The sequence below is a fragment of the Strigops habroptila genome, chromosome W, assembly GCF_004027225.2.
Source record: "Strigops habroptila isolate Jane chromosome W, bStrHab1.2.pri, whole genome shotgun sequence".
Lineage (NCBI taxonomy): Eukaryota > Metazoa > Chordata > Aves > Psittaciformes > Psittacidae > Strigops > Strigops habroptila.
Window position 1 is genome coordinate 27,298,127 of NC_044301.2, and position 72,089 is coordinate 27,370,215.

A 72,089-nucleotide genomic window follows, 5' to 3' on the forward strand; every position below is an offset into this window, starting at 1 on the left:
CTCCTCGGGGGGTAAACTTATGAAGGAAGCATTCTCTTTCACCCCCCGTTCCGCCACCAGCCTATTTGCAACAGCAGTTGAGAGTTCTGAAGGTTTTAGATGGCCTTTGAATACCCTTGAAACCTGCCTGCTGATTGTGCTGGGGATCAGCATGTTGGCAAACATACGGAGTGTGTTTTACTCACGGCCATCCCATCGTAGGAACATCCTTATTCATTTACTCTCAAAAGTTAAGCAGTATCGGGTTAGAATCTGGTCTAGGATTAGATGACGATATAGGAGGACCACCAGGAGATTTTCCCTGAGGCTGGACAGTTATGAGTGGCAGGGTGTGTGGGATAGTATGGGCAAGTATCTAGGCCAGTGGGCCCCTCCAGTGCTTTGGAACTTCACCCCTGAACAAGTGCAACATCCGGAAAAACTAGTAAAACACTTAAACGAGGTGTGCTGTCGTCCTGGTTATACCAGAGAGGGACAAATCATGGCAACGTGCTGGGGCTTGGCCTACACAGCTACATCAACCCCAGTGACAAGCACAACAGCTACTCAAACCCTGACCACAACAGACAACGCAACTACTCCAACTTCAAATACAACAGCTACACCAACCCAAGTGACAAGCACAACAGCTACTCAAACCCCGACAGCAACAGACAATGTGGCTACTCCAAGCACCGCAGCTACACCAACCCCAGTGACAAGCACAGCAGCTACTCAAACCCCGACAGCAACAGACAATGCAGCTGTTGGTGTTACTCAACTCCCAAGCACAACAGCTGCACCAACCCCAGCAATAGACATTGCAACCACTCTAATCCTAGTGGCAGACACTGCAGCTACTCCAACCACAGTGACAAACACTGCAGCTAAACCAAATGGCCCGTTTGTGACAATGTCTGTTGCCCCTGTAAGCAAAAGCAGACGAGAGGCACAAAGAGCAACCCGCGAAGCGAAGAAAGATGAAGACCCAATGCCATTACTACATGCAACAGCATCTGAACAAGAGTTGCTACTACGTGGATCAGAGGAAGAGGAAGAAGAAGAAGAGGTCACTTCTCGAACACGGACCTCAAGCGAACTGCGGAATATGCGAAAAGATTTCACCCGTCTTCCAGGGGAGCACATTGTCACCTGGTTGCTCCGATGCTGGGACAATGGGGCCGACGGTCACGAACTAGAAGGTAGGGAAGCCAAGCAGCTGGGATCACTTGCTAGGGAAGGAGGAATTGACAAAGCGATTGCAAGAGAGAAGCGAGCCCTCAGTCTTTGGAGGCGGCTCCTGGCAGCTGTGAAGGAAAGGTTTCCCTACAAAGACGATATTACGAGTCGCTCAGCCAACTGGACCACGATAGAGAAAGGCATCCAGTCCCTGAGGGAATCAGCCATTCTAGAGATGATCTATCGTAGGCCGGATGCCAGGAACACATCCGTAGATCCAGATGAAGTCGAATGTACACGACCCATGTGGCGGAAACTTACACCGAGTGCGCCATCATCATATGCCCACACATTGGCATCAATGACCTGGAATGACGGAATATCACCAACAGTGGATTACCTGATTCGTCAACTCCGAGAGTTCGAAGACAATCTCACCCCTTCCATCATTTCAGCTGTGGAAAAACTGTCCCAGGAGTTCAAACAATTGAGAGACGATTTATCCGATCTATCCAGCTCCCCACGTGTACCAACCCATGTCTCAGCTATTAACAGAAGGCGCTCTACTGCTCGAGAAAGAAAATATAGGAGGTACACGCCACGTGCCACCCTATGGTTTTACCTGCGGGATCACGGAGAAGACATGAGAAAGTGGGATGGAAAACCTACTTCAGCTCTGGAGCAACGGGTGCGTGAACTGAAGAGGAGAACAGTGGTCAAGGATGATCCTCCCAGGAAAGCTGCTGCTCCAGTCTCTGGTGAGCAGCTTCCCAGATGGAGTGGAAGAGCTGATTTTACTCCAGCTCCTGTGATAAGGAATACTAATCCTTTTCTACAAGACAGAAGTGGAGAATTTTATGATCACTATTAGAGGGGCCCTGCCTCCAGCCAGGTGGAGGAGAGGGATAATCGGGTTTACTGGACTGTGTGGATCAGGTGGCCTGGCACATCAGTCCCACAGGAGTATAAGGCTCTAGTAGATACCGGTGCACAGTATACTCTGATGCCATCAAGGTATCAAGGGGTGAAACCCATTTATATTTCTGGAGTGACAGGAGGATCCCAAGCGTTAACTATGCTGGAAGCTGAAATCAGCCTGACTGGGAGGAAGTGGCAAAAGCACCCCATTGTGACTGGTCCAGGGGCTCCATGCATCCTTGGCATAGACTATCTCAGGAGAGGGTACTTCAAAGACCCAAAAGGGTATAGATGGGCTTTTGGTATCGCTGCCTTGGAGACAGAGGAAATTAAGCAGCTGTCCACCTTACCCGGTCTCTCAGAGGATCCTTCTGTTGTGGGGTTGCTGAAGGTCGAAGAACAACAAGTGCCAATTGCGACCACAACAGTGCACCGGCGGCAATATCGCACCAACCGAGACTCCCTGATTCCCATCCATAAGCTGATCCGTAGACTGGAGAGCCAAGGAGTGATCAGCAGGACCCGCTCACCCTTTAAGAGCCCCATATGGCCAGTGCAAAAGTCTAATGGAGAGTGGAGATTAACAGTAGACTATCGTGGCCTGAACGAAGTCACACCACCATTGAGTGCTGCCGTACTGGACATGCTAGAACTTCAATATGAACTGGAGTCAAAGGCAGCCAAGTGGTATGCCTCAATTGACATTGCCAATGCATTTTTCTCAATCCCTTTGGCAGCAGAATGCAGGCCACAGTTTGCTTTCACTTGGAGGGGCATTCAGTACACTTGGAACGGACTGCCCCAGGGGTGGAAGCACAGCCCTGCCATGTGCCATGGATTGATCCAGCCTGCACTGGAACAGGGGCAAGCTCCAGAACACCTGCAATACATTGATGACATCATCGTGTGGGGTGATACAGCGGAAGAAGTTTTTGAGAAAGGGAGGAAGATAATCCAAATCCTGCTGAAGGCCGGTTTTTCCATAAGACGGAGTAAGGTAAAGGGACCTGCACAGGAGATTCAATTTTTGGGAATAAAATGGCAAAATGGATGCCGCCAGATCCCCACAGACGTGATCAACAAGATAACAGCAATGTCTCCACCAACTAACAAGAAAGAAACACAAGCTTTCTTAGGTGTTGTGACCCAGAAGAAGAATGATTTCAAATGGGGCCCTGAGCAACAACAAGCCTTTGAACATATTAAACGAGAAATAGTTCATGCAGTAGCCCTTGGACCAGTCCGGGCCGGGCCAGATGTGAAAAATGTGCTCTATAGTGCAGCCGGGGAGAATGGTCCTACCTGGAGCCTCTGGCAGAAAGCTCCAGGGGAGACTCGAGGTCGACCCCTTGGCTTTTGGAGTTGGGGATAAAAAGGATCCGAGGCCAGCTATACTCCCACTGAAAAAGAGATACTGGCAGCCTATGAAGGGGTTCGAGCTGCCTCAGAAGTGATCGGAACTGAAGCGCACCTCCTCCTGGCACCCTGGTTGCCTGTGCTGGGCTGGATGTTCAAAGGCAGGGTCTCCTCTACACATCATGCAACTGATGCTACATGGAGTAAGTGGGCCGCACTAATTACACAATGAGCTCGAATAGGAAATCCCAGTCGTCCAGGAATTCTAGAAGTCATGAAGGACTCGCCAGAGGGCAAAGATTTTGGGATGTCACCAGAAGAGGAGGTGATGCATGCTGAAGAGGCCCCACCATATAATGAACTGTCAGAGAGTGAAAAGCAATATGCCTTGTTTACTGATGGGTCCTGCCATATTGTGGGAAAGCATCAGAGATGGAAGGCAGCTGTGTGGAGTCCCCTGTGACACCTCGCAGAAACTGCTGAAGGAGAGGGTGAATTGAGTCAGTTTGCAGAGGTGAAAGCCATCCAGCTGGCCTTCGACATTTCTGAATGAGAAAAATGGCCAGTACTTTATCTCTATACTGACTCATGGATGGTGGCAAATGCCCTGTGGGGGTGGTTGCAGCAATGGAAGCAGAGCAACTGGCAACGCAGAAGTAAACCCATCTGGGCTGCTGCATTGTGGCAAGATATCGCTGCCCGGGTGCAGAACCTGGTGGTGAAGGTACGCCACGTAGATGCTCATGTACCCAAGAGTCGGGCCACTGAGGAACACCAGAATAACCAGCAAGTGGATAAAGCTGCTAAGATTAAAGTGGCTCAGATGGACTTGGATTGTCAACATGAGGGTGAATTATTTTTAGCCTGGTGGGTCCATGACGCCTCAGGCCATTGAGGCAGAAATGCAACATATAGATGGGCTCGTGATCGAGGGGTGGACTTAGTAATGGACACTATAGCCCAGGTTATTCACGAATGTGAAACATGTGCTGCAATTAAGCAAGCCAAAGGGTTAAAGCCTCTCTGGTATGGAGGACCATGGCTGAAGTACAAGTATGGGGAGGCCTGGCAGATTGACTATATCACGCTCCCACCAACCCGCCAAGGCAAGCGCTATGTGCTTACCATGGTGGAAGCAACCACCGGCTGGCTGGAAACATACGCTGTGCCCCACGCCACTGCCCGGAACACTATCCTGGGCCTTGAGAAACAAGTCTTGTGGCGACACGGCACACCAGAGAGAATTGAGTCAGACAATGGGACTCATTTCCGGAACAACTTTATAGACACTTGGGCCAAAGAGCATGGCATTGAGTGGGTATATCACATCCCCTACCATGCACCAGCCTCTGGGAAAATCAAACGGTCCAATGGGCTGTTAAAAACTACACTGAGAGCAATGGGTGGTGGGACTTTCAAACACTGGGATACACATTTACCAAAAGCCACCTGGTTGGTCAACAGTAGGGGATCTGCCAACAGGGCTGGCCCAGCCCAATCAGAACTTTTATGTACTGTAGAGGGGGATAAAGTTCCTGTGGTGCACATAAAGAATTTGCAGGGGAAGACAGTCTGGGTTATTCCTGCTTCGGGTAAAGGCAAACCCACTTGTGGGGTTGCTTTCTTTCAGGGACCTGGATATACTTGGCGGGTAATGCGGGAAGATGGGGAAGTCCGATGTGTACCTCAAGGGGATTTGATTTTGGGGGAAAACAGCCAATGAACTCAATTGTATGCTGTTGCCTGCTCTATAACACTTTTATAGCCCACCAGCTAGATATCTTCAGGCCACCAGCAATTGACCCTGACTTCCCTCCGATCATCACCTCAAGAAAGAATGAATTTTGAGGAAACCAGACAAGCTCAGCAGTGACCAGACGAGTTTGGCGGTGTCATCAGCATGCAACAACCCAACACTACATACCGTCCCTCCTGCCCTGAAAGACTATTACAAGAGATGGAGCCTGGCATCATGGACTGGATGAGTTCAGCAATTTTACAGGGATTGGTCCATGGACTAGGGAATGATATCTTTCTCTGTGTGTGGGTGTGGGTGTATATATATGTGTATATATGGGACAGGGGCGATGGTGTGTTGAGAGATGTGGGATCTGAGCATGACGTGAATGGTATGGAATAAGGGGTGGATACTGTCCTGGGTTCAGCTATAGCAGTCATTTTTCTCCTTCTTAGTAGCTGGTGCAGTGCTGTGTTTTTTAACTTTCAGCCTGGGACCAACGCTGATAACACTGATGATTTTAGTTGTTGCTAAGTAATCTTTATTCCAACCAAGGACTTTCTCAGTCTCATGCTTTGCCAGGGAGGAGGGGAAGCCGGGAGGAAGCAGAGACAGGACACCTGATCCGAACTAGCCAAAGGGGTATTCCATACCACAGCACGTCATGCCCAGTATATAAACCGGGGGGAGTTACCCGGAAGGCCCAGATCACTGCTCGGGTCGGGCTCGATGTCGGTCGGCGGGTGGTGATCAATTGTATCCTCTCCACTTGTTATTTCACTAATCATTATTATCATTGGTGGTAGCAGTAGTGGTTTTGTATTATACCTTAGTTGCGGGACTGCTCTTATCTCAACCCGTGGGAGTTACATTCTTCCGATTCTCCTCCCCATCCCTCCGGGAGCGGGGGGAGGAAAGGGGGAGAGTGAGCGAGCGGCTGTGTGGTTCTGAGTTACCGGCTGGGCTCAAACCACGACAGACAGTCTCACCCCTTCCATCATTTCAGCTGTGGAAAAACTCTCACAGGAGTTCAAACAGTTGAGAGAAAATCTATCCAATCTATCCAGCTCCCCACGTGTACCAACCCATGTCTCAACTATTAACAGAAGGCACCGTACTGCTTGAGAGAGAAGATATAGGAGGTACATGCCACAGGCCACCCTATGGTTTTACCTGCAGGATCATGGAGAAGACAGGAGAAAGTGGGATGGAAAACCTACCTCAGTCCTGGAGGAATGGTTGCATGAGTTGAAGGGGCGAAAAACGGTCAAGGATGATCCTCCCAGGAAAGCTGCTGCTCCAGTCTCTGTTGAGCAGCTTCCCAGATGGAGTGGAAGAGCTGATTCCACTCCAGCTCCTGTGATAAGGAATACTAATCCCTTTCTACAAGACAGAAGTGGAGAATCTTGCGATCGCTATTAGAGGGGCCCTGCCTCCAGCCAGGTAGAGGAGAGGGACAATCGGGTTTAGTGGACTGTGTGGATCAGATGGCCTGGCACATCAGTCCCACAGGAGTATAAGGCTCTAGTAGATACCAGTGCACAGTATACTCTGATGCCATCAACTTTCAAGGGGTGGAACCCATTTGTATTTCTGGAGTGACAGGAGGATCCCAAGAGTTGACTGTACTGGAGGCTGAAATCAGCCTAACTGGGAAGGAGTGGCAAAAGCACCCTATTGTGACTGGCCCAGATCACTGCTCGGGTCGGGCTGGGTATCGGTCGGTGGGTGGTGAGCAATTGTATCCTCTCCCCTTGTTATTTCACTAATCATTATTATCATTGGTGGTAGCAGTAGTGGTTTTGTATTATACCTTAGTTACTGGACTGTTCTTATCTCAAACCATGGGAGTTACATTCTTTCGATTCTCCTCCCCATCCCTCCAGGAGTGTGCGTGGGGAAAGAACCGGGGGAGTGAGCAAGCGGCTGCATGGTTCTGAGTTACTGGCTGGGCTTAAACCACGACAGGAGGCCTTGGTTTCAGGCCGGGGTATGAGGCAGGCAGGAAGGGTATCTTTGCTCGTACACCGTGGGGAACTTGCAAATGTGGAGTGCATGAGGGATGAGTGTGTGAGTTCATGCACGTTTGCTAGTGTGAGTCAAGGTGGACGAGCTGGCAAGTAGGGAACCAGTGAAGCAAGTAAGGGGGCCCAGAATCCAGGCAGGGGTGCTGGGCAGACAGAGGGACAGTGCCAGTACTCGAGGGATCTGTGAATGTGTATGTGCTTGTTTATGTAGAGAATGCTGTGTGTATGCTTTCACTAGTGAACTTCTATTTCTATATCTCTACGAGCCAAAGAGGAGGGGACTTGGCTGTCTATGTTTGTGTTTTATGTGAGTCCTGTATGTAGGTGCTGTTGAAGGCAGCGCCTTGTCTGTAGCAATCTGTGTGACCAGCTGTGTCAGTGTCCTGTGCATGTGTCCGTCTCTGTGTGCCTATCTCTGGGATACGTGTGCAACTTCATTACTAGTTGAACCTGCAACTGGGAAAGCGGCAGCTGCGTCCCTCAGCCTGGGCAGAGGCTCTGAGTCCCTGGGCACTGGGCTGGGCTCCAGGGGCAAGGCACTAGAGGATACAATTGCTCACCACCCGCCAACTGATACCCAGCTCAACCCGAGCAGCAATCTGGGCCTTCTGGGTAACTCCCCCCAGTTTATATACTGAGCATGATGTGCTGTGGTATGGAATACCCCTTTGGCTAGGTTGGGTCAGGTGTCCTGTCTCTGCTTCCTCCCAGCTTCCCCTCCTCCCTGGCAGAGCACGAGACTGAAAAAGTCCTTGATCAGGGTAAGCACTACTTAGAAATAACTAAAACATCAGTGTATTATCATCATTATTCTCAGACTAAAGCCAAAACACAGCACTGTACCAGCTACTAGGAAGAAACTTAACTCTATCCCAGCCAAAATCTGCATGCTGTCAAACTCTGGTCAACTGTAAAATTAATTTATATTATGGTAAGATACACACACACACCTTTTTGGCCCTCTGCTCAAATCCTGAGCAGCTTCCCTACAGTCAGTAGGAATATACGCTTTTATGTTAATTTTCCGCTCAGCACTGGCTTTTTAAATAAAGTGTATAATACCATCGTGGCTTAAGCCCAGCTGGTAACTCGGAACCATGCAGCCGCTTGCTCACTCCACCCCTTCTTCCTCCCCCCGCTCCCGGAGGGATGGGGAGGAGAATCAAAAGAATCTAACTCCCATGGGTTGAGATAAGAACAGTCCAGTAACCAAACTATAATACAAAATCACTACTGCTACCACGAATAATAATAATGATAAGGGGAATAGCAAGGGGAGAGGAAACAATTGCTCACCACCCGCCAACTGATACCCAGCCCAACCCGAGCAGCAATCTGGGCCTTCTGGGTAAGTCCCCCCAGTTTATATACTGAGCATGATGTGCTGTGGTATGGAATACCCCTTTGGCTAGTTTGGGTCAGGTGTCCTGTCTCTGCTTCCTCCCGGCTTCCCATCCACCCTGGCAGAGCATGAGAATGAGAATGTCCTTGGTCAGAGTAAACACTACTTAGAAACAACTAAAAACATCGGTGTATTATCAGCACTGTTCCCACACTAAAGTCGAAAACACAGCACTGCACCAGCTACTAAGAAGGAGAAAAAATGACTGCTGTAGCTGAACCCAGGACAGTATCCACCCCTTATTCCATAACATTCACGTCATGCTCAGATCCCACATTTTTCAATATACCGTCGCTTTTGTCTCATATATATACACCCACACCCACACACAAAGAGACAGAGATATCATTCCTTAGTTCATGGACCAATCCCTATAAAGTTGCTCAATTCATCTAGTCCATGATGTCAGGCTCCATCTCTTGTAACAGTCTCTCAGGGGAGGAGGGACAGTGTGTAGTGTTGGGTTGTTGCCTGCTGATGACACCACAGAACTCGTCTGGTCACTGCTGAGCTTGTCTGGTTTCATCAAAATTCATTCTTTCTTGAGGTGATGATCATAGGGAAATCACGGTCAGTTGCTGGTGGCCTGAAGATATCTAGCTGGTGGGCTATAAAAGTGTTATAGAGCAGGCAACAGCATACAATTGAGTTAATTGGCTGTTTCCCCCCCAAATTAAATCCCCTTGAGGTACACATCGGACTTCCCCATCTTCCCGCATTACCCACCAAGTATATCCAGGTCCCTGAACGAAAGCAACCCCACAAGTGGGTTTGCCTTTACCCGAAGCAGGAATAACCAGACTGTCTTCCCCAACAAATTCTTTATGTGCACCACAGGAACTTTATCCCCCTCTAGAGTATGTAAAAGTTCTGATTGGGCTGGGCCAGCCCTGTTGGCAGATCCCCTACTGTTGACCAACCAGGTGGCTTTTGGTAAAAGTGTATCCCAAAGTTTGAAAGTCCCACCACCCATTGCTCTCAGTGTAGTTTTTAACAGCCCATTGTACCGTTGGATTTTCCCAGAGGCTGGTGCATGGTAGGGGATGTGATATACCCACTCAATGCCATGCTGTTTGGCCCAAGTGTCTATAAGCTTGTTCCGGAAATGAGTCCCGTTGTCTGACTCAATTCTTTCTGGGGTGCCTTGTCACCATAAGACTTGTTTCTCAAGGCCCAGGATAGTGTTCTGGGTGGTGGTGTGGAGCACAGCATATGTTTCCAGCCATCTGGTGGTTGCTTCAACTATGGTAAGCATATGGCACTTGCCTTGGTGGGTCAGTGGGAGTGTGATAGAGTCAGTCTGCCAGGCCTCCCCATAGTTGTACTTCAGCCATCGTCCTCCATACCAGAGAGGCTTTAACTGCTTGGCTTGCTTAATTGCAGCACTTGTTTCACATTCATGAATAACGTGGGCAATAGTGTCCATTGTTAAGTCCACCCCTCGATCACGAGCCCATCTATATGTTGCATTTCTTCCTTGATGGCCTGAGGTGTCATGGACCCACCGGGCTAAAAATAATTCACCCTTATGTTGCCAATCTAAGTCCATCTGAGCCACTTCAATCTTAGCAGCTTTATCCACTTGTTGGTTGTTCTGGTGTTCCTCAGTGGCCCGACTCTTGGGTACATGAGCATCTACGTGGCGTACCTTCACCACCAGGTTCTGCACCCGGGCAGTGATATCTTGCCACAGTACAGCAGCCCAGATTGGTTTACCTCTGCGTTGCCAGTTGCTCTGCTTCCATTGCTTCAACCACCCCCACAGGGCATTTACCACCATCCATGAGTCAGTATAGAGATAAAGTACTGGCCATTTTTCTCATTTGGCAATGTCTAAGGCTAGCTGGATGGCTTTCAGCTCTGAAAACTGACTCAATTCACCCTCTCCTTCAGCAATTTCTGCAAGTTGTCACAGGGGACTCCATACAGCTGCCTTCCATCTCCGATGCTTTCCCACATTATGGCAGGACCCATCAGTAAACAAGGCATATTGCTTCTCACTTTCTGACAGTTTATTATATGGTGGGACTTCTTCAGCACGCATCACCTCCTCCTCCGGTGACATTCCAAAATCTTTGCCCTCTGGCCAGTCCATGATGACTTCTAGAATTCCTGGACGACTGGGATTTCCTTTTCGAGCTCGTAGCGTAATTAGTGCGGCCCACTTACTCTATGTAGCATCGGTTGCATGATGTGTAGAGGAGACCCTGCCTTTGAACAGCCAGCCCAGCACAGGCAACCGGGGTGCCGGGAGAAGCTGTGCTTCAGTGCCAATCACTTCTGAAGCATCTCAAACCCCTTCATAGGCTGCCAGTATCTCTTTTTCAGTGGGAGTATAGCTGGCCTCGGATCCTCTGTATCCCCGACTCCAAAAGCCGAGGGGTCAACCTCGAGTCTCCCCTGGAGCTTTCTGCCAGAGGCTCCAGGTAGGACCATTCTCCCCGGCTGTGGTATAGAGCACATTTTTCAAATCTTGTCCAGTCTGGACTGGTCCAAGAGCTACTTCATGAACTCTCATTTAATTTGTTCAAAGGAATTGAGAAAAATGCATTGGCGATATCAGTTGTGGCATCCCACTTGGCTGCCATTGACTCCAGTTCGTATTGAAGTTCTAGGATGTCCGGTACGGCAGCACTCGATGGTGGTGTGACTTTTTTCAGGCCACGATAGTGTACTGTTAGTCTCCACTCTCCGTTAGACTTTTGCACTCGCCATATGGGGCTATTAAAGGGTGAGCAGGTCCTGCTGATCACTCCTTGGCTCTCCAGTCTATGGATCAGCTGATCAATGGAAATCTGCGAGTCTCAGTTAGTGCGATATTGCTGCCGTTGCACTGTTGTGGTCGTGATTGGTAGTTCTTCGACCTTCAGCAACCCCACAACAGAAGGATCCTCTAAGAGACCAGGCAAGGTGGACAGCTACTTTATTTCCCCCGAAGGAATGAAAAAGAAAGATGTGTAATTGTTAAAAATTCCAATTGCATGCCTCCCATAGTATAGAGGTGAAGACCACGCTGAGAACATATACCAGCTCAGTTTCATGATCAATGATTCTATTGTTTTACAAGTCATTACCATGAAGTACAGCGAATCAAAAACCTTAGCCCATGCCCCAAAGCGGATAAATGTTAAAACAGCAAACACTGGCTGCAGGTAAGGTATGACATGCTGAAACTCTGAGACCAAGCACAACACCAATAATAATAATGATAAGGGAAATAAGAAGGGGAGAGAGTATAAAACTTAAAGGGGAAAAGGAAAAGATCTGGTCTTCCGGGTAACTCCCCCCAGTTTATATACTGGCCATGACATGCTGTGGCACAGAATACCCCTTTGGCTACTTTGGGTCAGTCGTCCTGTCTCTGCTTCCTCACGGCTTCCCATTTCCCTCCTCACTGGCAGAATGTGAGACTGAAAAGCCCTTGATTGGAGTAAGCATTACTTAGCAACAACTAAAAACTTTGGTTTGTTATCAGAGGTTTTCTCAGGCTAAAGTAGAAAACACAGCACTGCACCAGATACTAAGAAGGAGAAAAATGCTGCAGCTGAACCCAGGACAAAGCAACAAGTGGATAAAGCTGCTAAGTTTGAAGTAGCTCAGATGGATTTAGATTGTTAACATAAGGGTGAATTATTTTTACCCCGGTGGGCCCATGACATCTCAGGCCATCAAGGCAGAAATGCAACATATAGATGGGCTCGTGATCGAGGGGTGGACTTAACAATGGACACTATTGCCCACGTTATTCATGAATGTGAAACAAGTGCTGCAATTAAGCAAGCCAAGCAGTTAAAGCCTCTCTGGTATGGAAGACAATGGCTGAAGTACAACTATGGGGAGGCCTGGCAGACTGACTCTATCACACTCCCACTGACCCACCAAGGCAAGTGCCATATGCTTACCATAGTTGAAGCAACCACCAGATGGCTGGAAACATATGCTGTGCTCCACACCACCACCCAGAACACTATCCTGGGCCTTGAGAAACAAGTCTTATGGTGACAAGGCACCCCAGAAAGAATTGAGTCAGACAACGGGACTCATTTCCGGAACAAGCTTATAGACACTTGGGCCAAACAGCATGGCATTGAGTGGGTATATCACATCCCCTACCATGCACCAGCCTCTGAGATAATCAAATGGTACAATGGGCTGTTAAAAACTACACTGAGAGCAATGGGTGGTGGGACTTTCAAACTTTGGGATACACTTTTACCAAAAGCCACCTGGTTGGTCAACAGTAGGGGATCTGCCAACAGGGCTGGCCCAGCCCAATCAGAACTTTTACATACTCTAGAGGGGGATAAAGTTCCTGTGGTGCACATAAAGAATTTGTTGGGGAAGACAGTCTGGTTATTCCTGCTTCGGGTAAAGGCAAACCCACTTGTGGGGTTGCTTTCGTTCAGGGACCTGGATATACTTGGTGGGTAATGCAGGAAGATGGGGAAGTCCGATGTGTACCTCAAGGGGATTTAATTTTGGGGGAAAACAGCCAATGGACTCAATTGTATGCTGTTGCCTGCTCTATAACACTTTTATAGCCCATCAGCTAGATGCCCGTCTCCACCATTCTGGGCTTTGAAAAGAAGATATATGCTGTTAGGATCATCAGCAGGGAATAAAGTCATAGGAAAAACAAGCAGCAGCGGAACTGTCCTTAGGTTACCATCGACTGACCCTGTCCTCCCTCAGATCATTACCCCAACAAAGAATGAACTTTGACGAAACCAGACAAGCTCAGCAGTGACCAGATGAGTTCAGCGATGTCATCAGCAGGCAACAACCCAATACTACACACTGTCCCTCCTGCCCTGAAAGACTGTTACAAGAGATGGAGCCTTACATCATGGACTGAATGAACTCAGCAAACTTTATAGGGATGGTCCACGGCCTAAGGAATGATATCTCTTTGTGTTTGTGTATGTATATATATATGAGACAAAAAGCGATGGTATGTTGAAAAATGTGGGATCTGAGCATGATGTGAATGGTATGGAATAAGGGGTGGATACTGTCTTGGTTTCAGCTGTAGCAGTTTTTTTTCTCCTTCCTGGTAGCTGGTGCAGTGCTGTGTTTTTGACTTTAGTCTGGGAACAACGCTGATAACACACCGATGTTTTTAGTTCTTGCTAAGTAATGTTTACTCCGATCATGGACTTTCTCAGTCTCATGCTCCGCCATTGAGGAGGGGCATGGGAAGCTGTGAGGAAACAGAGACAGGAAACCTGACCCAAACTGGCCAAAGGGGTATTCCATACCACAGCACGTCATGCCCCGTATATAAACTGGGGGGAGTTACCCGGAAGGCCCAGATCGCCGCTTGGGTTGGGCTGGGTATCGGTCGGTGTGTGGTGAGCAATTGTATTGTGCATCACTTGTGTTTATTTTTTTCTTTTCCTTTTCCACTTTTAGTTTTATATTCTCTCCCCTTGTTATTTCCCTTATCATTATTATTATTGGTGGTAGCAGTAGTGGTTTTGTATTGTACCTTAGTTACTGGACTGTTCTTATCTCAACCCATGGGATTTACATTCTTTTGATTCTCCTCCCTATCCTTCCGGGAGTGGGGCGGGGGGCCGGGAAGAAGGGGGTGGAGTGAGTGAGTGGCTGCATGGTTCTGAGTTACCCATTGGGCTTTGTAAATTTTCACTGACATGTATAAATCCCCTTCTGAAAGTAAATAAAACTTTATTTTAGCAAAGAACAAACACAGATGCATTAATCAAAAGTCAACTATATATGTCATGTCAGCAGCTAAGGAATAACAAAGACCTATACTCCTTTAGGGTAATGTCAGCTTCCTATAGGATCCAGCATTCTAATGAACTGTCAGAGCCTGAGTACTAACAGTGAAAACACAACCAAACAACAACCAAATAGGGTCTTTTAAAGCTGTAGCCTGAAGACAAGTTCAGTCTCTGCCATTAGGCTTTCAGGACCTAAAAGCATCTTGCTTTTGGGTTGATAATTACAGTGTGCTGAGCCAAGCAGCTGTCACAGAGGAACAGGAGCTGCCCAAACACAGCAAAAGGCATAGAAGTTTACTGGCTGATTTATCACACCATAATTAACTTAGTTACAGACTTTTGAGACATGGAAATGAAAGACAGAAAGAGGGAGTAAAAAGAAGGAAAGGGAAGAAATGGTTCAAAGAGCTTTGAACATTTTTACCAGTAAGTTTCCAAGAAAAAGGAAAACACTAGGAAAGATTGAATTGACGAAGGCCCTCCCACAGCCCATGGTTTCTGGAGAAGTAGCTGATTGATAGGCAGATACTCAAGAGACGTATTTCCCAAAGCACACAGATGCAATGTCTATAGAGATGCGAACCCTCTCTGAAAGGCAGCACACGTGCATACCACAGCAAACAAGAATGGCAGAAAATGCTGAATGAACATTCAGGATCTAGCATACTATGTCAGTATAACAAACATGACAAACAAGATTGTTACACTCATAAGCAGGCTAAGATGGACGCAACAACCAATTAGAACCTTTTTAATTTTATGGTGATAACTAGCACAAATGTATGGTAGCCTTTATAGATATTATCATAAATCATGGTGTCCTGGTTTTGGCTGGAATAGAGTTAATTTTCTTCCTAGAAGTTGGTACAGTGCTGTGTTTTGGCTTTAGTCTGAGAAGGAGGTGATCCTGCCCTTCTATTTTGCTCTCATGAGACCCCACTTGGAGTACTGTGTGCAGTTCTGGTGTCCTCAACATAAGAAGGACATGGAGCTGTTGGAGCAAGTCCAGAGGAGGAGGGCCATGAGGATGATAAGGAGGCTGGAGCACCTCCCGTATGAAGACAGGCTGAGAAAGTTGGGGCTGTTCAGCCTGGAGAAGAGAAGGCTGTGTGGAGACATAGCAGCTTTCCAGTATCTGAAGGGGACCTACAAGGATGCTGGGGAGGGACTCTTCCTTAGGGACTGTATTGACAGGACAAGGGCTAACGGGTTCAAACTTAAACAGGGGAAGTTCAGGTTAGATATAAGGAAGAAGTTCTTTACTGTGAGGTTGGTGAGGCAAAGGAACAGGTTGCCCAAGGAAGTTTGTGAATGCTTCATCCCTGGCAGTGTTCAAGGCCAAGTTGGACAGAGCCTTGGGTGACATGGTCTAGGGTGAGGCATCCCTGCCCATGGCAGGGTGGTTGGATTTAGATGATCTTAAGGTCCTTTCCAACCCTAACTATTCTATGATTCTACGATTCTATGATTCTGTGATAATGCTGATAACACACCAATGTTTTAGTTGTTGCTGCTAAGTAATGCTTACTCTGATCAAGGACTTTTCAGTCTCTCATGCTCTGCTAGCGAGTAGGGGCACAGGAAGCCAGGAGGGAGCAGAGACAGGACACCTGACCCAAAGTAGCCAAAGGGCTTTTCCATACCATAGCACATCATGCCCAGTATATAAACTGGGGGGAGTTACCCGGAAGGAACCAATCGCTGCTTGGGGATGGGCTGAATATCAGTCATTGGGTGGTGAGCAACTGTATTGTGCATCACTGTTGTTTATTGTTTGAGGTTTTTTCCTTTCCCCTTTAGTTTCATATCTCTCTCTTTGTTATTCCCCTTATTAGAAATAGTATTAGGATTAGGATTATATTGTACTTTATTTTAGTTAGTAAGCTCTTCTTATCTCAACCTGCGGCTTTTACATTCTTTTGATTCTCCTCCCCATCCCACAAAGGGAGGGGGGAAGGGGAGCAAGCGGCTGTGTGGTACTCTAGTTGCTGGCTGGGTTTAAACCACAACAGACATCCATATTTCTCCCCTGTGCTCTATTCTGAGAAACTACAATCCATGGGCGGAAGTGAACAGGCTGCGCAGCATTAGAGAAGATGGAGAAGGGAGATAGGATTTTCTCTGAGATAGAGCACCTTGAAGAGCCTCACACCCCATTTGCAGCAGAGATGCAGCCAATGTCCAGCCCTAGTAAAATAGTAAGTTCAACCCCTAGAGAAGGTCCCTTCCAGTCCTAACCATTCTATGATTCTATGATGGAAGCTGGTGACTTCTGGCACCAAGAGGAAGCCTCCTGCCCCACCTAAGGCTTTGCAATTGAAAAATAGTTTCAGCGCCCTCAGAGTTGAAGAGGACCCACATGTGCCTACAAGCAAAGGACCTGGTCTACTAACCCTAAACCATGCAAGAACACCAGGAAAAAGTGGCAAGTTATCACGGGATCATAGAAACATAGAATAGTTTGGGTTGGAAGGGACCTTCAAATGTCATTTAGTCCAACCCCTCTGCAATGACCAGAGACATCTTCAGTTAGATCGGGTTGCCCAGAACCACATCCAGCTTGGCCTTGAATGTCTCCAGGGATGGCACATCTACCACCTCTCTGGGCAACCCATGCCAGTATTTTACCACCCTCGTTGTAAAGAATTTCTTCCTCACATCCAGTCTGAATCTCCCCTCTTTTAGTTTAAAGCCATTACCCCTTCTCCTATCACAACAGGCCCTGCTAAAAAGTCTTATCCCGTCTTTCTTATAGGCCCCTTTAAGAATTGAAAGGCCGCAATAAGGTCTCCCCGGGGTCTTCTCTTCTCCAGTCTGAACAACCCTGACTCAGCCATTCCTCCTCTGATCAGTTTTGTGGACCTTCTCTGGACCTTCTCCAACAGGTCCATATCTGTCCTGTACTGAGGACTCCAGAGCTGGATGCAATACTCCAGGTGGGCTCTCACCAGAGCAGAGTAGAGGTGCAGAATCACCTTCCTTGACCTGTTGGCCTTCTGGGCTGTAAGTGCACATTGCTGGCTCATATCCAATTTCTCATCCACCAGTACCCACAAGTCCTTCTCCTCAGGGGTACTATGAATCCCTTCATCCCCCAGCCTGCACTTGAACCCATCGAACCTCATGAGGTTCACATGGGCCCACCTCTCGAGCCTGTCCAAGTCCCACTGGATAGCTGGATAGCTTCCTGTCCCTCAGGTGTGTCAACCACTACCCTCTGGATCTGATCATCCAGCCAATTCCTCACCCACCGAACAGTCCACACATCAAATCCATATCTCTCCAATTTAGAGAGAAGGATGTTGTGGGGGACCGTGTCAAAGGCTTTACAGAAGGCCAGATAGACAACATCCATAGTCCTTCCTTTGCTGATGTAGTAACTCCATCATAGAAGGCCACTAGGTTGGTCAGGCAGGACTTGCCCTTGGTGAAGCCATGCTGGCTGGCTCGAATCACCTCCCTGTCTACTATGTGCCTTAGCATGGATCCTAGATTCCAAGATCTTCCCAGTCACACAGGTGAGGCTGACAGGTTGGTAGTTCCCAGGGTTCCCAGGGTCCTCCTTTCTACCCAGGAACCTCACATGATCGCCATGATTTCTCAAATATCATGGAGAGTGGCTTGGCAACTGCATCGGCCAATTCCCTCAGGACTCTGGGATGGATTGTGGGAGAGGATAGAAACTATTTGATTATTGCCAAAGAGAAGTAACTGCTTGGCTGGAGAAGAAAGAGTTAAAGAAGAAACAAAGTACATTGTGCAATCAAGCAGAGTGACCCAGCTGGACAGAAGCAGGAGAACAGAAAGATAAGGAACTGGTTATTTTGGGACTGTTTGTGAAATGACGAAGAATGTTGAAAAAACAAAACTAAACCGGGAACTAAACATGATGTGCTAAAAATAGCTTGGTATAAAAGTTAGAGCAATAGGCTAAAAATAGCTTTTGCTAGAATGGTGTAAAAGCTAGAGCATTAGGTAATAAAGTGATTCACTGCATGAAGATGCTCTGAGTCCATGCCCTTCATACGCCACAAATGGCGCCTGAACAGGGACCTCAAAGAGACAGCAACGGCTGTACCGGTGGCGTAGCTCAGCCAAACAGCGGAGCTGAAAGAAAGCTCAAGGTGCACCATAATTGCCATTCTGCAGGACAGAAGGTAAGCGGCCGAGAACACGATGGGGAACACTATCACTCAGAGCACAAATGGCTGCCCGAACTGGGACATGAATAGGAGGCTCACAGAGCCCGAACCGGTGGCGTAGCCTGACTGAACCAGGAGCTACAGAGACTTTGATATTGTGCACCCATCACTGTTAAGAAGGTGAGCGGTCGGGAACCACGGGAGAGAAGCTATCCTGAGATCAGCAGCGCAGTCTGGAAGTAATGTGCTGTCTGCTTGAAGCTCACCATTGTCCCATATCGGGTCCACAACTTGTGACTTTGTTAGAATGGATCCGTGATAAAGTGCCTGACTTTCCAGCTGGTGGCACTTTCCAAATCCCCGCTTGGCAAATTGTTGGTAAACGGCTGCATGATGCTGCTTCAAATGGGGACCCCACAGCAGGGAAGCATTTGGCAACCTGGTGGCAGATCCTGGCCACTTTTCGCCAGGTACAGACCAGCGCTGCCACTGATGCCGTCACATCTAAGGAAGCTACCGATGCTCGTGAGGGGCTAAAATCTCCTGAAGCCTCATCACCAGCTGCCCTCCCTGCACCCCCTTCTGTCTCCCCCATCTGTGCCTCCTTTGTCATCGCAGTCCTTGCCGCTGATCATGATGATCCTCGCAGCGCAAGCGCCTCTATCAAAAACGGCTGAGTTGGGTGATGACCCTGATAACCCTGATAATCCTGATGACCCTACAGACCCCTTTGATTCTGGCTTTGTAGGTCCAGAGAAGAAGCCAGACTTGTTTCCTCCTCCTGCTGAGTTGCAGACATTTACAGGGAAGCAGAGGTGAGGTCTGGAGGACCGATGGCAGGACTGCAGGCAGGAAGCTCTTAAGCGAGGGGACATGGGGGTAGCAGTGGCATGCCCAGTTGTCTATCGGCCGCACCAGGCTCCCTCAAAGACATGTTAAATGAAAATTAAAAAAAAAAAGGGGGAACCGGGATCAAGACTCCCCACAAGATAGACTATGGAAAGCCACATTCGTCTTGAACTTTTTATATCGTAATGGCTAGCTCAGTCGGTAGAGCAGTTGGGGGGCATTGCACATTTGCTAGGCTCTCTTTCTTTCACCCCAACAACTCAGCCATAACAGCATGGAAGTTACGCCACATCTTTATATGCACCTTTGTGTTAAAATAATTAAAAACTTATTAAAATTAGTTGTTCCATATGCTATATGGAAATACAATTATTAAATTGCTATATGAATAGACACAGTGAGAGTAAGGGCTGTGCACATGTGTGCGTGTGTGTGAGCACTTGCACATGCATCTGTGTGGTGTAACAAACATACATTGTGCATAATGCATAATGGATATTAAACACAGACCTTTATAACAGTAAAATATATAATTATAGACACATGAATATAAACCTAGATTATTAAAGCCTGTTAAGTACGCTGTATGAATATATATTTATATTATTTATAGCTGTATATGCAACAATATATAGACATCTAGATACACAGAGTGTGCAGGCATATGGATGTATTATGACAAATTGTGTGCATAATACACAGCATTTATCATAAAAACCCCCTTTAAAACAATAAAAGCTTTAAAAATATATATTTTAAAGCCATATTTAATTAGTAAATTCTGATGATATGAGGTGTGGTGTGTATTATAACAAATATAGTGTGTGTGTATAAAAAAATATATAGTCATAGTAAATGCTGCTAAATACATGTTATGACAGTGTAATTACCCAATTTAAACCGATATGGATCTACAGCTATGTAGAGAGCTCAATGTGCATCTGTGTGTCTGTGTGTGTCTGTTAGAACAAATACACTTTGTGTCTCATTAAAGCCGGCATTTATATTGATAAAATCTACTATATGTATTGATAAATATAAAGCTAACCTTTAACAATAAATACTGCTAAATATGGTTTATGAAAATAGAATTTTAAAATGTTTTTCAACAGCCACATTTTTTTAATGTTGGTACATAAGTATGTTAAAATATATCAATTCACTTTTATATATTATCTAGATAAAACTAACAAGCAGGTGCATGCACATGGGGGGGGCTGAGCAAGAGCATGATTGTGTCTGTGTTATTTAAGCATGGGTGTGAGGATTTTAATGGAATGTGTTACATGAATCTAAGCGACCACTCAGAATCAATTCATAAGAGTATCCAAAAATTGAAAGATTTAAACAAAGACTTGCAGCTAAATCAAAAATGAAACACTTTTGGTCTGTTTTCATGGCTCAGGAATTTTGGACCATGGGTCAAAAATATCTCAGGGTTTATTTTAATAGCTCTGATTGCTGTGTCAATGATTGTATTATGTCTTCCCTGTCTTTTTTCTTCAATCGAATGAAGTATGAATCAGGTTATGGTCACACAGTTATATGCGAACCTTGCCCCTTCCACAGATAAATAAAGAAGGGGGAGATGTAGGAGAGGATGGAAACTATTTGATTATTGCCAAAGAGAAGTAACTGCTTGGCTGGAGAAGAAAGAGTTAAAGAAGAAACAAAGTACATTGTGCAATCAAGCTGAGAAACCCAGCTGGACAGAAGAAAGAGAACAGAAAGATAAGGAAGTGATTATTTTGGGACTGTTTGTGAAACAATGAAGAATGTTGAAAAAAAAAGATCTGTAAACCAGGAACTAAACATGATGTGCTAAAAATAGCTTGGTATAAAAGTTAGAGCAATAGGCTAAAAATAGCTTTTGCTAGAATGGTATAAAAGCTAGAGCAATAGGCAATAAAGTGATTCACTGCATGAAGATGCTCTGAGTCTGTGCCCTTCATACGCCACAATGGATCTCATCAGGTCCCATAGATATGTGTATATTCAGGTTCCTCAAATGGTCACAAATGTGGCAGGGGAGACAACATGATCAGGCAGGTTGTTTTCCCAGGGCGAGGCCCATCCCCTCCATTCCGGGTATGCTGACCCCTGCAATTTCCCCAAATGCGGGAAACTTGACTACATAATTTGTGGTAGTGAGGGACTGTGTTCACGCTCTCCCCTGTTAATTTACCCCTTCTAGGGAACCTAGATGTGAAATTACCTCTCTGAAGTGCCTGTATACAAATGTGCATAGCATGGGAAATAAACAGGATGAACTGGAAATCCATGCGGGGTCTCAGGGTCATGATCTCATTACAATTACTGAGACATGGTGGGATAGCTCACATGACTGGAATGTTGTCATGGATGGCTCTGTACTTTTTAGAAAGGACAGGTTAGAAAGGTGAGGTGGTAGAGTTGCTCTTTATGTGAAAAGGCAACTGAAATGTATCAAGCTCTACACAGGGACAAATGAACAAGTAGAGGGTCTATGGGTGAGAATTAAGGGACCAGCTAATATTGGGTACACTGTTGTGGGTGTTTACTATAGGCCACCTGATCAGGAGGAGGAACTTGATGAGGCCTTCTATGGGCAGCTGGAAATAGCCTCATGGTCAGAGGCCCTTGTACTCTTGGGGGTCTTCAATCAGCCAGATATTTATTGGAGGGATAAAACGGTCCAGTGCACACAGTCCAGGAAATTCCTGCAGATCACTGAAGATAACTTTTTGTTACAAGTGGTGGAGGAGCCAACCAGGAAAGGTGTGTTGCTGGACCTTGTACTTGCAAACCAGGAAGGACTGGTTGATGACATAAAGGTTGGGGGCAGCCTTGTCTGTAGTGACCAGGAGATGGAGGAGCTCAGGATCCTTTGTGGGGGAAGTAAAACAGTAAGCAGGACTAGAACCCTAAACTTTTGGAGAGCTAACTTCAGCCTCTTCAAAGACCTACTTAGAGGAATCCCATGGGATAGGGCTCTAGAAAAGAAGGGAGTTCAAGAGAGCTAGTCAGTATTTAAGCAGCACTTCCTCCAAGCCTAAGACCAGTGTATCCCCATGACAAAGAAATCAGGCAAAGGGGCAGGAGACCTGCATGAATGAGCAGGGAGTTCCTAGTAAATCTTAAACTCAAGAAGGAAATTTATGGAGGTGGAAAAAGGGCCAGGCCAAGTGGGACGACTATAGGAACATGAGTGTATGCAGGAATGCAACAATGAAGGCCAAGGCCCACTTAGAACTGAGTCTGGCAAAGGACATCAAGGACAACAAGAAGGGCTTCTACAAGTATATCGGCAGCAAAAGGAAGATTAGGGAAACTGTGGGGCCGCTGCTGAATCAGATGGGTGTCCTGGTAACAGAAGACACAGAGAAGGCGGAATTACTGAATGCCTTCTTTGTGTCAGTCTTTACCCCTAAGAATGGCCCTCAGGAGTCCCAAACCTCAGAGGTTAGAGATGAGGGCCGGAGAAAGGAAGACTTCCCCCTGGTCATAAAGAGTTGGGTTAGGGATAGGCTAGACAGACTTAACACCCATAAATCCATGGGCCCTGATGGGAACTTAGCTGAGAGTTGATTCCCTCTCATGACTGAGAGATATAACAAAGGATGTTGTTTGCCACAGTGTATTCAGCAGAATATATATGTTTATGTTCATCGTGACTGTTTTTTGGAAAAAGGCAGGAAAACATAGGTGTGCAGCTGTTCTATGACCTTCATACTTGGCTGCACTGGGGCGCCTGGCCAACGCTCTCAGGGTGGACAAACATGAGATCATGAGAAACTGAACAAGTAAACAATTAGAGATCTGGCATAAAGCCAGTTGTTTTGATAAGGGTATAAAAGCGGGACCCTCTTGTGGCCATGAGAGAAGCCTCACCTATGGGTGGATGCACCGTGTAGGAATTTTCCAATTACCTGAGACTCCTGGCATCAGCGGCAATGGGGCTTCCCAGCTGGAAGTGTGGGCCTGGATGATGCTTCAGTGGTAATTGGTGATGTATTTCTTCTTAATCTCTGTTCTTTCTATATGGTAATGATTTAATGCATTGCTAATTCTCTCCGGTACTTATATACCTATATCTCTGATTTGCTTTATTGTACTTATTCACTATATATAGAGAGATATTTACCTAATTCACATTAGTGTGCTTGCTTTAGAGTGCTTATTGGCTTTAGCGTGCTTGTTTAATAAACTCTGCATATTATATAGCTAGTGTGTGGTCACTCTGCCTGTCAGCAGAACAGATGCACCCAAGGGTACCGAAGGAGCTGGCAGATGTTGTTGCTCTGCCGCTCTCCACCATTTCTGAAAAATCATGGAGAATGAGAGGGATGCCTGATGATTGGAGGAAGTCCAATGTTACTCCCATCTACAAAAAGGGCAAGAAGGAGGACCCAGGAAACTACTGGCCAGTCGGCCTCACCTCCATCCCTGGAAAGGTGATGGAACAGGTCATTCTGGAAGTCATCACCAAACAGAAAGTCATCAGGAGTAGTCAGCATGGATTCGCCAAGGGTAAATCTTGCTTGAATAGTCTAATAGCCTTTTATGATGACATGGCAAGATGGGTCGATGAGGGGAGAGCAGTAGATGTTCTATACTTTGACTTCAGCAAGGCTTTTGACACTGTCTCCCATAACATCCTCATAGGTAAGCTTAGGAAATGTGGGTTAGATGAATGGACAGTGAGGTGGATTGAGAACTGGATGAATAGCAGAGTTCAGAGGGTTGTGATCAGCAGAGTAGAATCCAGTTGGAGGCCTGTAGTCAGTGGTGTTCCCCAGGGACCAATACTGGGTCCGGTCTTATTCAACTTGTTTATCAATGACCTGGATCAAGGGCTAGAGTGTACCCTCAGCAAGTTTGCTGATGATACAAAGCTGGGGGAGTGGCTGATACACCTGAAGGCTGTGCTGCCATTCAGCAGGATCTTGATAGGCTGGAGAATTGGGCAGAGAGAAACCTCATGAGGTTTAACAAGGGCAAGCATAGGGTACTGCACCTGGGGAGGAAGAACCCCAAGTACCAGTACAGGTTGGGGGCTGACCTACTAGAGAGCAGTTCAGCTGAGAAGGACCTGGGCATATTGGTGGATGATAAATTGACCATGTGCCAGCAGTGTGCCCTTGCGGCCAGGAGGGACAATAGTATCCTGGGATGCATTGGGAGGATTGTGGCCAGCAGGTTGAGGGAGGCGATCCTTCCCCTCTACTCAACCCTAGTGAGGCCCCATCTGGAGTACTATGTCCAGTTCTGGTCTCCTCAGTACAAGAAAGACAAGGAGCTACTGGAGAGGGTCCAGCAGAGGGCCACAAGGATGATCAGGGGTCTGGAGCATTTCTCTTATGAGGAGAGATTGCAGGAGCTGGGCCTGTTTAGTCTAGAGAAGAGAAGAGAAGACTGAGAGGGGATCTCATTAATGCATGTAAGTATCTCAAAGGCAGGTGCCAAGAAGATGGTGCCAGACTCTTTTCAGTGGTGCCCAGTGACAGGACGAGGAGCAGTGACCATAAACTAACACACGAGAAGTTTCACCTCAACATGAGGAAGAACTTCTTTACTTTGAGGGTGACAGAGCACTGGAACAGGCTGCTCAGGGGGGTTGTGGAGTCTCCCTCTCTGGAGACATTCAAAACCTGCCTGGACGTGTTCCTGTGTAACCTGCTCTAGGTGGCCCTGCCTTGGCAGGGGGGTTTGACTAGATTATCTCCAGGGGTCCCTTCCAACCCTAACGATTTTGTGATTCTGTGATTCACTTACAGTGGAAGGAACTTTGTTCCCTCAGTTCCCACCTTGCAGTTCATCCACTCGAGAGGTGTAGGGAGAGATCCTGCCAGTGAAGACTGAGTCAAAAAAGTTGTTGAGTACCCCAGCCTTCTCTTTGCTCATCAGAGAGGCACACTTTCTTTGACCTTCCTCTTTTGGTTGACATATCTGCAGAAGCCCTTCTTGTCATTCTTTGCATCCCATGCCAAATTCAACTCCAGCTGCGCCTTGGCCTTCCTGACCCCATCTCTGCACAACCGGGCAGTGTCCCTGTACTCTTCCCAGGATACCTGTCTCTGCTTCCACTGCCTGTGCATTTCCTTTTTTCCCTTTAGTTTGACCAGCAGGTCTTAACTCAGCCATGCTGGAATATTGCCTTCCTTTCTCGATTTCTTACACCTAGGGATCACAAGCTCTTGTGCTCTGTGGAAAGTATCTTTAAAGATCTGCCATGTCTGTTCTGCTCCCTTGTCCCTGAGGCCGGTTTCTCAGGGGGTCCTATTGACTAACTCCTTAAGAGCTGGAAGTTGGCTTTCCTAAAATTCATAATGGGTCAATCCCTCATGTGGGGTACAGAGGCACCCATCTGCTGACCTATCAACCAGAGAGGTTTGATGCCTGCCGGGACTCATGATCCAGAATGTTGTGAAGGGACTGCCAAAGCTTGTCTGGTCCTCTGACTACTACCCCCTACTTTTCTTCCATATGGGCACAAAGGATACTACCAGGGAAAACTCAGGATCAGAAGTGACTACAGAGGTCTGGGGGCAGTACTCAAGGGCATAGGGGACCGGGTGTTGTTTTTCTTAATCCTGCCAGTGATGAGAAAGGGTGTAAGGAGAAGTGCACTGTAGGACTGATATGTAAAACAGGTATTTGTCTTAACCATTACTCTCAGTGAACTCAGGATTGATATATAAAACGGGTATTTGTCTCAACCATTGCTCTCCATGAACTATGAACTGTAGCAGGTGTGGTGAGATCGTTTACCCCTTAGAAAGAGATTTTATTGTTCTCTGAAGCAACTTGTGGATTCGGCTCTGTTGATTCAGCTGTGCGTCCTTGCACAGGGAGGAGGCTGGGAGGTTTCAGTTCTGACAAGCGGACTGGAATGTCCTGGCAAGAACCAAAAAGTGGATGGGAACATCCTTGCAGGAACAAACTGTATGGTCAGCAGATAAAAAATCTGCTGAAACGCATGATTCACGGATGCAGCCCATGGCTGGTCACAGTTGTTGTACAATGCTGGGGCAACGGCTATCTGATCGACATCCAGACACAATATGGTATAAAAGACCACACGACCACTGGCTACTTGGAAGACTTCTCCCACCGATCTGGACGAAGGGACACTGTATGACTCCGTGGTGGTAATTTAACTATTTGACTCTCTCTCTCTCTCTGCAAATCTATTGATATACTGCTTCTATCCTTTTTCTTCCTGCTCTTCCTCTTTTCCTTCTTCTCTTTTTTTGTATTTTTTACAATAATGTTAGGTAATAAATTGCGTTATTTGGACATTTGACCTCGTTTGTATCTTGATTTCACCCAGCAAGATCCAAATCCTGTTTGTACTGTCCACTGGGACGTGACATGCACTAATAAAGTAAGTCAATAATTGGCTATAGAAGTGGTGTTCCTGGCATGGTCTTGGGTTCAATGACCATGGGACCCTATTTGCATATCAGCACCTTCTTGGGACAGATGGCATGCAACTCACTAAGCAAGGCAAAGCTATTTTTTACAATAGGATGACTGACTTCATAAGGAGGGCTTTAAACTCGGAATGACGGGGGAGGAAGAGGGTGACTGAGTCCTAGGAGGCAGCTATGAACAGGGTCGATGAGGAAAGGGTATGGGCTCATGTGATTGGAAGGGATCACAAAGTCAGCAAAATAAGGCTGGGGGGGGGGGAATGGGTACCATCTCCAGCACTTCCATGTAAGCAAGGAAGTGTCTACAAGGCACAATTATGCAAAAATCCCCCAAACCCTCTCAAGGTATTCAACACAGAATCATAGAATAGTTTGGTTGGAAGGGACATTAAAGATCATCTGGTTCGACCCCCCCTGCCATGGTCAGGGAAACCTTCCATTAGACCAGGTTGGTCAAAGTGTCATCCAACCTGTCCTACAACAGTTCCAGGGATGGGGTATCCACAACTTCTCTGGGCAACCTGTTCCAATGTCTCATCACCCTCATAGTAAAGAATTTCTTCCTAATGTCTAATCTGAATCTACACTCTGACAGTTTAGAGCCATTCCCCCTTGTCCTGTCACTACATGCCCTTGTAAAAAGTCCCTTTCCGGATTTCTTGTAGGCCCCCTTTGGGTATTGGAAGACTGGTAAAAGGTGTCCTTTGAGCCTTCTCTTCTCGAGGCTGAAGAAACCCAACTCTCTCAGTCTGTCTTCATAGGAGAGGTACATTAGCCTTTACATCATCTTTGTGTCTGTCATGGTTTGAGCTCGCTTTGGCATCATATATACTAAAATTGGCCATTTGGTTTAGCTGCAGTGTTTGTCACTGTGGTTGGAGTGGCTGCAGTGTCTGCCACTAGGATTGGAGTGGCTGCAGCGTCTGCCACTAGGGTTGGAGTGGCTGCAGTGTCTGTTGCCGGGGTTGGTGCAGCTGTTGTGCTTGGGGGTTGAGTAACACCAACAGCTGCATTGTCTGTTGCTGTCGGGGTGTGAGTAGCTGCTGTGCTTGTCACTGGGGTTGGTGTAGCTGCGGTGCTTGGAGTAGCTATATTGTCTGTTGCTGTCGGGGTTTGAGTAGCTGCTGTGCTTGTCACTGGGGTTGGTGTAGCTGCGGTGCTTGGAGTAGCCACATTGTCTGTTGCTGTTGGGGTTTGAGTAGCTGCTGTTCTTGTCACTGGGGTGGGTGTAGCTGCTGTACTTGGAGTAGCTGCGTTGTCTGTTGTGGTCAGGGTTTGAGTAGCTGCTGTGCTTGTAGTTGGAGTAGCTGCGTTGTCTGTTGCTTTGCCATCAGATCCAGAGACATATTTTTCCCTTTGAAGGTTAGTGTTGAGCAGGGCTCTGTAGGCGTAGGCCAAGCCCCAGCACGTTGCCATGATTTGTCCCTCTCTGGTATAACCAGGACGACAGCACACCTCGTTTAAGTGTTTTACTAGTTTTTCCGGATGTTGCACTTGTTCAGGGGTGAAGTTCCAAAGCACTGGAGGGGCCCACTGGCCTAGATACTTGCCCATACTATCCCACACACCCTGCCACCCATAACTGTCCAGCCTCAGGGAAAATCTCTTGGTGGTCCTCCTATATCGTTGTCTAACCCTAGACCAGATTTGAACCCGATACTGCTTAACTTTCGAGATCAGACAAAATAGGGTGTTCCCAGGGCGGGATGGCCGTAGGCAAAACACACTCCATATGTTTGCCAACATGCTGATCCCCAGCACAATCAGCAGGCAGGTCTCAAGGGTATTCAAAGGCCATCCAAAACCTTCAGAACTCTCAACTGCTGTTGTAAATAGGCTGGTGGGGGAGCGGGGGGTGTAAGGGAATGCCTCCTCCATAGGTTGACCCCCCGAGGGGAAAAAAAAGCTATGCAATTGCTAAAATATTTCATTATATACCTCCCAAAAGCATAGAGGTGATGGCCACACCAGAAGCGCAAGCCAGACCAGTTTCATGATCGGTGAGTCTATTGCATTACAAGCCATTACCATGAAGCACAGTGAAACAAGAACCTTAGCCCAGGCCCCCCAGCTGATAAACGCTAAAACAGCAAATACTGGCTGTAAGGAAGGTACAACATGCTGAAAAACTGAGATCAAGCGCAACAAGTCTGAGAGCAAAGAAATCACCATTGTGACGAGTAGTAACAATGAATGCTTATCACAAATATGATTAGACACACTCTGGTCAGATCTGTCGTTATCTCAACCCTTCATGCCCCACGTTGGGTGCCGCAAAGAACTGTCGTGGTTTGAGCCCAGCCGGTAACTCAGAACCATGCAGCCGCTCGCTCACTCCCCCCCTTCCTCTGTGGAGGACCACTTGGAACAAAATGGACACATGAGCGATCCAGGACTCATGTCAATAGCAAGAGTTTGAGTTAGGTCTCACGGCCTAGCATCAAGGTCATCTAAAGGACACTTGTGGGGGCAGAATGAGAAAGTTGGCTCAAGAAGAACAACTCCCGGATGTGGAATGCAAAACTTGGCAAACTTAAGGACTTGTAAGGCCTTTGAGTGAACTGAAAGCTTTAGCCAATTATAAGCTGTATCTATGCGTGTGTCTCGTTAAGCTCAACCAATTAGGATTGTATAAGGTCCGCGTGGACACTCAGAGAGAATATATAAACAGCTATCTGGGCTTAATAAAGCGTCAGCATTTAATCATATTGGTTGTCCTGCTGTCCGTTTATCTCCCGCAAATGGCGCCCGAACCGGGACCCTCTCACTGTTGCTTTAACTGAGCAATGAAGACAGCTGAATAGCAGGGTGAGCGGGAAAGCCGACCGGAGTAGTTGCTGTCCCGGCAACTGGTTAAAGGAGTGCACTCAATGAACCGCGATCCGAAGGACGCGATGCCGCTCAAGGAGCGAAGCCGCCAGGAGGGCGAAGCCGTGACTGCCGTCGCGAAGACTTCAGAGGAAATCTCGCCTGAAGCAGGTGAGTGGTCGGGGAGGAGATGGGAGTCTCACTGCCTAAAGAAGAGGCAGCAGTAGTAAAGCTCCTCCAACATATACTCTCTAAGAGAGGAATTAAACACGACAAGCTTGTGCTCCGAAACTTATTAATATGGTGCCGAGAGAACGGGTTCCCCCCAGATCCACAGGCTGCTTTTAAGGTCGAAACTTGGGAAAAGGTTGGGGAACGGATAACCGACAGCAACAAAGAAGCTAAGGGACTAGCAACAACTTGGAAGCTGATTCTAACAACCCTTCAAGCGATGAGGGTGGAGCAATCAGCTGCTGCCGGAGCTTTTATAGCTTTACAGCCCCCATCGTCTAACATCAGAGTTTTCGATCGGCTCCCTGTCCCTTCCCCCACTGCCCCGTCAGCATCTCCAATAGAGGATGAGATGGATCCCTGGAAAAATGAGGGGATGGAAGTGGATGAATCCTGGTCCGTACCGCTGCCTCCCGACCCCTGCGTAGAGAAGCCACCCAGGGGAGAGCCGCCATCGCTTTTTCCACCTCTCCCTCCGTCCATGCCTCCCCCACCAACGTTTCTGCGAAAATCATCCACGCTCGAGCCCCACAGGGAACCGGACTGGGCGCAGAAACTACTTCGAAAGTTGGAGGACTTGAAAAGAGATAAGATTGCTCGAGAAGAACACAGGGGGGAGGAGGAAGGCGCGATAGCAACCTGCGGGAAGCTCCAGGGGTGGGGGGAGGTGAGAGGAGAAGCTGCGGGAAGCTCCAGGGGTGGGGGGAGGCGAAAGATGAAACTGCTAAAACTGACGGGGACCCAACACGGCGATGGAGAGGGATTATTCAGAATGTGTTAGTGAAAAAAAAAAAAAAAAATTTGCAAAAGGATAGAAAAAAAAAGGGGGATTTAAGACAAGGAAGTACAAAATGCAATATAATCTTTTGTAAATAAGAATATTTAGTTCTAAGTAACTTTAAGCTTGGTGGCTTTGTATATAAAACCAAAACTTTCCAAACCTAAAAAAGGCCTGACCAAAAGAACACAATAAGAGTCCTTGTCTAAGATGAATCATTGTAGCTGACATAGTTTTGGAACCTTATGACCTTCGCATAAAATTTATTGTAACCAAAACAGAATTGTAGCTAAGGAGTAGCTGAAACTAAGCAGATGTTCAGGAGGTGATATAGTGAAGTTAACTGATAAGTAGAAGGACAAGGAGAAATCACTCATTTATGCCAGCAGTGTCACCGAACTAATTAAGTTGGCAAGTTCTTAACAAGTTCTACAAATCAATTTGGCACCCAGATGAGACACTCTCTGCTCGGCTGCAGGACCTGCTGAGAACAGGGCTCCCTAGGGCCCCCGGGGAATTTTCCCGGAGGGACCCCTCGACTCACTCGAATCACTGCGGGAGCAGACAAGTACCATCTTTAAGAAAGTATTCTTTTGTAAATATTATTTTGTTTTGGTTAACATTCCATAAGTCGTAGGAGATGTCCTGCACGGGAGTCTGTTTGAAGTTTGGATTTTGGTGGGTTAACCTTTTGTTTGGAGCCTTCTGTAAATCGAGATATAGAAATCTTGTAGGTAAAGGCATATACCCAGCTGCTAGCGCTCGATTGGTATACATTTGGATTTGTTTCTGTTTGTGACTTGCTGGTATTTGACCTAGTTTTGTGGATTATCACGGTAATGATTTTGGTGTTGACGATATAATATGGTTAAGGCTGCACTGTATGTTGTGATTGTGTCCTTAATAGTTGTTTGTCTAATTGGATTTTGTTTGTGTTTTAGGTATTGTAGTTGTGTGGAGTGTGTTTGTGGGATCCCTTGTGTGTGTGTGTGTAAAATTAATAATGGAATATCAACAGAGCGAAGTAATGTATGCAGATATGCAGATATGTTTTTCACGTTAAGAAACCAGCAGGAGTGGCAGAAGGAATGTGGAATTAAGAGAGCTCTGCCAGATCCCTTAATTTTAGCTTTGGAAAGGGACAGGAGCAATTAGAGAAAGGTCACATTAAACCGACCACAAGCCCTTGGAATACCCCAATTTTTACAATTCCAAAGAGAAGTGGCAAATGGTGCCTCTATTGCATGATCTGAGGAAAATTAATGAAGTCATGGAGGATATGAGGGCTTTACAGCCTGGATTACCCTCCCCAAATATGATTCCAAAAAATTGGGACATTTTAATTATCGATTTAAAAGATTGCTTTTTTACCATTCCCCTGCATCCAGAAGATTATCAGAAATTTGCTTTTTCTGTACCGAGCGTAAACAAAAGTGAACCTATGAAAAGGTACCACTGGGTAGTGTTACCACAGGGCATGAAAAATTCACCAACCATGTGCCAGGTTTACGTGGCCTGGGCACTTACTCCAGTACGTGAAGCGCATCACATGCGTTCGGCTATAGTGGCCCTTGCCGTGCCACGAGAAATCAAAACTGACAACGGCCTTGGCTATGTAGCTCATTCCACGCAAGCGTTTTTCCAGCTCTGGGGCATTACTCACTTGACGGGTACGCCCCATTCACCTACCGGTCAGGCTATGGTCAAACGTATGAATCAGACATTGAAGCGTTTGTTTCAAAAACAAAAAGGGGGAGAAAGTGCTATATCACCAACAGATAGATTAAACAAAGTCCTATATATGTGTTAAATTTCTTACAATTGCCGCAAGATAGCTTGGTGCCACCAATGGTAAAACACGGGGCTGGTCTACAAGGAGGGTTGGAAGAAGTTAAGAGCAGACAATGTAAGGTAATGATTAAAAACGGGATAACAGGGGCCTGGGAAGGACCAGTTAAGTTAATCACATGGGGAAGAGGATATGCATGTGTTGTTACAGATACAGGAACCAGATGGATACCAGCCAAGTGGGTAAAGCCATGGCAAGAAAAGTTGCATAACCCACCCGAAAACACCCCAGCACCTAAGGACTCCGTGCCATAACTGTGGAACTTGGGAGCCTTGGAGTTTGTGTGTTTGCGAGTATTGTGGGGTCAGATGGTATTGTCGAAGTTCTAGAGCACGCGCAGGGTAGAAGGTTATCAGTCACAATGGTTCAAGGGATATGTGTCAAATGACATATTGTTTAAGTTAGAGCTCAATATTACTTATCAACAAGGATACAACTGAGGCCCAATTGTAATGATCAGGTACAATTTTGGGATGTGCCGTCTCGAGTTATCGTCTCCTTGTTTGCACCTGGAGTAGCTGCAGCAAAAGCATTAGGAGACGTGACTGAGTTAGGGTGTTGGGCCGCAAAGCAGATAAATTTAACATCAGAAGTACTTACACAAATGCTTAATGATGTAGATAGCACAAGACGCTGTTTTGCAAAATAGAGCTACAATCGATTTTTGCTTTTAGCACAGGGTCACAGGTGTGAGGATTCTGAAGGGTTGGTTGATCTCCTTAGCGAAAGATGGCCTGATGATGTTTATAGTCATTCTAATGATCTTAATACTGTTGCCCTGCCTTTTTCACTGTATCCAACGTATGGTAACCAGTGCTATGAAACGTGTCTGGATTGCTCAAAGAAAAGAAGGGGGATTTGTGGAGGACCACTTGGAACAAAATGGACACATGAGCGATCCAGGACTCATGTCAATAGCAAGAGTTTGAGTTAGGTCTCATGGCCTAGCATCAAGGTCATCTAAAGGACACTTGTGGGGGCAGAATGAGAAAGTTGGCTCAAGAAGAACAACTCCCGGATGTGGAATGCAAAACTTGGCAAACTTAAGGACTTGTAAGGCCTTTGAGTGAACTGAAAGCTTTAGCCAATTATAAGCTGTATCTATGCGTGTGTCTCGTTAAGCTCAACCAATTAGGATTGTATAAGGTCCGCGTGGACACTCAGAGAGAATATATAAACAGCTATCTGGGCTTAATAAAGCGTCAGCATTTAATCATATTGGTTGTCCTGCTGTCCGTTTATCTCCCGCATTCTTCCTCCCCCCGCTCCCGGGGGGATGGGGAGGAGAATCGGAAGAATGTAACTCCCACGGGTTGAGATAAGAGCAGTCCAGTAACTAAGGTATGATATAAAACCACTACTACCACCACCAATAATAATAATGATAAGGGAAATAACAAGGGGAGAGGATGTAATTGCTCACCACCTGCCGACCGATACCCAGCCTGACCCGAGCAGTGATCTGGGCCTTCTGGGTAACTCCTCCCGGTTTATATACTGGGCATGACGTGCCATGGTATGGAATACCCCTTTGGCCAGTTTGGGTCAGGTGTCCTGTCTCTGCTTCCTCCCGGCTTCCCCTCCTCCCTGGCAAAGCATGAGACTGAGAAAGTCCTTGGTCGGAGTAGACATTACTTAGCAACAACTAAAAACATCGGTTGTATCAGCGTTGTTCCCAGGCTGAAAGTCAAAACCACAGCACTGCACCAGCTACTAAGAAGGAGAAAAATGACTGCTATAGCTGAACCCAGGACAGTATCCACCCCTTATTCCATACCATTCATGTCATGCTCAGATCCCACATCTCTCAACACACCATCGCCCCTGTCCCATATATACACATACATATATACCCACACCCACACACAAAGAGAAAGATATCATTCCTTAGTCCATGGACCAATCCCTATAAAATTGCTGAATTCATCCAGTCCATGATGTCAGGCTCCATCTCTTGTAATAGTCTTTCAGGGCAGGAGGGATGGTGTGTAGTGTTGGGTTGTTGCCTGCTGATGACACCGCCAAACTCGTCTGGTCACTGCTGAGCTCGTCTGGTTTCCTCAAAATTCATTCTTTGTTGAGGTGATGATCAGAGGGAAGTCAGGGTCAGTTGAGGGCGACCTGAGGATATCTAGGTGATGGGCTATAGAAGTGTTATATAGCAGGCAACAGCATACAACCGAGTTCATTGGCTGTTTTCCCCCAAAATCAAATCCCCTTGAGGTACACATCGGACTTCCCCATCTTCCCGCATTACCCACCAAGTATATCCAGGTCCCTGAGCAAAAGCAACCCCACGAGTGGGTTTGCCTTTACCTGAAGCAGGAATAACCCAGACTGTCTTCCCCAACAAATTCTTTATGTGCACCACAGGAACTTTATCCCCCTCTACAGTACGTAAAAGTTCTGATTGGGCTGGGCCAGCCCTGTTGGCAGATCCCCTACTGTTGACCAACCAGGTGGCTTTTGGTAAATGTGTATCCCAGTGTTTGAAAGTCCCACCACCCATTGCTCTCAGTGTAGTTTTTAACAGCCCATTGTACCGTTCGATTTTCCCAGAGGCTGGTGCATGGTAGGGGATGTGATATACCCACTCAATGCCATGCTCTTTGGCCCAAGTGTCTATGAGGTTGTTCCGGAAATGAGTCCCACTGTCTGACTCAATTCTCTCTGGGGTGCCGTGTTGCCACAAGACTTGTTTCTCAAGGCCCAGGACAGTGTTCTGGGCAGTTTCGTGGGGCACAGCGTATGTTTCCAGCCATCCGGTGGTTGCTTCCACCATGGTAAGCACATGGCGCTTGCCTTGGCAGGTCGGTGGGAGTGTGATAGAGTCAATCTGCCGGGCCTCCCCATACTTGTACTTCAGCCATCGTCCTCCATACCAGAGAGGGTTTAACCACTTGGCTTGCTTAATTGCAGCACATGTTTCACATTCGTGAATAACCTGGGCAATAGTGTCCATCGTTAAGTCCACCCCTCGATCACGAGCCCATCTACATGTTGCAACCTTGATGGTCTGAGGTGTCATGGGCCCACCGGGCTAAAAATAATTCACCCTTATATTAATAATTCACCCTTATGTTGCCAATCTAAGTCCATCTGAGCCACTTCAATCTTAGCAGCTTTATCCACTTGCTGGTTGTTCTGGTGTTCCTCAGTGGCCCAACTCTTGCGTACATGAGCATCTACGTGGCGTACCTTCACCACCAGGTTCTGCATCCGGGCAGTGATATCTTGCCACAGTACAGCAGCCCAGATGGGTTTACCTCTGCGTTGCCTGTTGCTCTGCTTCCATTGCTGCAACCACCCCCACAGGGCATTTGCCACCATCCATGAGTCAGTATAGAGATAAAGGACTGGCCATTTTTCTCATTCAGCAATATCCAAGGCCAGCTGGATGGTTTTCACCTCTGCAAACTGACTCTATTCACCCTCTCCTTCAGCAGTTTCTGCAACTTGTTGCAGGGCACTCTACACAGCTGCCTTCCATCTCCGATGCTTTCCCACAATAGGGCAGGACCCATCAGTAAACAAGGCATATTGCTTTTCACTCTCTGACAGTTCATTATGTGGTGGGGCCTCTTCAGCACGCGTCACCTCCTCCTCTGGTGACATCCCAAAATCTTTGCCCTCTGGCCAGTCCATGATGACTTCTAGAATTCCTGGACGACTGGGCTTTCCTATTCGAGCTCGTTGTGTAATTAGTGCAGCCCACTTACTCCATTTAGCATCAGTAGCATGATGTGTAGAGGAGACCCTGCCTTTGAACAGCCAGCCCAGCACAGGCAACCGGGGTGCCAGGAGGAGCTGCGCTTCAGTTCCGATCACTTCTGAGGCAGCTCGAACCCCTTCATAGGCTGCCAGTATCTCTTTTTCAGTGGGAGTATAGCTGGCCTCGGATCCTTTATATCCCCGACTCCAAATGCCGAAGGGTCGACCTCGAGTCTCCCCTGGAGCTTTCTGCCAGAGGCTCCAGGTAGGACCATTCTCCCCGGCTGCACTATAGAGCACATTTTTCACATCTTGCTTGGTCCGGACTGCTCCAAGGGCTACTGCATGAACTATTTCTTGTTTAATTTGTTGAAAGGCTTGTTGTTGCTCAGGGCCCCATTTGAAATCATTCTTCTTCCGGGTCACGTGATAAACAGGGCTTACAATCAGACTGTAATTTGGGATGTGCATTCTCCAGAACCCCACAACACCTAAGAAAGCCTGTGTTTCTTTCTTGTTAGTTGGTGGAGACATTGCTCTTATCTTGTTGATCACGTTTGTGGGGATCTGGCGACATCCATCTTGCCATTTCATTCCCAAAAGTTCAATCTCCTGTGCAGGTCCCTTGACCTTACTCCGTTTTATGGCAAAACCGGCCTTCAGCAAGATTTGGATTATCTTCCTCCCTTTCTCAGAAGCTTCTTCTGCTGTACCGCCTCCATGATGATGTCATCAATGTATTGCAGGTGTTCTGGAGCTTGCCCCTGTTCCAGTGCAGTCTGGATCAATCCATGGCAGATGGTGGGGCTGTGTTTCCACTCCTGGGGCAATCGATTCCAAGTGGACTAGATGCCCCTCCAAGTGAAAGCGAACTGTGTCCTGCACTCTGCTGCCAAAGGGCTTGAGAAAAATGCATTGGCGATGTCACTTGTGGCATCCCACTTGGCTACCTTTGACTCCATTTCATACTGAATTTCTAGCATGTCCGGCACATCAGCACTCAATGGTGGTGTGACTTCGTTCAGGCCACGATAGTCTACTGTTAGTCTCCACTCTCCATTAGACTTTTGCACTGGTCATATGGGGCTATTAAAGGGTGAGCAGGTCGTGCTGATCACTCCTTGGCTCTCCAGACTACAGATCAGCTTATGGATGGGAATCAAGGAGTCTCGGTTGGTGCGATATTTCTGCCGGTGCACTGTTGTGGTCGTGATTGGCACTTGTTGTTCTTTGACCTTCAGCAACCCCACAACAGAAGGATCCTCTGAGAGACCGGGTAAGGTGGACAGCTGCTTAATTTCCTCTGTCTCCAAGGCAGCGATACCTAAAGCCCATCTATACCCTTTTGGGTCTTTGAAGTACCCTCTCCTGAGATAGTCTATGCCAAGGATGCATGGATCCCCTGGACCAGTCACAATGGGGTGCTTTTGCCACTTCCTCCCAGTCAGGCTGATTTCAGCCTCTAGTACAGTCATTTCTTGGGATCCTCCTGTCACTCCAGAAATAAAAATTGGTTCCACCCCTTGATACCTTGATGGCATAGAATCATAGAATCATAGAATAGTAAGGGTTGGAAAGGACCTTAAGATCATCTAGTTCCAACCCCCCTGCCATGGGCAGGGACACCTTGCCCTAAACCATATGGTCCAAGGCTCTGTCCAACGTGGCCTTGAACACCGCCAGGGATGGAGCATCCACAGCCTCTCTGGGCAACCCATTCCAGTGCTTCACCACCCTCACTGTAAAGAACTTCTTCCTTATATCTAACCTAAACTTCCCCTGTTTAACTTTGAAGCCATTACCCCTTGTCCTACCACTACAGTCCCTAAGGAAGAGTCCCTCCCCAGCATCCTTATAGACCCCCTTCAGATACTGGAAGGCTGCTATGAGGTCTCCACGCAGCCTTCTCCAGGCTGAACAGCCCCAAGTTTCTCAGCCTTTCTTCATATGGGAGTTGCTTCAGCCCTCTTATCATCCTCATGGCCCTCCTCTGGACGTGCTCCAACAGCTCCATGTCCTTTTTATTTTGAGGACACCAGAACTGTACACAGTACTCCAAGTGAGGTCTCACAAGAGCAGAGTAGAGGGGCAGGATCACCTCCTTTGACCTGCTGGTCATGCTTCTTTTGATGCAGCCCAGGATACAGTTTGCTTTCTGGGCTGCAAGCACACACAGCTGGCTCATGTTAAGCTTCTCGTCAACCAACACCCCCAAGTCCTTCTCTGCAGGGCTGCTCTGAATCTCTTCTCTGCCCAACCTGTAGCAGTGCCTGGGATTGCCCGGACCCAGGTGTAGGACCTTGCACTTGGCTTGGTTAAACTTCATAAGGTTGGCATTGGCCCACCTCTCAAGCATGTCAAGGTCCCTCTGGATGGCATCCCTTCCTTCCAGCGTATCAACCAAACCACACAGCTTGGTGTTGTCTGCAAATTTGCTGAGGGCGCACTCAATCCCACTGTCCATGTCGCCAACAAAGATGTTGAACAGGACCGATCCCTGAGGGACACCACTCGTTACAGGTTTCCAACTGGACATCGAGCCATTTACCACAACTCTTGGCGTGCAGCCCTCAAGCCAGTTTTTTATCCACCGAGTGGTCCATCTATCAAATTGATGTCTCTCCAATTTAGAGACAAGGATGTCATGCGGGACAGTGTCAAATGCTTTGCACAAGTCCAGGTAGATGACGTCAACTGCTCTGCCCCTGTCCATCAGTTCCGTGGCTCCATCATAGAAGGCCACCAAACTGGTCAGGCAGGATTTCCCCTTAGTGAAGCCATGTTGGCTGTTACCAAGCACCTCGTTGTTTTTCAATGTGCATCAGGGTACACTGTGCACCGGTATCTACTTGAGTCTTATACTTCTGTGGGACTGATGTGCCAGGCCATCTGATCCACACAGTCCAGTAAACCCGATTGTTTTTTTCCTCCATGTGGCTGGACGCAGGGCCCCTCTAATAGAGATCAAAAGATTCTCCACTTATGTCTTGTATAAAGAGATTAGTATTCCTTATCACAGGAGCTGGAGTAAAATCAGCTCTTCCACTCCATCTGGGAAACTGCTCACCAGACACTGGAGCAGCAGCTTTCATGGGAGGTTCATCCTTGACCATTGTTCTCCTCTTCAGTTCACGCACCCGTTGCTCCAGAACTGAGGTAGGTTTTCCATCCCACTTTCTCATGTCTTCTCCGTGATCCCCCAGGTAAAACCATAGGGTGGACCGTGGTGTGTACCTCCTATATTTTCTCTCTCGAGCAGTAGGGCACCTTCTGTTAATAGTTGAGACATGGGTTGGTACACGTGGGGAGCTGGATAGATCGGATAAATCGTCTCTCACTTGTTTGAACTCCTGGGACAGTTTTTCCACAGCTGAAATGATGGAAGGGGTGAGATTGTCTTTGAACTCTTGGAGTTGACGAATCAGCTCATCCACCGTTGGTGATGTTCTGTCATTCCAGGTCATTGATGCCAATGAGTGGGCATATGATGATGGTGCACTCCGTGTAAGTTTCCGCCACATGGGTCATGTACATTCGACTTCATCTGGATCTACGGATGCGTTTGTGGGGTCTGGCCTATGATAGATCATCTCTGGAATGGCTGATTCCCTCAGGGACTGGATGCCTTTCTCTATCGTGGTCCAGTTGGCTGAGCGACACATAACATCATCCATGTAGGGAAACCTTTCCTTCCCAGCTGCCAAGAGCCTCCTCCAAAGGCTGAGGGCTTGTTTCTCTTTTGCAATCGCTTTGTCATTTCCTCCTTCCCTAGCAAGTGATCCCATCTGCTTGGCTTCCCTACCTTATAGTTCGTTACCTTCGGCCCCACTGTCCCAGCATCGGAGCAACCAGGTGACAATGTGCTCCCCTGGAAGACGGGTGAAATCTTTTTGCATATTCTGCAGCTCGGTCGAGGTCAGGGGTCGTCAAGTCACCTGTTCTTCCTCTTCCTCTGATCCACATATTAGTAACTCTTGTTCACATCCTGTTCCCTGTAGTAACTGCATTGGGTCTTCTTCTTTCTTCATTGCAGGGGTTGCTCTTTGTGCCTCTCGTTTGCCTTTGCTTACAGGGGCAACCGATATTGTCTCAAATTGGCTATTTGATTTAGCTGCACTGTCTGTTACTGTGGTTGGAGCGGCTGCAGTGTCTGCCTCTAGGACTGGAGTGGCTGCAGTGTCTGTTGCAGGGGTTGGTGCAGCTGCTGTGCTTGGCGGTTGAGTAACACGAACAGCTGCGTTGTCTGTTCGTGTCGAGGTTTGAGTAGCTGCTGTGCTTGGAGTTGGAGTAGCTGCGTTGTCTGTTGCTTTGCCATCAGATCCAGAGACACCTTTTTCCCTTAGAAGGTGCTGGATAGTGTTGAGCAGGGCTCTGTAGGTGTAGGCCAAGCCCCAGCACGTTGCAGCGAGTTGTCCCTCTCTGGTATAAACAGAACAACAGCACACTTAAATAAAGTGTTTTACTAGTTTTTCCGGATGTTGCACTTGTTCAGTGGTGATGTTCCAAAGCACTGGAGGGGCCCACTGGCCTAGATACTTGCCCATACTATCCCACACACCCTGCCACTCATGACTGTCCAGCCTCAGGGAAAATCTCTTGGTGGTCCTCCTATATTGTCGTCTAACCCTAGACCAGATTCGAACCCGATACTGCTTAGCTTTTGAGAACAGACATAATAGGGTGTTCCCAGGGTGGGATGGCTGTGGGTAAAAAACACTCCGTATGTTTGCCAACATGCTGATCCCCAGCACAATCAGCAGGCAGGTCTCAAGGGTATTCAAAGGCCATCCAAAACCTTCCGAACTCTCAACTGCTGTTTTAAATAGCCTGATGGGGGGGCGGGGGGTATAAGGGAATGCCTTCTTCGTAGGTTGACTCTCTGAGGAAAATAAATAAAAAATTAATTGCTAAAATATTTCATTATATACCTCCCAATGTATAGAGGTGATGGCCACGCTGGAAGCACAAACCAGACCAGTTTCATGATCAATGAGTCTATTGTATTACAAGTCATTACCATGAAGTACAGTGAAACAAGAACCTTAGCCCAGGCTCCCCAGCCGATAAACACTAAAACAGCAAATAGTGGCTGTAAGTAAGGTACAACATGCTGAAACTCTGAGATCAAGCGCAACAACTCTGAGAGCCAATAAATCAACGTTGTGATGAGTAGTAACAATTAATGCTTATCACAAATATGATTAGACACACTCTGGTCAGATCTGTCATTATCTCAACCCTTCGTGCCCCACGTTGGGCGCCACAAAGAACTGTCGTGGTTTGAGCCCAACCGGTAACTCACTTCCCCCTTTCTTCCTCCCCCCGCTCCTGGAGCGATGGGGAGGAGAATCGGGAGAATGTAACTCCCACGGGTTGAGATAAGAGCAGTCCAGTAACTAAGGTACAATACAAAACCACTACTGCTACCACCAATAACAATAATGATAAGGGAAATAACAAGGGGAGAGGATACAATTGCTCACCACCCGCCGACCGATACCCAGCCCGTCCCAAGCAGTGATCTGGGCCTTCCGGGTAACTCCCCCCAGTTTATATACTGGGCATGATGTGCTGTGGTATGGAATACCCCTTTGGCCAGTTTGGGTCAGGTGTCCTGTCTCTGCTTCCTCCCGGCTTCCCCTCCTCCCTGGCAAAGCATGAGACTGAGAAAGTCCTTGGTTGGAATAAACATTACTTAGCAACAACTAAAAACATGGTGTTATCAGTGTTGTTCCCAGGCTGAAAGTTAAAAAACACAGCACCGCACCAGCTACTAAGAAGGAGAAAAATGACTGCTGTAGCTGAACCCAGGACAAGTGTCTGTTACTTTGTATCAGATCCAGAGACCTTCTATTCCCCTTGAGGGTACTGGATAGTGTTGAGCAGGGCTCTGTAGGCATAGGCCAGGCCCCAGCATGTTGTGGTGATTTGTACCTCTCTGGTATTGCCAGGTTGACAGCATACCTTTTCCGAAGTATTTTACTAGTTTTTCTGGATTTCACACTTGTTTTGGGGGTGAAGTTTCAAAGCACTGGAGGGGCCCACTGGCCTAGGTACTTGCTCATACTGTCCCGCACCCCTTGCCACTCATGACTGTCCAGCCTCGGGGAAGATCTCTTGGTGGTGTTCTTAGATAGTTGTTTAACCTTAAACAAGACCTGAACCATATTCATCAAAATGATGGTTCCCAGCAAAAGGAGCAGGTTGGTTTCAAGGGTATTCAAAGGATATTCAAAATCTTTAAAATTCTCAGATGCTACTGTAAGTAGCCTGTTGGGGGAGGATATCTCCTCCATAGGCTGGCCCTCTGGTGGGTGAGTGTCTACGTAAAGATGTGTAATTATTAATATTATTAAAGGGACTGTCGTGGTTTAAACCCAGTTGATAACTCAGCACTACGCAGCTGCTCGTTCACCCCCCATCCCACCCCTTCCTCACCTCCCTCTGGGCAGGATGTGGAAGAGAATTGAAAGAACGTAAACCCCACGGGTTGAGATAAGAACTGTCCGATAACTCAAGTGCAGTATACTGTTACTACTTCTAAGGGAAGTAACAAGGGGAGAGAATATAAAACTAAAAGGGGAAAGGAAAAGGCAGTAAACACAAGTGATGCACAATACAATTGCTCACCACCCGCCGACCGATACCCAGCCCAACCTGAGCAGTGATCAATCCATTCTGGGTGGCACCCCCCAGTTTATATACTGGGCATGACGTGCTGTGGTATGCAATACCCCTTTGGCTAGTTTGGGTCAGGTGTCCTGTCTCTGCTTCCTCCCTGCTTCCCATGCCCCTCCTCCCTGGCAGAGCCTGAGACTGATAAGTCCTTGATCAGGCTAAGTGTTACTAAGCAACAACTAAAACATCAATGTCTTATCAGCATTGTTCTCAGACTAAAGCCAAAATGCCGCAGAAACAGTTGCTGCAGATTTTGGGGTAATGTAATCTATTTGGAGGCTGCAGTAAATGAAAACTGAATCTTATTTGTGCTATAGTAAGCTTCTGTGATCAGCTTTTTACTGTCAGTTTCCATGAGAGATCTCAGTTGCGTAGCAATAATTGAATGCGTACATAGGTGGAAGTTTTGATATGAGAATCTTAACTTTTGTTTTATCTTGGGAACAGGCGCTGTCTAATTCTATTTTTGTTGTATGAGGCTATATACAGAATCCCAGTGTTCATTATAGCCTTTCACTTACACTGAAAGAAGTGGTTATAGTAAAAACTTAAACCACTGTCTGAATCTGGAACACCTGTGAAGCATTAGAAATCAATCCCTTGAATTGGACTGCTTTTCACTATTTTTCAGTGTAAAATCAGTAGTAGTTCATCAATGTAATATAGGCAGCAAAAAATACCCCTCTTCTTTTAAAAGGGCTTTTTTGGGTTTTTTTGTGGGGGTTTTTTTGTAGTTTTGAAGTGAATGGATGCATCTTCAGTTCTGTGTACTTAGGCTACACAATATGTATTAGCAGGCAAAATGGAACTTACCAGAGAAGAGACCTGATCCTAAGATCATAGATGTGCTGAAATTATTATGGCTAATACCTCAAGGCATTTTGGTTTCCTCTGACTCATAAATAAGTATATTTCTCATTTATCTGAATCTTAGGTGGGAGTTACTTCAGAGAATTCCTGTGATCTGGAATCTAGACATACTTGCACCCCAAAATGAGGGATATATCAAGAGACCAATTCTTCTTGACAAATAGTTATTGGCTTCAGTTATCACTGAGAAAGCTGTTCCAGATACCATTAGTGATAGAATGCTTCTGACTTGACCAGTCAGAGCTCTTTCAGAAGAAAAGGAATGTAGATATAAACTTCAGAGAAAACTCCAATAGAAAGAACATGGAAATAATAATAAAAAACCCCAAACAAACAAACAAAAAACCCAACAAAAACCCCCTGCACACAACAACAACAACAACAAAAACCCCACAAAAAAACCCACACAACCCACCAAAAAACAAACACCTCAACTTCCCAGCAGCTCATGAGTCACTCTTGGTAGTAATTTTTTTTTCATCATCTGTTGATGAGACTATCCCTTTGGTATTGTTTGACTGCACCAAGTCAAGCTCCTCTGTGTTCTTGTTGTCTGGCAGCACAGCTAAGTAGTCATTCAGGTTTAAGCGATGTGCCAGGTGGACTATCTTGGTCATCTTAATGCTGTCCCTTCAAGCCTTTCTCACTTGTCATCTCTCTGTGACAGTTGTTTCTGTCATCAGTTTTGTCCTGTCATTTCTCTGTTTCTGCATTTTTGTGTTGTTTAGGGGGTTGTTTTTTTTTTTGTTGTGGTTGTTTCCCTGTTCCCCCCATACCCTTCTATCATCACTCTGCCCTCATCCTGGGCTCTGCTATACTCTCTTGCTCTGGCTGGCTGGTTTTAAAAATGTTGCCCTATTTGCCTCAGTGTTAAGTGAAAAAAGAACATACAGATGGGAAGGGAAGAGCTCGTATCAGGTTGCTTCAGTGGCTGCTGATGTTAAAGTTGCTTATAACTTTTAGGCACTTGTAGCCCTGATCCTCTCTTCAGAGGGTTAGCTAGAAACAAGAATGAGGGAATGGGGCTAAGGAGGTCTATGTTTATAGAAGAGAGCTTGTAGGTGGCTATAAGAAAACCTTGTAGTATTATGTAACTAACTTGTTTCCCTAGCCCAGGAAAGGTGTTGAAAAAGTTTACATGCAGTAGAGTGCGTTCTTTGTCAATTTAAAATGTGCAGTAAAGCATCAGACGAAAATGTGAGTCCCTATGCACCATTCCCACAGATGCCCTTCAGCATAACTGTTCTGGAGTCTGGAGATCAAAGGTGACAGTGATAGGGCTGCAGTCATCTATTAGCTGGTTTGAAGTAAGGCTTTGGAAGCAAGTCCTTTAAATCTCAAAGGGTGGTAACTAAGGTAAGCAAATCTTTACTGCACAGTGTAACAGCTTTGACTAAGCAAATACAGTTCAGGCCCAGAAGCATAGTAGTAACAGAATCATAGAATGGTTAGGGTTGGAAAGGACCTTAAGATCATGCAGTTCCAACCCCCCCCACCTTGGGCAGGGACGCCTCACACTAGACTATGTTGCCCAAGGCTCTGTCCAGCCTGGCCTTGAACACTGCTAGGGCTGGAGCATTTACCACTTCTTTGGGCAACCTGTTCCAGTGCCTCACCACCCTCACAGTAAAGAACTTCTTCCTTATATCTAACCTAAACTTCCCCTGTTTAAGTTGCTCTGAGGTCTCCATGCAGCTTCTCTTTTCCAGTAACATCATTAGCCTTCTAACTGTATGCAATTTCCCCCTCCCCCAGCCAGTAGGACAGAGTAACAGCAAGATGCTTGTAATGGTGGTTCCCAAATAACCCATCAAATCTGATAAGTCAGAAGACACTATTTTAATTAAACCCTCTTTGGAAAGGAAGTGATGAAATGTGGCTAGCAGCCTCTTCTAGCGTCACTGTGTGCAGTGCTTAACAATTCTGTTTACTGACAGTGCCTTCTGCAGTAATGATATCTTAAGTGCATGCTCACAGTGCATCGGGAAGAGCTAGTGTGCTATAAACTCAAATGCTACCTGAATCTGAAGTGTGACTCTCTCTGGAAATAGTGCGTTTCGTGATTAGCTTGGTGTTGATGTACCTTAGCTAGTTCTGTAGTTAAAATAAGGTGTTGCATATGGTAGAGGAATAATTTTTTTTCCACTGCACCTTGAAGTTAATGCAGGTGCCTGGTCTGTACTAGGATTTTACTTGCCAACAAAAGCAAGATTCTTATTGCTTATGTGGGATATTGTGACACTGAGGACACATCCAAGCATCCAAGGCTTTATGCAGCTCCAGATTGATATATTACTGCAAAACTCCCTGGATGCCAGACATGCACATTAAGTTGTTTATTAAAACTCTATGGGCAGTGGATGAGGGCTATTGTTAGCATTGTTTTCTTTTGTGTATCTGAAAATATCTTCCTAATGGTACCATTTATTGTATACTTGTATTGTTATCTGTGCATTACCCAGTGTGTCTAGACAAGTGCTACACTGGCTAACTGACTGCGTCCCCAATATGATAGTATCCCTTTTTAGAGCAACAGGGATTAAACTGAAGAGGATCAGTGTGGTATTTCCAGTAGGAAAGGCTATTCTTAATGCCAGGGGAGGCAGAGTGTCCCATGGGGCTGGGACAGAGTGGTCTCTGAGCATTGCGATCTGGAGCCTTCCTGATCAATCTGGCTGCTTCTCAATTCTTTCTTCTTTTTTTTTTTCCCCCCCATTTTAGTCTTCATTTTTCCATTTAGATTGTCAGACCCTGAGCTAAGTTATTTGTCTGGTCAGTCAATTCTGAGATATAAAATAAGTTTGCTTATCTATCTTGGGAACAGGATAAGCAAGTGTCTGCAACATGTCCCATAATCCAGAGATAAGATGCTGTAGAATTGCATAGGCTTATGCTGTGCTACACGTATAAAGTTGTTAAAGCTGTTTTAAAATATTTTTCAGGCTCTAAATGGCTTCTAAGAAGTTGGGATCTGACTCTCATGGTAAGTGAAACTTGATATCTCTGTCACTTCAATAGGATGAATCCTACTTTTGCTGCTGACTAATGTCCCCGCTTAGACAGTCCATAGAGACTAATCTGTTTAGTCTCTGAGTAGTTTTTTGCTAGGAATGAAGTGCCTTGGCTTCCTTCTTGCATAGCTGCTTCTTGAAGCTGTGCCTGTTCTCTGGTTAAACTGAAATTCAGCCTGTGTTCCCCACTCCTTCATGGCAGAATACCACCTTCCCCTTCCCCTACTTCCCCCTTCAAAATTCAAGCTGAACTGCAGTTGTGATACTGATCTGATGTTTGCTGATGTGGACACTAGATCTGTAGCTCCTTTCTATGGAAGTCATGTGGGAAGTTTTAGATTGAAAGGGAAGCTTTTAATATATCATTGAGCCATGCTTGCATTTTGCTCAGCAGTGAATTTTTTTCCTAAATTGGACTAACCTGGTTCAGCAAGCAAGTGGAAAAAGAGAATATGTTCTACATTTAAGATGTGTAGTGTCATGCAGATGATTGGTATCATAAAAATTATTTGCTTGTATATGTGCTTATCTTTTAGAAAATGGGGGGTAATTTGGGAGGATTAATATTTCTGTGGAACATTAAAGTTCAGTTTGTTGTATGTAATGTAGCTTCTTCAAAACAGTAATCATTCAAGGCAGTACTGGGAGGTTCATGTGAAAGTTCTAACATGATTTTTCATGCTATACAAACTTCTACTTGTAGAAACTCAGCCTTGATCTTCCTGGATAGTCTTTCAGATAAGAGGGCCCTAGGGAATTTGGTTTTTCCTTGAGCTTTTTATTCAGTCTTGCAAGTGTAAAGTTGAAGTACAGAGTAGGAAATGCCTCACTTAAATACATTGTTACAGATTAATGAAAATAGCCTATCAAAACTTAATTTTTTAAGTGCTACAGCCCAGTGATCCTGCTGCAAGACTAATTTCTTTATTAGATAGCTGTCAGCTCTTCAGCAGTTCTTCTCTTGTATCTAGGAACACTCTGAACTGCTTGTCTTTTCAGTTCGTTTTTATCTCTCTCTTCTGCTTCCTAAATTAGACTAACAGAGACACTGCTCGGAGCTAGAATTCAGCCTGTCTCAAATATTTCTCAAATCAATACAGTGTGGTAGAACATGCTTCTGGCTTAAAAATGACAAAATCTAAACAAATGGTGCTGTAAACTGGCTGGTTAACTTGTCTACCCTTTCATGTACCATCTTACTAATGATACCAGTGACACTATGTTGTGGTTTAAGCCCAGCTGGTAACTCAGAACGACGCAGCCGCTCGCTCACTCCCCACCTTCTTCCTCCCCCCGCTCCCGGAGGGATGGGGAGGAGAATTGAAAGAATGTAAATCCCACGGGTTGAGGTAAGAACAGTCCAGTAACTAAGGTATAATACAAAACTACTACTACTATCACCAATAATAATAATGATAAGGGAAATAACAAGGGGAGAGAATACAATTGCTCACCACCTGCCGACTGATACCCAGCCTGACACAAGCAGCGATCTGGGCCTTCCGGATAACTCCCTCCAGTTTATATACTGGGCATGACATGCTGTGGTACGGAATACTCCTTTGGCTAGTTTGGGTCAGGTATCATGTCTCTGCTTCCTCCCAGTTTCTTGTGCCCCTCCTCCCTGGCAGAGCATGAGACTGAAAAGTCCTTGATCGGGGTAAGTGCTACCAAGCAACAATTAAGCATTGGTGTGTTATCAGCATTGTTCTCAGACTAAAGCCGAAAACAGAGCACTGCACCAGCTACTAAGAAGGAGAAAAATAACTGTTACAGCTGAACCCAGAACAGCATCCACACCTTACTCCATACCATTCATGTCATGCTCAGATCCCATATTTTTCAATACACCATAGCTTTTTGTCTCTTTATATTTGTATATATATATATACACACACAGAGAGATAGATATCATTCCTTAGTCCATGGACCATCCCTATAAAGTTTGCTGAGTTCATTCAGTCCATGATGTCAGGGTCCATCTATTGTAACAGTCTTTCAGGGCAGGAGAGACAGTGTGTAGTGCTGGATTGTTGCCTGTTGACGACACTGCTGAACTGGTCTTGTTTTATCCAAGTTCATTCTTTGTTTGGGTACTGATCAGAGTGAAGTCAAGTTCAGTCGATGGTGATATGAGGAAAGCTCTGGGAGACTCCCGCTGCTGCTGCTGGCTTTTCCCATGACTTAATTCTCTGCTGATAATCATGACAGTACACATATTCTTTTTAAAATCCAGAGTGGCGGAGATGGGCATTTAGCTAATGGGTTATAGAAGTGTTATATAGCAGGCAACAGCATACAACCGAGTTCATTGGCTGTTTTCACCCAAAATTAAATCCCCTTGAGGTACACACTGGACTTAGCAATCTTCCAGCTTTACCCACTGTCGTGGTTTGAGCCCAGCCGGTAAATCAGAACCACACAGCCGCTCGCTCACTCCCCCCCTTCCTCCCCCCGCTCCCGGAGGGATGGAGAGGAGAATCGGAAGAATGTAACTCCCACGGGTTGAGATAAGAGCAGTCCCGCAACTAAGGTACAATACAAAACCACTACTGCTACCACCAATGATAATAATGATTAGTGAAATAACAAGGGGAGAGGATACAATTGCTCACCACCCGCCGACCGATACCCAGCCCGACCCGAGCAGTGATCTGGGCCTTCCGGGTAACTCCCCCCAGTTTATATACTGGGCATGGCGTGCTGTGGTATGGAATACCCCTTTGGCTAGTTTGGGTCAGGTGTCCTGTCTCTGCTTCCTCCCGGCTTCCCCTCCTCCCTGGCAAAGCATGAGACTGAGAAAGTCCTTGGTTGGAATAAACATTACTTAGCAACAACTAAAAACATCAGTGTTACCAGCGTTGTTCCCAGGCTGAAAGTTAAAAAACACAGCACTGCACCAGCTACTAAGAAGGAGAAAAATGACTGCTATAGCTGAACCCAGGACACCCACAAAGTACACCCAGGTCCCTGAGCCGAAGTAATCTCACCATTGGGTTTGCCTTTACCTGAAGCAGGAATAACCAGACTGTCTTCCCCAGTAAATTCTTTTTGTGCACCACAGGAACTTTATCCCCCTCTACAGTATGTAAAAGTTCTGATTGGGCTGGGGCAGCCCTGTTGGCAGATCCCCTAGTGTTGACCAACCAGGTGGCTTTTGTCTAATTGTGTATCCCAGTATTTGAAAGTCCCACCACCTGTTACTCTTAGCATAGTTTTTAACAGCCCATTGTAGTGTTTGATTTTTTTCCCAGAAGCTGATGCATGATAGGGGATGTGATATACCCACTCAATGCCATGCTCTTTTTGGTCCAAGTGTCTGTAAGGTTATTCTGGAAATGAGTCCCATTTTCTGACTCATTTCTTTCTGGGGTGCTGTGTCACCACAAGACTTGTTTCTCAAGGCCCAGGATAGTGTTCCGGGCAGTGGCATCGGGCACAGAATATGTTTCCAGCCCTCCGGTGGTTGCTTCCACCATGGTAAGCACATGGTGCTTGCCTTGGCAGGTTGGTGGGAGTGTGATATAGTCAATCTGCCAGGCCTCCTCATACTTGTACTTCAGCCATCGTCCTCCATACCAGAGAGGCTTTAACTGCTTGGCTTGCTTAATTGCAGCACGTTTCACATTCGTGAATAACCTGGGCAATAGTGTCCATTGTTAAGTCCACCCCTCGATCACGAGCCCATCTATATGTTGCATCTCTGCCTTGATGGCCTGAGGTGTCATGGGCCCACTGGGCTAAAAAGAATTCCCCTTTATATTGCCAATCTGAATCCGTCTGAGCCACTTCAATCTTATCAGCTTGATCTGTAGGCTTAATTATATGTTTAAAATAACAATAGCGTGTGTGGCTTTAAACTTACATAGTAGAGTACAGCAAACTGTTCTAATTTGCTAACACATAGAGAGAAAGGAGTGTCCGGCTGATGAGGGAAGGAGCATCACAGGATTGATAAAAACTATGGAGACAGTAAATAAGACCAAGTATGCTGGCCTTCAAGATAACACAGTGATGCCCAGCGTGGAGAGAGAGTGAAATGGAACAGAAGCAAGGACATAATATTGCTCTGGTCAGCACTAGGACCTTGTGAGCATGCACAAGCACTGAGGTCACTCAGTAAACACAGTGAGGAAGACTATCGAGGACCACCAGAGACCCCCGCTCAGCAAGAAAGCACAGGTGTAATTAGAATGCAAATATTATCATTAGTTCCTGGAGGTCTCATGATTATGTAAAATGTTTCCTGGAAAATCTGTAAATGTGCATGAGTATGCTAAATATGTAGCTGCTGCTGGCAAGTAACGGGTGCGCTCACTTTTGAGAAACGATTCACGTGTGCACCCAGCGCTGCGTTAAGGAATGGCTGCTTTCTAAAATTCTAAATTGAGTCTTAGGGAGTTTTTCTGACCAACTTTTGTGGTAAGAGATCCACTTGGTGGTGGCTCTGATGTTCCTCAGTGACCCAACTCTTGGGTACGTTAGCATCTACGTGGCATACCTTCACCACCATGTTCTGCATCCGGGCAGCGATATCTTGCCACAGTGCAGCAGCCCAGATGGGTTTCCCTCTGTGTTGCCAGTTGCTCTGCTTCCATTGCTGCAACCACCCCCACAGGGCATTTGCCACCATCCATGAGTCACTATAAAGTACTGGCCATTTTCCTTGTTCAGCAATGTCCAAGGCCAGGTGGATGGCTTTCACCTCTGCAAACTGACTCGATTCACCCTCTCCTTCAGCAGTTTCTGCAACTTGTCACAGGGGACTCTATACAGCTGCCTTTTCTACAATATAGAAAGACCCATCAGTAAACAAGTCATATTGCTTCTTACTTCCTGACAGTTTAGTGTACAGTGGGGCTTCTTCAGCATGCATCACCTCCTCCTCTGGTGATATTCCAAAATCATGATGACTTTGGATTCCCCCATGACTGACTGGGATTTCCTATTTGAGCTCATTGTGTGATTAGTGCGGCCCACTTACTCCATGTAGCATCAGTTGCAAGATGTGTAGAGGAGATCCTGTCTTTCAATATCCAGCCCAGCACGGGCAAGCGGGGTGCCAGGAGGAGCTGTTCTTCAGTGCCAATCAATTCTGAAGCAGCTCAACTGCTTAATAGGCTGCCAATATCTCTTTTTCAGTTGGAGCATAGTGGGCCTTGGATCCTCTGTATCCTCAACTCCAAAAGTCTGTGCAGGTCCCTTGACTTTAGTCTGTTTTATGGCAAAATGGTTCTTCAAATGGATTTGGATGATCTTCCTCTCTTTCTCAAAAACTTCTTCTGCTGTATCCCCCCACATGATGATGCCATCAATGTACTGCAGGTGTTCTGGAGCTTGCCCCTGTTGTAGTGCAGTGTGGATCAGTCTATGACAGATGGTAGGGCTGTGCTTCCACCCCTGGGGCAGTCAATTCCAAGTGTACTGGACGCCCCTCCAAGGAAAAGTGAACTGTGGCCTGCACTCTGCTGCCAAAGGGATTGAGAAAAATGCATTGGCAGTATCAATTGTGGCATCCCACTTGGCTGCCTTTGACTCCAGTACTTCCACACTGGCCAAATGGGGCTGTTAAAGGGTGACTGGGTCGTTCTGATCACTCGTTGGCTCTCCAGTCAATGGATCAGCTTATGGATGGGAATCAGGGAGTCTTGGTTGGTGCGATATTGCTGCTGGTGTACTGTTGTGGTTGTGATTGGCACTTCTTGTTCTTTGACCTTCTACTACCCACTAACCAAAGGATTGGCAAGGCACGGTGGACAGGTGCTTAATTTTCTCCATCTCCATGGCAGCTATAGCAAAAGCCCATCAGTACCCTTTTGGGTCTTTCAAGTACCCACTCCTGAGGTAGTCTATGCCAAGGATGCATGGAGCTTCTGGACCAGTCACAATGGGGTGCTTTTGCCACTTCCTCCCAGTCAGGCTGATTTCAGCCTCCAGTACAGTTAACTCCTGGGGTCCTCTTGTCACTCTGGAAATGCAAATGGGTTCTACCCCTTGACAGCTTCATGGCATCAGGGTACACTGTGCACCGGTATCTACTAGAGCCTTATATTCCTCTGGGACTGATGTGCCAGGCCATCTGATCCACACGGTCCAGTAAACTCGATTGTCCCTCTCCTCAACCTGGCTGGAGGCAGGGCCCCTCTAATAGAGATCATAAGGTTCTCTACTTAATACTTGGATAGAGGTATTAGAATTCCTTATCATAGGAGTCAGAGTAAAATCAGCTCTTCCACTCCATCTGGGAAGCTGCTCACCAGAGACTGGAGCAGAAACTTTGCTGTGAGGATCATCGACTGTTGTTTTCCTTTTCAATTCACGCACCTGTTCTTCCAGGACTAAGGTAGGTTTTCCATCCCAGTGTCTCATGTCTTTTCCGTGATCCTGTAGGTAAAACCATAGGGTGGCCCATGGCGTGTACCTTGTATATCTTTACTCTCAGCAATAGGGCACTTTCTGTTAATAGCTGAGATGTGGGTCTGTACACGTGGGGAGCTGGATGGATCGTCTCTCAATTGTTAGATCTCCTGGTAGAGTTTTTCCACAGCCGAAATGATGGAAGGGGTGAGATTGTCTTCGAACTCCTGGAGCTGATGACTCACTTGATCCACTGATGGTGCCACTGCTTCCCTCTAGCTCATCAATGCAAACGATTTCATAGAATCATAGAATAATTAGGGTTGGAAAGCACCTTAAGATCATCTAGTTCCAACCCCCCTGCCATGGGCAGGGACACCTCACGCTAAACCATGTCACCCAAGACTCCATCCAACCTGGCCTTGAACACTGCCAGGGATGGAGCATTCACAACCTCCCTGGGCAAACCGTTCCAGTACCTCGCCACCCTCACAGTAAAGAACTTCTTCCTTATATCTAACCTAAACTTCCCCTGTTTAAGTTTCAAGCCATTACCCCTTGTCCTACCACTACAGTCCCTAAGGAAGAGTCCCTCCCCAGCATCCTTGTAGGCCCCCTTCAGATACTGGAAGGCTGCTAGGAGGTCTCCACGCAGCCTTCTCTTCTCCAGGCTGAACAGCCCCAACTTTCTCAGCCTGTCTTCATATGGGAGGTGCTCCATAGAATCATAGAATCATAGAATCGTAAGGGTTAGAAAGGACCTTAAGATCATCTAGTTCCAACCCCCCTGCCATGGGCAGGGACACCTTGCCCTAAACCATGTGGCTCAAGGCTCTGTCCAACCTGGCCTTGAACACCGCCAGGGATGGAGCATCCACAACCTCCCTGGGCAACCCATTCCAGTGCTTCACCACCCTCACTGTAAAGAACTTCTTCCTTATATCTAATCTAAACTTCCTCTGTTTAAGTTTGAACCCATTACCCCTTGTCCTACCACTACAGTCCCTAAGGAAGAGTCCCTCCCCAGCATCCTTGTAGGCCCCCTTCAGATACTGGAAGGCTGCTAGGAGGTCACCACGCAGCCTTCTCTTCTCCAGGCTGAACAGCCCCAACTTTCTCAGCCTGTCTTCATATGGGAGGTGCTCCAGCCCTCTTATCATCCTCGTGGCCCTCCTCTGGACTCGCTCCAACAGCTCCATGTCCTTTTTATGTTGAGGACACCAGAACTGTACGCAGTACTCCAAGTGGGGTCTCACAAGAGCAGAGTAGAGGGGCGGGATCACCTCCTTCGACCTGCTGGCCATGCTCCTCTTGATGCAGCCCAGGCTACGGTTGGCTTTCTGGGCTGCAAGCGCACACTGCCCGCTCATGTTAAGCTTCTCATCAACCAACACTCCCAAGTCTTTCTCCTCAGGGCTGCTCTCAATCGAGTCTTGACACTGCCTGTAGCTGTGCTTGGGATTGCCCTGACCCAGGTGCAGGACCTTTCACGTGGCCTTGTTGAACTTCATGAGGTTTGTGCAGGACCACCTCTCAAGCGTGTCAAGGTCCCTCTGGATGGCATCCCTTCCCTCCAGCGTATCAACCGAACCGCTCAGCTTGGTGTCATCAGCAAACTTGCTGAGGGCGCACTCAATCCCAGTGCCCATGTCGCCGACAAAGATATTGAACAAGACAGGTCCCAACACTGACCCCTGAGGGACCCCACACATTACTGTTTTTCACCTGGACATTGAGCTGTTGACCACAACTCTTTGCGTGCGGCCATCCAGCCAATTCTTTATCCACCGAGTGGTCATCCATCAAATTGATGTCTCTCCAATTTAGAGACAAGTACATCATGCGGGACAGTGTCAAACGCTTTGCACAAGTCCAGGTAGATGATGTCAACTGCTCTGCGCCTATCCACCAGTACTGTAGCCCCATCATAGAAGGCCACCAAATTGGTCAGGCAGGATTTCCCCTTAGTAAAACCATGTTGGCTGTCACCAACCACCTCATTGTTTTTGATGTGCCTTAGCATGCTTTCCAGGAGAATCTGCTGCAGGATTTTGCCAGGCACAGAGGTGATGCTGACTGGTCTGTAGTTCCCTGGGTCTTGCATTTTCCCTTTCTTGAAAATGGGTGTTATATTACCCTTCTTTCAGTCATCAGGAACTTCACCTGACTGCCATGATTTTTCAAATATGATGGACAGTGGCTTAGCAACTTCATTCGCCAGCTCCTTCAGGACCCGCGGATGGATTTCATCAGGTCCTGTGGACTTGTGCACATTCAGGTTCTTAAGATGGTCTCGAACCTGATCCTCTCCTACAGTGGGCCTAAGGTCTTCATTCTCCCAGTCCCCGCATCTGCCTTCCAAGACTTGGGTGGTGTGGTCAGAGCATTTGCCAGTGAAGACTGAGGAAAAGAAGTCATTGAGAACCTCAGCCTTCTCCAAATCCGGGGTAGCCAGTTCTCCCGATAGCTTCTGAATCGAATTCTTTCAATTCTCCTCCCCATCCCTCCAGGAGCAGGGGGGGAAGAATGGGGGGAAGTGAGTGAGCAGCTGCATGGTTTTGAGTTCCCGGATGGGCTTAAACCATGACACACATAAATTTTAACTCCACCCTTCTACTCCCAGGAATTTACACCATTTTTCTATTAGGTCTGCTAAGGAGCCCCAGCACTTGCACCGAAAAAGAAAAAAAAGAGTGATTGAACTACATATTTGTACTTACAGTTGTCTGGCTTGAGCTGACTTTTGGCAATTCCAAAGTACTGGGGATTTTTGATTATGGGAATCTGTCATCCCAATGATGACTGCATCAGGACCCCTCAGAAGAAGATGGATTGTTACTGCCATTTGAGATGTGATGGAGGGGATTTGCTGAACCATCATCATTGCTAATAACTGAAGAAGGACCTTGCTGATCTTACCTTAGGATTTTTATGCGTCTGGCCATTAGCAGTGGGAATCTGATATAATTTTTTGTACTATAGATCACCTAGACTAAATAGATCAAGGTCTAACATACTGTGTCACTGGGAAAGATCTCCATATTTGATGAACTCCTATCATTCTCAGAAATAAGCTACGAAATACATAAATTAACTTTCTTACCTTATGCCCTAATCTCATCATGCTGCAATAGTTCCTTTTCCCACAAAGCTGGTGAACAACCACCTTCCATTTGAGATGGCATTATAACATGACGAGAGACATGGAGGAGATGGGCTCATCCTAACATGGGAAGCTGTATGATTCCTGAAGGACAAAATGGCTGAGAGCCAAAATCCAGAAGACAATTTGCACAGTCACAGTAGGTGCATGGCAGAAGAGCAGTGGAAAACACTCCTCCCACTCCACTGTGAGATCTGGGGTCATTTCACAGGGTCTTGTCCAGCCCAGGGGAACGTTTCTCTGCCTTATAAGGCCCCATCTAGAAACTTTCCTTAAGGAGAGGTTTATTTTGATCAGTAATTTAGTAACAAGTTTTGTTGTTTGTTTGTGTGTGTATTTGCATATATCATTATTCACATTTTATTCTTGTAAGCATGGCTTGCAGGAATAAAATGCGAATAATTTGGCATGTGGCTATTTCAACCATAGCTTTAGAGGCTCATGCATGCTCCTCCCCCTATCCTGCTTTCTTTTATCCCTAACTAGTTTAATGATGCATGAGGGAAATCTCATTCTTTGAAAAAGTACTTCCTCCACTGGCTTGAAACATTAGAAGCAATTTTTCAAATGCCTTGTACTTCACTGGAAAGTCCCTGTTGACAAATGTAAGTGAAGCCCAGATGTCTGCAATTTATCAAATGGAATACTAATACCAAGGCTGGTTTTGTCATTACTGACCACCCAAATCCTCAAAAGACTGATTCTACTAGGAAAGTTACCAGGATTAATTTTTTGGTGAAGATTTTTTCCAATGAAGTGCAGAGCCTAACAAACTGTTAGTCCCTCAGATGGCATGCAAGACACATTTTTCAAGTGCATATGACTATGTTCAGTAGAAATAGCGTGCAAACGTGAAAAAAACTTGTTTATTTTTTCTAGAAATTGTACTTAGGTCTCCAAAATTTCTGAATGTCAGGCTAATGGCACCAAAAAGAAAGCAGACAAATACACATTTTCTTGGAAATAATGCAGTCTTTTTATACTAATACAGCTTTAGTATGAGGGTCAAATCCCTTCCTTTACAGCGAATGGGTGAATTTTCTTGGCTATGCACTTAGAGGCACTCTAAGTCTTTCATCCTTGCTGTTCTCTGCTTCACAGGAGGAGGCTGTTTTGTCATCATTTACTTCTACCATGGCATCATTTGCTTCTACAGCAATGGCATGGAAAAGTATCCATCACACATTTCTAGGACAGTAAAGAAGGATATTCAATAGGAATTCATAGCAACTATGTGAGTACTTGGCTGCTGGCCAGGGTCAATCCACCACACTCACCTAAGCAGTCTCAGGCAAAAAAAAAAAAAAGGCTTGCAAATACAGAATCAGAAAGAACATATGGTTCTGGTTTGCACTTGGCATGGCATTGGTAGCACGTATTCCCAGACTTTAGTTTAGATGGTCATAATCACTGTATTCATCTACTTCTCCCTCAACCTAAAACGTGCTGATGATATAAGCAATCTACTGTATGTACATTTACTCTCTGAACTATAAAAAGATTTCTTGGAGGCTACCATATCCCACATCCCCCTTGCCACACATTTTTGTGCATCACGTATCACTTGAATTATCCCTGAAGTTACCACTAATGACTCAGCCATGATAGGAGGCAATAGAAGTAATAATTATCGAACCCAGGCAATTTTAGCTTTGTGGTTGGACCCATGTAGTTAATCCAGGGATACATCTGATTAGTCAAGTGTTAGAAGGCAGCTCAAGTAAAGAGGATTGCTTATAGAAATTACATTTGTACTGATGCTTTAATAACTATGACTTCTTCCATGAAAAAGGATGTTGATTACTAGGAAGATTTATTGATAGATCTTGCACTAGCATTGGCTCTTCTTGCTTCAAGTCCTTGTTCCCAGAGCAAAAAAGACCAGTCTGTGCAGAGACATGGTAATGGCACACCATCAGTCAAAAGCGGGACAGTGAGTGAATATTAGCAGTCAGCATCAGCTCTGTTGGATTTCAAGCCCATACTGAATCTTCTCTCTTTTTCCTTTTGGGATAGATTTATTTTTTCGCTACTTAAATACTTGTTCTCAAAAAGCACAAGACTTCTTTATCCATAAGACTCACATATTTCCTGTAGATTCTAATAAATCCTTTTTTTTCTGTATGATTAAAAGGCAAATTTCCTACTTCATCAGGAACAGAGACTCTTGTTATCAAGCTGAGATACAAGTTTCTTAACAGAATATGTATCTCATTTTTAGCTCAATTCTTGAATCCATGTCTATCTTCCAATTCCTCTAGAAGACATCTCATCAGTCATGGTTTGGCACACTTTTTTCAGACTGAGATGCTACAAACTTTATTTTGAATGCTCTTTTATCTAAATTCAACAACTATAAGCAACTGTGATATTAAATAATGTTTATGCGATTGCATATTGCACTCCGCAGGCTGGAGACCAGTGACGTCCCTCAGGGGTCAGTATTGGGACCAGTGTTATTTAACATCTTTGTCAGTGACATGGAGAGTGGGATTGAATGAATTCAGAATTAAGTCTTCATATACTCACATTGTGTTCTCCAAATATGTTTCTAAATGTCTGAAGACTTGCATAAATTCAGAGATCATATATGTAAACCCAAACATTCAAGGGAAAGCACAAATGAAATAAATGTTGAGCAATTAAAAGTTTCTAAGATGTTAAGCCTCATTATGCTTTTTTTTCTTCACCAAGTACATATGGTTTATCCTTATGCGTAGTGTTACTTGGGGCTTTGATCCAAACAGAATATTCTGAAACAAAAATCAAGTTGCATTTTTACTTTTTCCAACTTGGAGGCAATCAAGTATAACATGACATGTATGTCTAGTCCTTTTAAATGGATGGTATTTTATATGGAGAAAGCTCAAACTGCTGAGTAAAAGGCAGGAAAGCAAATAAAAAAATAATGTAGTTGCATTACATATAAAGATATTCTTATCAATTTTGTCAGTTTCTAATTTCAAGTAGAAAATTGAATAATTCATTCCAAGTTTTAGTTGCCGAACCACTGCTTCAAAGAGCAGTGCTGGCTAACAAAATGAGGCAAAAATGTCACCTCATATTTATTTTTAAATCTCTAATTATAAAAAATATATATTTTTTACCTAAAGATACAAGCATTGATAGAAACCAAACAGATGAAAACCTAAGAGTTAAACGCAAAGACTTGAACACATTCTGACTTATAAAGAGGGTAGGAATTCCTGGGACATTTTGGATTGGTATTTCGCATTAGTCCTTTACAGATCAGATTTTCCAATGACTGAATTTATTTAGTAATTGGAGAAATTAATACCAGGAAAGGTTGAACAATCTGCCCTATGAATTTGTCCATGAAACAGAGACGTAACCCTCTTACTTTCTCTAGCTACTTGCAACACTAATAAGGCAGTACACAATACAATGATATTAACCTCAGGACTAATTAGAGTAAATCCAAACTTAGAACTTATGCTCTTATTTATAATTCTTCAGTAATTGCAGTATTTAAAAAATAGTTATTTTATACTATTAGTCACTGGGTGGAGTGCATGGAGCTCCACCTGGGGATGGATGAGGAGCTGACCGAGAGCTTACGGGTCAGGATTAAAGGGAGGGAAGGGACAGGGGACATTAGAGTGGGGGTCTGCTAAAAGCTGCCTTACCAGGAAGACCGAGTAGATGAGGCCCTCTATAGACAGATAGGTGAGGCCTTGCGTTCACAAGCCCTGGTCCTCATGGGGGCTTCAACCACCCGGATATTTGTTGGAGGGACAACACAGCAGAGCATAAGCGATCCAGGAGGTTCCTGGAATGCATTGATGATAACTTCCTTCTCCAAGTGATAGAGGAACCAACGAGGAAGGGGGTTATGATGGACCTCACCCTCACCAACAGGGAGGGGCTGGTGGGGAATGTGAAACCTGAGGGCAGCCTTGGCTGCAGTGACCATGAAATAGTGGAGTTTGAGATACTTCAGGGTGGCAAGGAGGGTGCGCAAGATGCTCGCTACCCTGGACTTCGGGGAGCAGGCTTTGGCTTCTTGAGGGATCTGCTTGGTATGGTACCATGGGATAAAGCCCTGGATGGAAGAGGGGCCCAAGAAAGCTGGTTAATATTCAAGGATCATCTCCTCCAGGCTCGGGGATATGCATCCTGACAAAGAGGAAGTCAGGCAAGAATGCCAGGAGGCCTGCATGGATGAACAAGGTGTCGTGGTTTGAGCCCAGCCGGTAACTCGGAACCACGCAGCCACTTGCTCACTCCCCCCGCTTCTTCCTCCCCCCGCTCCCGGAGGGATGGGGAGGAGAATCAGAAGAATGTAACTCCCATGGGTTGAGATAAGAGCAGTCCAGTAACTAAGGTACCATACAAAACTACTACTGCTACCACCAATCGTAATAATGATAAGGGAAATAACAAGGGGAGAGGATACAATTGCTCACCACCCGCCAACCGATACCCAGCCCGACCCGAGCAGCGATCTGGGCCTTCCGGGTAACTCCCCCCCCCCCGGTTTATATACTGGGCATGACGTGCCATGGTATGGAATACCCCTTTGGCTAGTTTGGGTCAGGTGTCCTGTCTCTGCTTCCTCCCGGCTTCCCCTCCTCCCTGGCAAAGCATGAGACTGAGAAACTGGAGAAGCATGGATTTGATGGATAGACCACTCAGTGGATAAGGAATTTTCCCAGTGTTTGCACTCAGAGTTGTGGTCAATAGCTTGATATCCAAGTGAAGACCAGTGATGAGTGGTGTTCCTCAGGGGTAGGTATAGGGACTGGTGCTGTTTAACATCTTTGTTGGCGACTGGGACAGTGGGATTGAGTGCACCCTAAGCAAGTTTGCTAACGACACCAAGCTGTGTGGTGCAGCTGACACGCTGGAGGGAAGGGATGCCATCCAGAGGGACTTTGAATGGCTTGAGAGATGGGCCTGTGCAAAACCTCATGAAGCTCAACAAGGCCAAGTGCAAGGTCCTGCACCTGTGTTGGGGCAATCCCAAGCAGATGCTCCACAGATTATATACAGAGTATATAATTTTATGGATGCTGCCACCCATATGAGATTTCAAAATGAGTTTAATAAAATTCGAGCCTTTAACAGTAGTGTTGCAAGCAGCATTTAATCTATTTAATGGTTTGGCTCATTGATCTACAAGTTCATATAACTAGGAAGAGGGTAAAATAGAATTATATATACTTTAGTAAAAGATCCTATGAAGCTCTTATCAGTTTAAAATGAGTTATGACCAAGACATAGTAAAACTTGACCTCTCTAGTCAGCATTTCAGAGGCCAAATATATTTTGGGTTAACAGTCCCCTAGCCTGCCAACAATAATAATTTATTATCTTAATCTCATTTTCCTTCATCTGATTTGTTTTGGTTTGGTTTATTTCCTGGTATGAAACATTGGAAGATGTGGTTGTTTTCCAAGCAGGCAGCAGAAACTGAAACATTTCTGTTCAGCATTCTTAAGGAGAATATACTGCACCTTTCTCAAGGAGAGTCACTACCCTCATGTCTTCCAGCACCATATCCAGTGGATGTTTCCTTTCACAGTACTGCTGCTGCTGCTGTACTTGTTCTGATTGCTAGTGATTAATGAGTCAAGGACATTAAAACCTTCTCCTGGGTTCAGCAGTAGCAGTTATTTTCCTCCTTCCTAATAGCTGGTGCAGTGCTGTGTTTTCGACTTTAGCCTGAGAACAGTGCTGATAACACACCGATGTTTTTAGTTGTTGCAAAGTAACGTTTACTCCAATCAAGGACTTCTCAGTCTCATGCTCTGCCAGTGAGGAGGGGCAAGGGAAGCCATGAGGAAGCAGAGACAGGACACCTGACCCAAATTAGCCAAAGGGATATTCCATACCACAGCACGTCATGGCCAGTATGTAAACTGGGGAGAGTTAGCCCGAAGGCCCAGATCGCTGCTTGGGTCCGGCTGGGTATCGGTCAGCAGGTGGTGAGCCCTTGAAAGCACCCTGCTCCTTTTGCTGGGAATCAGCATGTTTCTGCATATGTTCTCGATGTTTTGCCTATGGCATGAACACCCTGAGAACGCCTGATCTTGTCCAATCTCAGAAGCTAAGCAGGGTCCGGCTTGGGTCTTGTCTAAGGTTTAATGACTATTTAAGAATACCACCAAGAGATCTTCCCCGAGGGTGGACAGTCATGAGTGGCAGGGCGTGCAGGATTGTATGGGCAAGCTCCTAGACCAGCTGGCCCCTCCAGTGCATTGGAATTTCACTCCTGAACAAATGTGGAATCCGGAAAAATTAGCAGAACACTTAGACAAGGTGTGCTGTCATTCTGGCAATACTGGAGAGGGACAACTTACTGCGCTGTGCTGGGGTTTGGCCTATGCCTACAGAGCCCTGTTCTGTAAGGAGCAGGAAAAAGATGTCTCTGGATCTGATGGCAAAGCAACACACAACGCAGCTACTCAAACCCCAAGCACAGCAGCTCCCCCAACTCCAGCGACAAGCACAGCAGCTACTCAAACCTTGACAACAGACATTGCAGCCACTTCAACCCTAGTGAAAGACACTGCAGCTACTCCAAGTCCAATGACAGGCACTGCAGGCACTCCAACCTCAGTGAAAGACACTGCAGCCACTCCAATCTCAGTGACAGACACTGCAGCCTCTTCAAGCCCAGTGACAGACACTGCAGCCACACCAATCCCAGTGATAGCAGCCACTCCAACTCCAGTGAAAGATATGGAATCTGAACCAAAGGATCAATCCATGCCACTATCCGTCGCCCCTACAAGCAAGAAGAAAAGCAAACGAAAGGCATGAAAAACAACTCGTGCAGCGAAGGAAGATGAAGACTCAGCGGGCGAAATAGAGAGGGTGTCCTGGGTTCAGCTATAGAAGTCATTTTCTCCTTCTTAGTAGCTGGTGCAGTGCTGTGGTTTTGACTTTCAGCCTGGGAACAATGCTGATAACACACCGATGTTTTTAGTTCTTGCGAAGTAATGTTTACTCCGACCAAGGACTTTCTCAGTCTCATGCTCTGCCAGGGAGGAGGGGAAGCCGAGAGGAAGCAGAGACAGGACACCTGACCCAAACTAGCCAAAGGGGTATTCCATACCATGGCACGTCATGCCCAGTATATAAACTGGGGGAGTTACCCAGAAGGCCCAGATCGCTGCTCGGGTCGGGCTGGGTATCGGTCGGCGGGTGGTGAGCAATTGTATCCTCTCCCCTTGTTATTTCCCTTATCATTATTATTATTGGTGGTAGCAGTAGTGGTTTTGTATTGTACCTTAGTTACTGGACTGCACTTATCTCAACCCGTGGGAGTTACGTTCTTCCGATTCTCCTCCCCATCCCTCCGGGAGCGGGGGGAGGAAGAAGGGAGGGAGTGAGCGAGCGGCTGCGTGGTTCCGAGTTACCGGCTGGGCTCAAACCACGACAGTTCTTTGTGGCGCCCAACATGGGGCACGAAGGGTTGAGATAACGACAGATCTGACCGGAGTGTGTCTAATCATATTTGTGATAAGCATTCATTGTTACTACTTGTCACAATGTTGATTTCTTTGCTCTCAGAGTTGTTGCGCTTGATCTCAGAGTTTCAGCATGTTGTACCTTCCTTACAGCCAGTATTTGCTGTTTTAGCGTTTATCAGCCGGGGGGCCTGGGCTAAGGTTCTTGTTTCACTGTACTTCATGGTAATGGCTTGTAATACAATAGACTCACCGATCATGAAACTGGTCTGGCTTGCGCTCCCAGCGTGGTCATCACCTCTACACTTTGGGAGGTATATAGTGAAATTTTTTGGCAATTAGATTTTTTTTTTTTTCTCCTCAGGGGGTGAACCTACGAAGGAGGCATTCCCTTACACCCCCGGCACCCCCACCAGGCTATTTAAAACAGCATTTGAGAGTTCTGAAGGTTTTGGATAGCCTTTGAATACCCTTGAGACCTGCCTGCTGATTGTGCTGGGGATCAGCATGTCGGCACACGTACGGAGTGTTTTTTACCCACAGCCATCCCACCCTGGGAACACCCTGTTTCGTCTGATCTCGAAAGTTAAGCAGTATCGGGTTCAAGTCTGGTCTAGGGTTAGACGACGATATAGGAGGACCACCAAGAGATTTTCCCCGAGGCTGGACAGTCATGAGTGGCAGGGTGTGTGGGATAGTATGGGCAAGTATCTAGGCCAGTGGGCCCCTCCAGTGCTTTGGAACTTCACCCCTGAACAAGTGCAACATCCGGAAAAACTAGTAAAACACTTAAACGAGGTGTGCTGTCGTCCTGGTTATACCAGAGAGGGACGACTCGCTGCAACGTGCTGGGGCTTGGCCTACGCCTACAGAGCCCTGCTCAACACTATCCAGCACCTTCAAAGGGAAAAAAATGTCTCTGGATCTGATGGCAAAGCAATGGACAACACAACTACTCCAACTCCAAGGACAGCAGCTACACCAGCCCCAGTGACAAGCACAGCAGTTACTCAAACCCCGACAGCAAAAGACAATGCAGCTGTTGGTGTTAATCAACCCCTAAACACAGCAGCTGCACCAACCCCTGCAACAGACACTGCAGCCACTCCAACCCTAGTGGCAGACACTGCAGCCACTCCAGCCACAGTGATAGACACTGCAGCTAAATCAAATGGCCAATTTGTGACAATTTGTGTAAGCAAAAGCAAACGAGAGGCACAAAGAGCAACCCATGCTGTGAAGAAAGAAGAAGTCCCAATGCATTTACTACAGGGGACAGCATCTGAACAAGAGTTACTACTACATGGGTCAGAGGAAGAGGAAGAAGAAGAAGAGGTGACTTCTCGACCCCGGACCTCGACCGAGCTGCGGAATATGAGAAAAGATTTCACCCATCTTCCAGGGGAGCACATCATCACCTGGTTGCTCCGATGCTGGGACAATGGGGCCGACGGTCACGAACTATAAGGTAGGGAAGCCAAGCAGCTGGGATCACTTGCTAGGGAAGGAGGAACTGACAAAGAGATTGCAAAAGAGAAACAAGCCCTCAGCCTTTGGAGGTGGCTCCTGGCACCTGTGAAGGAAAAGTTTCCCTAAAAGGACCATGTTATGAGTCGCTCAGCCAACTGGACCACGATAGAGAAAGGCATCCAGTCCCTGAGGGAATCAGCCATTCTAGAGATGATCTATCGTAGGCCGGATGCCGGGAATGCATCCATAGATCCAGGTGAAGTCGAATGTACACGACCCATGTGGCGGAAACTTACACGGAGTGCGCCATCATCATATGCCCACACATTGGCATCAATGACCTGGAATGACAGAACATCACCAACGGTGGATGAGCTGATTCGTCAACTCCAAGAGTTCAAAGACAATCTCACCCCTTCCATCATTTCAGCTGTGGAAAAACTGTCCCAGGAGTTCAAAGAATTGAGACATGATTTATCCAATCTATCCAGCTCCCCACGTGTACCAACCCATGTCTCAACTATTAACAGAAGACGCTGTACTGCTCGAGAGAGAAAATATAGGAGGAACACGCCACAGGCCACCCTATGGTTTTACCTGGGGGATCACGGAGAAGACATGAGAAAGTGGGATGGAAAACCTACCTCAGTTCTGAAAGCAACGGGTGCGTGAACTGAAGAGGAGAACAGCAGTCAAGGATGACCCTCCCAGGAAAGCTGCTGCTCCAGTCTCTGGTGAGCAGTTTCCCAGATGGAGTGGAAGAGCTGATTTTACTCCAGCTCCTGTGATAAGGAATACTAATCCCTTTCTACAAGTCATAAGTGGACAATCTTGTGATCACTATTAGAGGGGCCCTGCCTCCAGCCAGGTGGAGGAGAGGGATAATCGGGTTTACTGGACCGTGTGGCTCAGATGGCCTGGCACATCAGTCCCACAGGAGTATAAGGATCTAGTAGATACCGGTGCACAATGTACCCTGATGCCATCAAGGTATCAAGGGGTGAAACCCATTTATATTTCTGGAGTGACAGGAGGATCCCAAGAGTTGACTGTATTGGAGGCTGAAATCAGCCTGACTGGGAGGAAGTGGTAAAAGCACCCCATTGTGACTGGTCCAGGGGCTCCATGCATCCTTGGCATAGACTGTCTCAGGAGAGGGTACTTCAAAGACCCAAAAGGGTATAGATGGGCTTTTGGTATCGCTGCCTTGGAGACAGAGGAAATTAAGCAGCTGTCCACCTTGTCCCGCCCTGGGAACACTAGCCAAAGGGGTATTCCATACCACAGCACGTCATGCCGAGTATATAAACCGGGGGGAGTTACCCGGAAGGCCAGATCACTGCTCGGGTCGGGCTGGGTATCGGTCGGCGGGTGGTGAGCAATTGTATCCTCTCCCCTTGTTATTTCCCTTATCATTATTATCATTGGTGGTAGCAGTAGTGGTTTTGTATTATACCTTAGTTACTGGACTGCTCTTATCTCAACCCACGGGAGTTACATTCTTCCGAATCTCCTCCCCATCCCTCCGGGAGTGGGGGAGGAAGAAGGGGGGAGTGAGCAAGCGGCTGCATGGTTCAGAGTTACCGGCTGGGCTCAAACGACGACACCTGGTCTCTCAGAGGATCCTTCTGTTGTGGGGTTGCTGAAGGTCGAAGAACAACAAGTGCCAATCATGACCAAAACAGTGCACCGGCAGCAATATCGCACCAACCGAGATTCCCTGATTCCCATCCATAAGCTGATCCATAGGCTGGAGAGCCAAGGAGTGATCAGCAGGACCCGCTCACCCTTTATTAGCCCCATGTGGCCAGTGCAAAAGTCTAATGGAGAGTGGAGATTAACAGTAGACTATCGTGGCCTGAACGAAGTCACACCACCATTGAGTGCTGACGTACTGGATATGCTAGAACTTCAATATGAACTGGAGTCATCGGCAGCCACGTGGGATGCCACAAGTGACACTGCCAATGCATTTTTCTCAATCCCTTTGGCAGCAGAATGCAGGCCACAGTTTACTTATACTTGGAGGGGCGTCCAGTACACTTGGAACTGACTGCCCCAGGGGTGGAAACACAGCCCTACCATGTGCCATGGATTGATCCAGCCTGCACTGGAACAGGGGCAAGCTCCAGAACACCTGCAATACATTGATGACATCATCGTGTGGGGTGATATAGCGGAAGAAGTTTTTGAGAAAGGGAGGAAGATAATCCAAATCCTGCTGAAGGCCGGTTTTTCCATCAGACGGTGTAAGGTCAAGGGACCTGCACAGGAGATTCAATTTTTGGGAATAAAATGGCAAGATGTGATCAACAAGGTAACAGCAATGTCTCCACCAACTAACAAGAAAGAAACACAAGCTTTCTTAGGTGTTGTGGGGTTCTGGAGAATGCACATCCCAAATTACAGCCTGATTGTAAGCCCTCTCTATCACGTGACCCGGAAGAAGAATGATTTCAAACAGGGCCCTGAGCAACAGCAAGCCTTTGAGCAAATTAAACGAGAGAGAGTTCATGCAGCAGCCCTTGGACCAGTCCGGACTGGGCAAGATATGCAAAATGTGCTCTATAGTGCAGCCGGGGAGAATGGTCCTGCCTGGAGCCTCTGGCAGAAAGCTCCAGGGGAGACTCGAGGTCGACCCCTTGGCTTGTGGAGTCGGGGATACAGAGGATCGGAGGCCAGCTACACTCCCACTGAAAAAGAGATACTGGCAGCCTATGAAGGGGTTCGAGCTGCCTCAGAAGTGATTGGCACTGAAGCGCAGCTCCTCCTGGCACCCCGGTTGCCTGTGCTGGGCTGGATGTTCAAAGGCAGGGTCTCCTCTACACATCATGCAACCGATGCTACATAGAGTAAGTGGGCCGCACTAATTACACTACGAGCTCAAATAGGAAATCCCAGTCATCCAGGAATTCTAGAAGTCATCATGGACTGGCCAGAGGGCAAAGATTTTGGGATGTCACCAGAAGAGGAGGTGACGCGTGCTGAAGAGGCCCCACCATATAATGAACTGTCAGAGAGTGAAAAGCAATGCGCCTTGTTTACTGATGGGTCCTGCCATATTGTGGGAAAGCATCGGAGATGGAAGGCAGCTGTGTGGAGTCCCCTGGGACAAGGTGCAGAAACTGCTGAAGGAGAGGGTGAATCGAGTCAGTTTGCAGAGGTGAAAGCCATCCAGCTGGCCTTGGACATTGCTGAACGAGAAAAATGGCCAGTACTTTATCTCTCTACTGACTCATGGATGGTGGCAAATGCCCTGTGGGGGTGATTGAAGCAATGGAAGCAGAGTAACCGGCAACGCAGAAGTAAACCCATCTGGGCTGCTGCATTGTGGCAAGATATCGCTGCCTGGGTGCAGAACCTGGTGGTGAAGGTACGCCACTTAGATGCTCATGTACCCAAAAGTCGGGCCACTGAGGAACACCAGAACAACCAACAAATGGATAAAGCTGCTAAGATTGAAGTGGCTCAGATGGACTTAGATTGGCACCATAAGGGTGAATTATTTTTAGCCCGGTGGGCCCATGACACCTCAGGCCATCAAGGCAGAGACGCAACATATAGATGGGCTCGTGATCGAGGGGTGGACTTAGCAATGGACACTATTGCCCAGGTTATTCACGAATGTGAAACATGCTGCAATTAAGCAATCCAAGCGGTTAAAGCCTCTCTGGTATGGAGGACGATGGCTGAAGGACAAATACGGGCAGGCCTGGCAGACTGACTATATCACACTCCCACCGACCCGCCAAGGCAAGCGCTGTGTGCTTACCATGGTGGAAGCAACCACCAAGGCTCTGTCCAACCTGTCCTTGAACACTGCCAGGGATGGAGCATCCACAACCTCCCTGGGCAACCCATTCCAGTGCTTCACCACCCTCACTGTAAAGAACTTCTTCCTTATATCTAACCTAAACTTCCCCTGTTTAAGTTTGAAGCCATTACCCCTTGTCCTACCACTACAGTCCCTAAGGAAGAGTCCCTCCCCAGCATCCTTATAGACCCCCTTCAGATACTGGAAGGCTTCTATGAGGTCTCCATGCAGCCTTCTCTTCTCCAGGCTGAACAGCCCCAACTCTCTCAGCCTGCCTTCATACGGGAGGTGCTCCAGCCCTCTTATCATCCTTGTGGCCCTCCTCTGGACTTGCTCCAACAGCTCCATGTCCTTTTTATGTTGAGGAGACCAGAACTGTACGCAGTACTCCAAGTGAGGTCTCACAAGAGCAGAGTAGAGGGGCAGGATCACCTCCTTCGACCTGCTGGTCACGCTTCTTTTGATGCAGCCCAGGATACGGTTGGCTTTCTGGGCTCCAAGCGCACACTGCTGACTCATGTTAAGCTTCTTGTCAACCAACACCCCCAAGTCCTTCTCCACAGGGCTGCTCTGAATGTCTTCTCTGCCCATCCTGTAGCAGTGCCTGGGATTGCCCTGACCCAGGTGTAGGACCTTGCACTTGGCTTGGTTAAACTTCATAAGGTTGGCATCGGCCCACCTCTCAAGCGTGTCAAGGTCCCTCTGGATGGCATCCCTTCCCTCCAGCGTATCAACCGAACCACACAGCTTGGTGTCATCAGCAAACTTGCTGAGGGCGCACTCAATCCCACTGCCCATGTCGCCAACAAAGATGTTGAACAGGACCGGTCCCAACACCGATCCCTGAGGGACACCACTTGTTACTGTTTTCCAACTGGACATCGAGCCATTTACCACAACTCTTTGCGTGTGGCCATCGAGCCACTTCTTTATCCACCGAGTGGTCCATCTATCAAATTGATGTCTTTCCAATTTAGAAACAAGGATGTTGTGTGGGACAGTGTTGAACGCTTTGCACAAGTCCAGGTAGATGACGTCAACTGCTCTGCCCCTGTCCATCAGTTCCGTGGCCCCATCATAGAAGGCAACTGAATTGGTCAGGCAGGAATCGCCCTTAGTGAAACCATGTTGGCTGTCACCAACCACCTCATTGTTTTTCATGTGCCTTAGCATGCTTTCCAGGAGAAAGTGCTCCAACATTTTGCCAGGCACAGAGATGAGGCTGCCTGGTCTGTAGTTCCCCGGGTCTTCCACCTTCCCCTTCTTGAAAATGGGGTGTTATATTACCCTTCTTCCAGTCATCGGGAACTTCACCTGACTGCCAGGATTTTTCGAATATGATGGACAGTGGCTTAGCAACTTCATTCGCCAGCTCCTTCAGGACCCGCGGATGGATTTCGTCGGGTCCCATGGGCTTGTGCACGTTCAGGTTCTTAAGATGATCTCGAACCTGATCCTCTCCTACAATGGGCCTAAGGTCTTCATTCTCACAGTCCCTGCATCTGCTTTCCAAGACTTGGGTGGTGTGGTCAGAGCATTTGCTAGTGAAGACTGAGGCAAAGAAGTCATTAAAAACCTCAGCCTTCTCCAAATCCGTGATAGCCAGTTCTCCCGATAGCTTCTGGAGAGGGCCCACGTTGTCCCTAGTCTGTCTTTTATTTGCTACGTACCTATAGAATCCTTTCCTGTTATCTTTGCCATCCCTTGCCAGATTCAATTCTAACTGGGCCTTATCTTTCCTAACCTGGTCCCTAGCTTCCCAGGCAATGTTCCTGTATTCTTCCCAGGCCGCCTGTCCTCGCTTCCACCTTCTATAAGCTTCTTTTTTCCCTCTAATGGCTTTACTAGCTGCAGAATATTATACTACTACATACATTTCTGTTTGGGAATGCAATGGGGAAAATACTTAAGTTGTTTTTTTTTCTGTGGCCAGAACTCATTAAAAATAGAGGTTCTCTTTTTTCAATATATCATGCAATGCACAGAGCCAGTGTGTCCTGTCCTAGAAACAAAACAAGTTAGTTAAAAAATGTTTATAAAATGTATTTGAAACAATCACTTCTAACATTTAAATCAGTTGACTGGAAATAAAAATTAGCATTATAATGCACACCAAGTTCAGTTTCGTGTCTCTTTCTTCCTAACGTAGATTTGCTACCACTGCCTGAAGGCTAACAATATCTTCTAGACACTTTATCAATAAAAGGGTTTTAGTGAAATAGTACTTTTATATTACAAATGCCTAGAAGTATCTGATCAAAGTCACGATTATGCAACACCTTTGCTCAGTAGTTTGACAAATGCAATGTGATTGATCAAACATTAAACTATTGCTCCCATTTCATCTTTCAACACAGTAACTGCTGGGTGAATGCAACAAATGACAATGTGGACAAATAAATGCATTTGCTATTGTCATTATAGAACAAATTCCCCCTGGCATTCAAGGCTGTCCTGGGTTCAGCAGTAGCAGTCCTTTTTCTCCTTCTTAGTAGCTGGTGCAGTGCTGTGTTTTCAACTTTAGTCTGGGAACAGTGCTGATAACACCACCAATGTTTTCAGTTGTTGCTCAGAAATGTTTACTCCGACCAAGGACTTTTTCAGTCTCATGCTCTGCCAGGGAGGAGGGGCACAAGAAACTGGGAGGAAGCAGAGACAGGACACCTGACCCAAACTAGCCAAAGGGCTATTCCATACCACAGCACATCATGCCCAGTATAGAAACTGGGGGGAGTTACCCGGAAGGCCAGATCACTGCTCAGGTCGGGCTGGGTATCAGTCGGCAGGTGGTGAGCAATTGTATTCTCTCCCCTTGTTATTTCCCTTATCATTATTACGATTGGTGGTAGCAGTAGTAGTTTTGTATGGTACCTTAATTACTGGACTGTTCTTATGTCAACCCCTGGGATTTACATTCTTTTGATTCTCCTCCCCATCCCTCTGGGATCAGGGAGGGAGGAGTGAGCGAGCGGCTGTGTGGTTGTGAGTTCATCTGTGGATGAAGTTCTCTGTAGACAGATAGGAGCAGCCTCATGCTCACAGGCCCTTGTCCTCATGAGGGACTTCAACCATCCTGACATCTGTTGGAGGGACGGTACAGCGCGGCACAAGCAATCCAGGAGGTTCCTCGATTGTGTGGAAGACAACTTCCTCTTTCAAGC

General features: G+C 46.6%; 1 non-coding gene across 1 annotated transcript; it reads left to right on the plus strand.

Moving 5' to 3' along the window:
• Positions 1-21,349: 21,349 nt before the first annotated feature.
• LOC115619306 lies at positions 21,350-21,513 on the plus strand. The gene has a single exon (XR_003994963.1). It is a non-coding gene; the product is annotated as a U1 spliceosomal RNA (small nuclear RNA).
• The last annotated feature ends 50,576 nt before the right edge of the window (positions 21,514-72,089 follow it).